The 72,089-nt window shown below is 43.7% G+C and overlaps 1 long non-coding RNA gene across 1 annotated transcript; it reads right to left on the bottom strand.

Annotated features, from left to right (window-relative positions):
* Positions 1-28,192: 28,192 nt before the first annotated feature.
* On the bottom strand, positions 28,193-48,745 carry LOC146072826 (uncharacterized). Its single transcript, XR_014473237.1, has 3 exons — positions 48,680-48,745; positions 35,933-36,072; positions 28,193-28,226 (listed from the first exon to the last, which is right to left on the bottom strand). It is a non-coding gene; the product is annotated as an uncharacterized LOC146072826 (long non-coding RNA).
* Positions 48,746-72,089: the final 23,344 nt, after the last annotated feature.

The following is a 72,089-nucleotide window of genomic DNA, read 5'->3' as shown; positions in this document are numbered from 1 at the left end:
CAAACAACCAGTGATAGTACTGTAATCTAGAAATATAAACTCTCCTTTCTCAAACCATTTCTCAGTCACACATTGATTATTCTGATGCAATCAGTGCTTCCTCGCACCTCTGTTTACTTTATTGCATAAGGGCATTCCTAATCATTCTGTGGCCACACCCTTTCATTGTTTTGACAGTGGGCTCTCTCTCGCTGTCCTGATAGGGACAGCTTTCTACCAATTATTTCAGATTTTTGGAGCTACAGGAAGCCCCATAAATGTATTTATTTACAGTTTCTTATATAGCGCAGCAGATTCCGTTGCTCTTTACAATGGACAGACATGGAGGTCGGAGGGCCCTGCTGCAAGCTTACAACATATAGGAACATAGTAGGGAAACAGAATTATTTTTTTACTGAAGAGCAGAGCAGGGGTGACTTGGTGCAATGGGTACATGTCTTGGTACAAAGGGTATTTTTAAAGTGAGTGGGGGAGAATAATAGTTGGTGAAATGCCTCAGGAGAGAAGGACAAACCTCAGCAGCATATAACCATGCTCGTTCCTAGCATAAGCTATGTTATTTATTTACCGTACTTACAGTTTCTTATATAGCGCAGCATATTCTGTTGCGCTTTACAATTGGAGACAACCGTGATTAAACAAACTGCAAACATGCTATGCTCCGTGCCCCGGCACTTTAAAAAAAAAAAAGCAAAACATCGTTTTGCTATTCCATCGATGGAGGGAAACCATCTGGTTCTCCCCCATCAACGGCAAAAGTACTCAACATCGGCCATGAACCATTGATGATTTCAAATCATCGATGGCCATCCCTACTGTACATGCGCATATTCACATATGCACATGTGCAGAGCTGCTGTGTGGACACGCAGGATGGAGATGGCAGGGGGTGTTCCTGGGCATACCCACAAAGATGCTGGGTGCACCCAAGAAAAATATACCAATTCACCCAGGAAAACGCTGGATGTCCCCATGCAAATGCAGAAGGGCAGCTGCCTGCCGGGGGTTGGGCAGCTGACATCAGGCGCCCACTCTGTTCTCAAACCCGGATGGCGCAAAAATAGGTCAGTCAAGACTAACTTATATTTGTGAACAGGGAAAGAATTATTCGATGGTTGCCAACCATCGAATAATTCTTTCCCTGTTCACAAATATAAGTCAGTCTTGACTGACCTATATGATTTCTCCCCTCTACGCTCCCCTGCAAATCGATGTTTTTGCAAAACATCTATTCGCAATGCTGCGGGAATGTTCAGATGGCAGCAGAAGGTGGGTGTTCGCTCAACTGGCAGGCAGCATTAAATGGCTCGCTAAGCCGCTATTTTGGTACTTGTTTCCTAGAACGGCGCCCATCGCGGGCATCGCATGTACATCGCATACCATTATAATGGCATGCGATGCGACCGATGCGATGCCCGCGATTTTACATAGAAATGCATGGTAAAATGTAAATTGCGTCGGTCGTATCGCATGCGGCCAAAAAATCCTGATTCTGGTTAACTCGATAACCAGAAAAAAATAGCGGTACATGTTTCCTAGAACGGCGCCCACTTAACATTGTTCCCTATGTAAAATCGCGGTAATCGCGTCGGTCGCATCGCATGCGATTTTTTGGGCCACATGCGATGCGACCGACGCGATTTTTTTGCTTGCGATGCCTAAGATCAATATCGTGGGCGCCGTTCTAGGAAACAAGTACCGCTATTTTTTGCTGGTTATCGAGTCAACCAGAATCAGGGCCTTACTGTCAGTGGCGGAAATTGTGAGTGGTGAGCCCAGGTGCAACAATATAATTTGGGCCCTCCTCCTCCGCCCCAACTCCACAAAATGCAAAACAGGGAGAGGTAGTGACAGGGAGAGGCAGTTAAAGGGAGAGGGTGACAGGGAGAGGCAGAGTGTGACATGGAATAACAGTGTGTGACAGGGGTAGCATTGGGCCCCTTAGTTAACAGGGGCCCCTGTTCACTGCCCCAATAGTAGTTCCGCCTCTAGTTACTGTTGTCCCTTTTGTAGATATGTCTCTCCAAACATAACCCCCCTCCCATCCATTAAGCAGAAATATCTGAATCTACAAATCACAGTTTTTCAATGTTTTTTCACTAAGTTTTCCACCTTCATTTAGTTTGTGTCCCAACACTTATGATGATTAGTACCTACACGACACATTCATTAGTAAATTCAGTGTACACTGTGTCTCACTATATATACCATTGTTTCTTTTACAGCGCAGCATTTTCCTTTGCGCTTTACAATTGTAGACAGTGATAAAACAAACTGGGTAACAATGGACAGACTTGGGGTTTAGAGGGCCCTGCTGCAAGCTTACAATCTATAGGGATATATGAGGGAAACACAAGGACAGGCACCAGCAATAGCATAGCAGTCCCACCAAGTTACAAGTCCAGAAGGGAAGCTATATAATACATAAGTGCCTCAGAGGGTTATGCGTGTGGTACCCAAATATGATAGAGGTGAGTTTTCAGGGGACAATTGGAAGTTTGGAGGCTAGTGGAGAATCTTATTGTGCGTGGAAGGGCATTCCATAGGATGGGAGCAGCACAATGAAAGTCCTGTAATAGTGAATAGATATATGCTGGTGCAGTATGGTTAATGGCTTTATATGCGAGTAGATGTGTTTTATATTGAATATGGTAAAATACAGGCAACCAATAGAGAGACTGGCAGAGCGGATCAGCAGGCGATGAGGGTCTAGCTAGGAAGATCAGCCTAGCAGCAGCATTTAGAATGGATTGCAGTGGCGAGAGTCTGTTCTTGGGAAGACCAGTTAGGAGACTAATGCATAATCAATGCGGAATATAATGAGTGCATGGATAAGAGATTTATAACATTTAACAATTGTCACTGCAATGTCATCATCACCCTAACATACTTACAGTATCTACTTAATTCTCACATGACGCTTCTCACACAATCATCATGGTATGGTAAGTACGTAACTTATACTTATTAATTATGGTTCACTATCTTTGTGATATTATGGTAAATGTCACGAAGATCATATCAAATAATATTTCACCCCTCCTGCTGTCCTTTCCTTATCTTTCTCATTCAGTGTGGTTTAATTAAATAACCAGAAATCCACATTTCTTGATTTGATAATTTAATAATGCACCTTCCCTCTGGATATGATAACATGTCACCCACTAATTAGACATCATAGTAATTGTCACAAAGATGATAGTTCTATTGTTGTCTTGATACTTTCCTAATTGATTGTTATTAAAATTATACTTCTAATCATGAATCCATTTTTTCAAAGTGACGGATATGCGTGCCACCTGACTTTTACTATATGTCATCTGTAACTATCATATAATCACTAGGTGTACGTATCAATATCATGCAGAATTAATATTTGCCATATTTATAGCTACATCTGTTCATATAGATATTAATCTTTCTTCTAAACATGCCGATAGGTAACCTAGCCCATACATGGACGCATTTGTTTTTATTATAGGGTGCAATGTACCCTCTATGATTTTTGGGATGGTACCAGATTGGTGAGCAAACTGTAATTGCTGCATAGCAATTATATACATTAGCTATTCAAATTATAAATGGGAACTTTAATTACCATATGAGAACTATCTTACATAATTACTCCTCTTGATTACCAAATTTGTATGTGTCACATTTCCAATAAGGAGATAATCTGAGAAGATCTAATACTCTCTTAAAATAATAATAATAATAATAATAATAATAAAAATTGGAATTCATCCTGCTCTGATTTGCAACAATGCAGAACTTTGGTACCCGCCTACCCTGATGAGTGAGGAGGACAGGATGAGTGATGTCAGTAGGAGTCCAATTGGAGGATTTAAAAAACTCACCAGTACATGAACCAGCCCGGGACACTCAAAGTTTTGCCCTGAGGAAGCGGGATCTGCAAAGCGCGCATCAGCACCACTAGCCATGCATGTGCTTCCATGTATCTCTCTGTTTATATTCATACTTATTCAGCAATCTCCAGACTTAGCCCTTTTAAGGGCTTGTACTTTCACATTATTATCCACTGCATGTGTAGCTTAGCAGTTTCTCTATACAGAAACAGGTTCTGACAGTCTGCACTATTGATATGGCACACACGCCCGCAGTTCAGGAACTATACGGGGACCGTGCTACTACTTAATCATACAGATTAAAACACTGCTCATGATTTGCATCCTGGGTCATTTGGCTAATACAATACCTATTGATGTGTATATCACAGCGCTCTAAATTTCTGTGTATATGGAGACAGTGATGCTTTCCCTCTCCTAAGCGGATAAAGCAAGCTGTCAGTCACCACGGTATAGGCTTAACTAGTCTTGATCAGCGACCCAAGTGGTATTGCACATATGCGTGAATAAAGTTTATCTATAAATTAATACTGCTCCTTTACATTGTTAATTTGTGATAACTCTGTATTTAGAGTCCTTGAATTATACAGTATAGAAGTAAATACAGGTGGATGCCCATTATTAAACACCCTTTACTTGTTGGAATCTGACAACACTAGATACTGTAGGATCAAATTGTGTCATAATATATTCATTCATACATCGCCCCTCTCGGTAGTGTCCTCTGTCTGGATTAACCATATTTTATGTAAGAAACCGACGTGCCTCTTTCACGTTAATAGGATTTAACAATCCGTTCAAACATTGACTGCAGGCGCACAAGCAGATATGCGCACAAGCTGATAATGTGTAAGAGGCTACCATCCATCTGAATTGCTTTACAAATTTGGCAACATTATTAAAGGTGTGGAAAAATAGCAACATACAGTACATACAATAACTGTAACGCTCCCGCCCTGACAATAAAGGGATTACTGAGTTACAATATTAACAGGAGATTCAGACACAATCTCCCCAATTAGAGCGATATCATCACTATATACACATTAAACGCCGAATCAAACGATGAGTCATTGTAACAGGAGATCATTACACACACGGTCACCATGCACAAGCTTTTTTAACACGCACTAACTTCACTTTGTTAGTCACACACATGTTTTTTTATATTTCACAGTTTTATTATAACTAATAAAAGTGACATTTTACATGTCTGGGTAACAACAGACAGACTTGGAGGTAGGAGGGCCCTTCTGCAAGCTTACAATCTATAGGGACATAGGAGGGAAACACAAGGACAGACACCAGTAATAGTATAGCAGTCCCACCAAGTTACAGGTCTAGAAGAAAAGCTATATAATACATAAGTGCCTCAGAGGGTTATGAGTGTGGAACTTAAATATGATAGGCTTGCCTGAAGAGGTGAGTTTTCAGGGAATGCTTGAAAGTTTGGAGGCTAGCGGAGAGTCGTATTGTGCGTGGAAGGGCATTCCATAGGATGGGTAAATGGGTATGCTGGGTCATATCTACACCAATGGGGGAGCCCAACCTCCTGACCGCAGCATCCTGTGGTCAGTATGGAGGTTTGGCAGGGGGCACACACAGCCTCCGCTGCTGTACTGTACACACAGCAGCAGAGAGCCAGGGAGGAGGTGAATGGATGCCTGTATGTAACATCTATTCATTTCACAGACGGGGGATAGGGGGTGCATGGAGCTGGGGGCAGCTCAGCAGCTTACCTTGGTGCTGGGCTTGCCCATCGCGATCCTGGCATGTTGCACGGCAGTCCTGGCGCTTTTAGATGATCCTGGATCCGACCTGGATTGGAACCGTATTCCAATTTGGTGTAAAAAGGGTCTAAGTGAGCTCACAAACTAAGATGTTACGGAGCTTTCCGTTAACAGCCCCTGAGATAAGGTAAAAGTATTTTCTTTTCAGGTAAGTTTCAACGTCAAGGAGAATGTCAGATACTGTATGTGTAGCTGTGTAATGGGTTGCGCAATATTATTAGGTATTATTGGAAGGTGCGTGAGTGTATGCACGTGTGTGTATTGACTCTGTTTTATGGCGTTCAACACCAAGATCCGAACTAGTGATATGTACAGTATGTATTTATAATATTCATTTTTTTTCTGTAGATTTTTTACTAGTAGGGGTATACAGTATAGATGTGCTGTTTGGATTTGGCTCGGATTTACTAGGATTTCAAAGCAATATTTTATTGGCTATCCACAACATGTGACAGCCGATAGCGTATATGGTTCGGATTTGAAATCCGAGTTAATCCGAACCAAATCCGAACCGCACATCTCTAGTATACTACAGTAAATTTACAAAAATGTTGGTTTATAGAAGTAGAAATGTTGCCAGGGCCGGTGCAAGGCACCGGAGCGCCCCAGGCGAGTCGGGGTGGGGGCGCCCCGGTGCCGGAGGGAGGGGGGGTGGTACCTGTTGAAAAAACTTGCGTCCCTGCAGTGCTGCTGGACCGGTCAGGGGTGTCCGTGCCGCAGGGGTACCTGCGGCGCCATCATGTGTATAAAGCTGGCTGCGGCCGGCGGGGTCCCTGTAGTGAATAGAAAATAACTAGCGCTTCCCGCGCCGCCGCACGCATAGCGCTAGTTATTTTCTATTCACTACAGGGACCCCGCCGGCCGCAGCCAGCTTTATACACATGACGGCGCCGCAGGTACCCCTGCGGCACGGACACCCCTGACCGGTACAGCAGCACTGCAGGGACGCCGGGGCGCAAGTTTTTTCCACAGTTCGCTGGGGGTGAGGGGCGAACTGCCGCCCTCCAGGTGCCGGCGCCCTAGGCAAATGCCTAGAGCTGCCTAGTGGTGGCGCCGGCCCTGAATGTTGCCCAACAACCAATCAGATTCCAGCTACTATCTTCTAGAAGATGTACAAATGATAAGTAAAATTCATTTGGTTGTTATGGGCAATATCTTCACTTCTATATACCCCAAACTTCTAGTAAAATACCAGGTGCAGACTAAGGGCCTAATTCAAAGTGGGATGCAGCTACTATGAGGCCGATTCAGATATTCCAATATACAATCCACAATGGGTCAAGCACAGCCACTTATATCCAAATCAAGGAGGGTGCTTGTAATCCAACAGGCAATATACAGAACTCAGTTACGGCATTCCATCCTCTTGAAAAAGTAAAATAAAAAATAATGTATTTTCATCAGGCTCAACTCAATGCAAACAAAAACATACCTTAAATTCTGTAAGGGTTAGACGCAAACGTGGGAATTCTCTCACACCGGGTGCGACCCAAAGAAACGTATGATGTCATCAAGCGGGGTTGAACGCTTGAAGTCCATCTGCAGCTAAACAAAACAGTTTTTTTGCAGGGGTGAGTGAAAGTCCCGGAGTTACTCAGCTGCACTAATGAAGACTGCTGCCGCCTGCATTAACACATCACATCCCAGAACAGCCATGAGCCACAGAACATCAGGACAGGTACATAAGGGGTGTTGAGGGGAGGTGATTGCTATATGTAATATATGGGGTGTGCGGTGGTTATAGGTATAGAGTATATAAAGCACTATGGTGTGTTCCATAATGTGTAATGGGTAATGCCTCCTTTTTCTGATGCCACGCCTCCTTTACATGAGACCACTCCCCCTTTTTGGCGCATGGCTTCACCGCGCAAGGGTCCTGTCTCCTTCAGGTGGGTCTGTGGGCTCAAAATGCCAGGGACGATTTCTGGTCCCAGTCTGGCCCTGCCTAGGAGGATAAAGAAACCTTCACACATTCTTCACTAATTACTTTTGTGTGAGTTTGTATGCATTCTTATTTGGAGTAGGACTTAGGGCCTTATTCTGGTTCACTCTCAGAGGCAAATTCCTTCTTAAATGGACAAAACCATGTGCATTGCAGGGGGGGCAGATGTAACATGTGCAGAGAGATTTATATTTGGGTGAGTTAATTTGTTTCTATGCAGGGAAAATACTGACTGCTTATTTTTACACTGCAATATAGATCTCACTTTGAAGAAAAACCCCACCCAAATCTAACTCTCTCTGCACATGTTACATTTGCAGTGCACATGGTTTTGTCCATTTGAGAAGGAATTTGCCTCTAAGAGTAAACCAGAATAAGGCCCTTAGTCACCTGAATCCTTCACTTAAAAATCAACTTTGATCACACAAATTTGCCCATTTTATTTTCTTGTCTGCCCTCACCGGAGTAATGCAATAAATGGAGGAAGTGAATGAACGACGTCAATTGTACTCCAGCTACATTCCATCATCATGTCTTTTCCAAAAAGGATTGTACAGTAATTTTGATTTATACTGTACTTTGCATAATGTTGGTAGCGTTACTCTATATATATATATATATAATTGGATAATTTTAGTGCATATGATAGATTTAAGAGATTCATCTGAGACAGCAACTCTGGACCAACAAGTTGATTGTGTGAGCAAAACATGTCCCAACTACCATGAATTTACAATATTTGTGGCATTATCAGAAATCACAAATCCTGAGTTTGCCTACTCCTGCTTGTATATATACCTGTGGTTAAGTGGAAACTGGATACAATGGCATTTTGAAGGCCAGTAATTTTTTTTTTTTTTTTTATGTACTGGTACAACCTAGCAATTGCTTGTGTAATAAAATGGAACCAAGAATGGAATTTGGTAGCAGGGACACAGGTGCTGTCTAAAACCCACTTAATTAATGGTGATTATTGGATGCATATCAAATAGTTGCATAGTCATCTCAAATATTAGCATAGTCGTCATGGCTTCAGTGATCTATTTTGCGACTGATTGACAGCTGCCACTTTCCTCTCACAATTGATTTTTTAACAGTCAAACGTTGTTTGAAACTACTCATGGTCTTCTTTGTCCCTTCTGGGATTAAGATTCAACACCAGAAGCAGTTGGGTGAAGCAGCAGTGCTAAAGGATACTTCTGATGGATCATGTTTAAGAGAGGAGTACCCTTCTTCTTTTCATGGGCAATAACTGTTTTCACTGGTACTTACACAAACAACATCAACATCTTCACTGGCTTCAATTACACAAATATCTTCCTCATCTTGTTGCACCTCCACAGTGGCATCCTCAATTTCTCTGTCACCAGCGATCTGTCTGCAGCTCATCCTCATATTTGTCGACACACAATTTTTTTTTTTTTTCTTTTACCTTAGTGGGTTTTTTCAGCACTCATTTTCTCATTTTCTAAACTCTCTTCTACACTCTGATTTAGAATGCCTTGTATCATCATGAGAGATAGAAGAAGATGCCTTACTGACAGTTGCATAATCACTATTCATAAACAATGGCCAAGGCCTGAGCCTTTCCTTGACACTGTAAAGGAAAAAGAGAAATCAACCGAAGTTGATTGGGAGCGCTTTCCACCAGCTGTTCTCTCAAAGGTAAGCAGCTGCTATATAGGGAGTAGTCAGTTCCCTTGGGAAAATACACAGAAGAAAAAACAAACTAGCAGCGCTGGGGTATTTCAACAATTAATGACAAGTGAATCAATTAATAAAAAATTTAACAAATTTAATGACACATAAATCACAATTTATCCGGATATAAAAATATATCATAAAATATATTCTAAAATGCAAAACTTGATAAGGGTGGATTTTGGTATATCATATAACCTGCACTGGATGATTCAGAGTCCCGTGTGGAGAAGTCCATGTGTGAACCACAATTAAGGGAATAGCCGCTGGAGGTTTTTTGGATGGAGTCCTTCTTTGAATTAGGGCAGGTGATACCCACGGAAGGTAAGACCTCAACGATGGATGCGGTGAAATTTTTGTAAATCCCAAATGGTGGTGGTACGTTCTCCCTGGTAGTACGAACTCTGGTCCAGAAAGTTTAGCAGGCAGGTATTGGGTGAGAATCCACTAGGCACCAACGCGTTTCGCTGACCCCTGTCAGCTTTATCAAGGTCCTTTCCTTGACACTGTGTCTGGTAAATGGAATGTTGGCAACTTTATTTTTTATGCGCTAAACTTTCTCTTTATCAGAGGATATTTTAAATATATTCTTGTTTGATTTCATATAGCCTGACCGGACCCTTCTATGCCCTTAGGCATTGGCTTTAGTAGACAATTTTGAATTACTATTATTATCATGACTGTTGGCAGCAAATGCAGCTCTAGTATTTGTTTGCTGCTTCTACTCTTCTCTCTCTACTCTTCTCTCAGGTCTTTTTTAATTCACAGCTCAGCTGACACTGCATGAAGTCACATCACTTTTATATGCACTGACATTGCCACAGCCACATCACTTATATTTATGTGAATGCACTGGGGAACATTGCAAACAGGGTTTAAAAAATATAAGGATTTTTAACTTTTTTCAAATTGATACTGAAGAGTCACACTGCTTATGTTTATGTGAACCTAGTAGGGTATGGTCTTTGGAATCAGAGTGCAGCACCCCTATGTGACAGACTTATTAGACTATTAATAATTCCTGCACTATATATATATATATATATATATATATATATATATATAAAGACAAAGGAACAGAGTGCGCTTATAAGTAAAGGTACATAGCTTATTCCTCACATTTGTTTAAAACATTTATTCAGTAAAAGCCTTAACAGTTCGGCTCATATAAAATACACAAATACATATAGTCTTTGAAGGTGACAATTGTCGTAGTATACAATTTTTTCCAATATAACAACTGGCCCAACGCGTTTCGTCACCTACGTGACTTCCTCAGGGGCACTTGGCAACTTGGTAGACAACGGCACAATTGCACTGTAAATAGTAATACAATAAGTCAAGGAAAATATGTATCGCATTTCACAAAATAATGAAAAGTAAAAAAAGGGAGATGGAGAGGACAAGAGAGAGATAAGATCCAATAATCATTAAAACAATACATCGGTATTATCCATAAACCAATGAGCTTAAAATAATCATAATAGAACTTCTAACCTCACTTTAATATAGCGGGTTGCTAGTATGACAAAGATAAATAAAATCCTTATTTTTTTCAACCAGCAATACAAAAAAACATAAATAAATTTTAATGTATATATATATTATTTATGTTTTTTTGTATTGCTGGTTGAAAAAAATAAGGATTTTATTTATCTTTGTCATACTAGCAACCCGCTATATTAAAGTGAGGTTAGAAGTTCTATTATGATTATTTTAAGCTCATTGGTTTATGGATAATACCGATGTATTGTTTTAATGATTATTGGATCTTATCTCTCTCTTGTCCTCTCCATCTCCCTTTTTTTACTTTTCATTATTTTGTGAAATGCGATACATATTTTCCTTGACTTATTGTATTACTATTTACAGTGCAATTGTGCCGTTGTCTACCAAGTTGCCAAGTGCCCCTGAGGAAGTCACGTAGGTGACGAAACGCGTTGGGCCAGTTGTTATATTGGAAAAAATTGTATACTACGACAATTGTCACCTTCAAAGACTATATGTATTTGTGTATTTTATATGAGCCGAACTGTTAAGGCTTTTACTGAATAAATGTTTTAAACAAATGTGAGGAATAAGCTATGTACCTTTACTTATAAGCGCACTCTGTTCCTTTGTCTTTATCTCTATCTGTCTTAAGTCCCGGCTAACAGGGGACTTTCAGAGTTGCTGCTAGCCATCTTTAAGGCGCGGACGATTAGGTATTTCCCTTTTTTCATATATATATATATATATATATATAAAATAAATATTGATTTTCTATCTGACTGTACTTTAAATTTAGCTCAGCCAATATTAACACTAAGGTGGCTGGAGTGAACAGGTCATCTCAGCCATTGGGTATGTCAGCTGAGCCATTGGACTGAATGAACACACACTGGACTTATCTTTATTACACACTAGCTGACCCACCCGGTGTTGCCCGGGAAAACCTTGGGGGGTTTTTCATTTCTAAAATTGCTGTAACATTTCACCTTATGCTGTGCTAAAGGCCCAAGATTGTAATTTGTTAAAACCTCCACCATAATGTTAGAATATGTTTGCATTGATAGTCAATGACAGCTATGAAATCCAGTGTGGTGTTGTTTGAAACACACCACTCCTGACTTGATAGCTTGTGTGTGTTGATGAATTCCACATCCACTGGAGATTTAGCACCTTTGATGCATTTAATTTTTATGTGTTCTGTGTGTTTGTGTGCTTTGTACTATTTTTCTGTGTGTGTAATGTATGTGGGTGTGTGTTGTACTGTGAATGGTTTGTTATGTATGTGTTGTCTGCATCTGTCCAATGTGTAAGTGTGTGAGGTGCGCTACATATATATGTGTGTGTAGTGTGCTGTGTGTATCTGTGCAATGTTTAATTGTGTGTGTTTGTGTGCGATGTTTAAGTACAGGTGTTCTGTGTGTTTGTGTGCATTGTACTGTTTTGGGGTGTTTGTTGTAGTGTATGTGGGTGTGTGTTTCTGCTGCATATGGTGTATTATGTCTGTATGTGTGTGTTGTGTGTATCTGTCCAATATGTAAGTGTGTGAGTTGCGCTACATATATATCTGTATTTAGTGTGCTGTGTGTGTAAACAATGTGTACGTGTCTGTGTGATGTGTGGTATATTTATATCCCCAATTATTCCCAATTGTTGAAAGCCTCCACCATAATTGTAGAATGTGTTTGCATTCATACTCAATGACAGCAATGAAATCAGGTGTGGTGTTGTTCCTTGGTCATCTGTTTCCCAGATCGTCAATCTTTTTTCCAATAAAGGAAATTTCCCAAAACCGTCTTTGAGGTGCACACCACCGGGTCCAGAGGTACCTTGTTGCCATGGGGTGTCCACAATGCGACTGACACACACTCTTCAACCTATTATGTAGATATATTGATTCAACTTGGGTAGTAGAAATACTGATGATAAATTAGACCTGAAACCAAAACAATGAAAGGGGGTTCAAGCACATCTCTACTTTGAAGCACAATGGAATGTCCAAATCTGGTGATATCTGAAGTTTGGGTAGAAATTGTAGTCCCAACCATGAGTTTATAAAGCTACCACTTGATTAAAGATATTACAAAAAATAGATGGGATGGGATGGGAAGCATAAGGAATATTAACATTGTCACATAATAAAGTCATGCAAAAACAGCTTTTTATGGCTAACCATAATCCTGCCAGCCACACCATAATCCTGTCAGTTTATTCACACCTGATGCAGCTGAGCTCACTGTGTGAATTGCTTTTTGAGCATCTCCTCCGCAAAAAAAGAGGGTTTTTGTTACCACTTTCTGATCAGGCAGTTTAGCTTAGGGATATACTGTACAGTAAAGCATTGTAACAGGAGAAATGAAAGTATGTACATTAGCGATATGATCCTTGTGAATTTACAGTACTGTATAAAGCAATCTGCAGCTCTTCATCCATGTGGAAGGCAGATGGTACTGTACTGTATTTCCCCCAATATTCCAAAAGACTTGCTATTACCCACAGCATAGTTGACTGTGGTCTTGGAAGGCAGCCCAACCACTATGCTCCCTGAGGGTTAGGGAACCAAAACACAATGTAAAACCCAATAATCGTATGGCACCAAAATGATATGAATATAACCAGAGTATTGGTAGGTGTAATTGTGACTTTCACTGATTATACCTACCAATAATCTGGTTATATTTATATAATTTAGGTGCCATATTATTAGGTACTCCTTGAGTCCTATTAGAGAAAGTGCGGTATATAAATTAAACTTACTTACTGTATGTTTAAATTTCTAGTTACTGTGTGTGATCTGTAGTCAGCGATCCTGTAGCTAGCGCTCAGCTGTAAAGCATATTATCACTGTGTGTCTGCCTCCACAGCTGTATAGTGCATGTAACATACAGATGGGGCAGGCCTTATGCTTGCTGGCGAATCGCCAGCAGCATGCCGCTGGCGATCCGCCAGCAGCACGGCGCGCCATCTGACTGAGACGCGCGTGCGTCCCCCACGCACGTGCGTCTCAGTATCCGGGCGGCCGGCGGGCGAGGCGGACGCAATACTGTCCGCCTCCCGCTCGAGGGGGGCTGGGGGGACCCGAAGCGGCTGTGGGGGGGTGCGGGCGCCCGGTGTGGGCACCGGGCGCCCGTCGGACGAGGACGGCAGCACCGTCGGAAGGGGACGCGCGCACACCTCGTGCGCGCGCGTCCCCTTCCGACACACAGATGGCGCCGGAGCAGGGAATGGCGAATGGCGTCGCCATCGCCATCCCCTGGAAAGATGAGCCCGGCGCCATCTGTACAGATGGAGCTGGCCTTGTCTTTGCAGGGGACGGCGGCAAAATCGCCAGCCGCCATCCCCGCCATCTGCTCTGCGAAAGGGGACGCGCGCGCATGAGATGCGCATCCCCTTCCGACGGCGCTTCCCCTGGGTCCCCGCCCCCCCCGCCGCAACCCCTAACCCTGTCCGTCTCCCTGAAGCGGAGACGGACAGGTTTCCCGTCGCCCGGAAAACTGAGACGCGCGTGCGTGTGAGACGCACGCGCGTCTCTGTCAGATGGAGCGCCTCGCTGCTGGCGGATCGCCAGCGGAGACAGTCTAGCGATTCGCCAACAAGAGGGAGCCCGGCTCCATCTGTACAGTAAAGTAGTTCTTGCACTATATTACTGTAATGTATTATATTGGATACATCACACATGCACAATGGTGATTTTTTAAAGCGACATCTGGTGGATGAACATAAACATTACGGTACTCTTTACCTAGAAGGGCGCCCGCGATTGGAATCGCGGGCGTCGGGGTTAAAAAATCGCGGGCATCGCGGGTAAATCGCGGGTACATAAAAATCTGCTGCCCGCGATGACCGCGATTTTCCCATAGGGAACAATGTTAAAAAGGACGATTGACCGCGATTTTAATGTAAAATGCCTTAATGCCCGCGATTTTACCATAGGAATCAATGTTAAATGGGCTACAGAGCCCAAATAGGCACAATTAACCCTTAAATGTCCCCCCAAATTTTTAACGCCACCCCACGATCCACGCCAACCCGAAGCATGGCGAGCGCAGCGAGCCCGCGAGGGGCGGTGGTACGCGTCCTCCGACCTTTTCATGCCCTACTATCCACGTCGGCGTGGAGTTGAGAATAGAATAGTGTGGCGAGCGCAGCGAGCCACTGAGCCCGAAGCGTGGCGAGCGCACGCGGATACCGTCACAGGTAAACGCGTCCCTTCGCGGACTTCACAGGTGTCCGCGTCGCCACAGACACCTGTGAAGCCCGCGAGGGGACGCGTATAACTGTGAAGGTATCTGCGTCCCCTCGCGGGGCTCGCTGCGCTCGCCACGCTTCGGGCTCGGTGGCTCGCTGCGCTCGCCACACTATTCTATTCTCAGCTCCACGCCGACGTGGATAGTAGGGCATGAAAAGGTCGGAGGACGCGTACCGCCGCCCCTCGCGGGCTCGCTGCGCTCGCCACGCTTCGGGTTGGGGTGGATCGTGGGGTGGCGTTACAAATTTGGGGGGACATTTAAGGGTTAATTGTGCCTATTTGGGCTCTGTAGCCCATTTAACATTGATTCCTATGGCCAAATCGCGGCCATTGAAGCATTGAATGTAAAATCGCGGCCAGCACAAAATTTAACATTGAACCCTATGGGAAATCGCGGGCATCGCGTCGCGGCCGTTAATGTACTGCCCGCGATGCCTGCGATCACCACGATGGGCGCCCTTCTAGGTAAAGAGTACCAACATTACACTCAAGTTGCATAGTAGGGGGCCAAAATAAAGAAGATACCAGATATCAGAGGAGCAAGCATGTACAAAATTATATAAAAAGGTCAAATACTGCAAAAAATATAGGACACACACAAAATCAAACACACACCAGGCAACGCCGGTTTAACAACTAGTTTATTTATGATCGATGACGTTGAAGAATTTAGTGCCTACGTTGTCATTATCATTTTCTGATCAGAGAATTTAAATATTTATTTCATATACAAAAATATAAATACAATTTATTATAAAAAAAATTGTTACATCATTTAAAAGTTCAAAATACAGAATATTACATAAAACATATAAAAACATATAGCGCATCAATATATAATATACTGTACATTTTATATGATTTTTACTGTAAATTATAGACGTGTAATTATTGTAGAAAGATTTCTCCACAATATCAAGGGAGTGAAAGTTTCCTATACTGTCTATATGGCACAGACTAATCTACAGACCGTGGTACACTTACTAATTGCCCACGTATATGTCACATGGACTAGGCTCATAATTATCTATTCCAGCCTACTTCATGAAACCGGTTTGTAGTGGGCGTGGCTAGAGTGGCCCAATCAGCATGACCACCATGATCAGGTGGTTGCCAGCTTTTGCTAAACCATGCAGTATTCCATCTGTAGTTCCCATCTCGTTGCTGGAACACCTTGTGTGACAAAATCTAAATATTGCAATAAAGGAAGAAATCTATGTCAGCTATTGTAACTAAAGTAAGGATATATGGCATGTCATATACCCACTACCAGATAACAGCACTGATATACTAGCGGGTTACAACCTAATGGAGTGCAGAGATGGAGTTTTATGATGGGTGTAAGTGCCAGATTGGTTCCAGGTGCAATTCAGAAACATCATCTTCTGTCCTCATGAAATGATATTGTTACTTTAGCAGGTAAGTTTTCATTTTTGTGGCCTGCAGCTTATTAGAGGCACTGTAGCTGGGGAACCCCAAACGGATCCTCTAGATGGCGATACACTCACTGCTGAGGATTGGGGGTGAGTTCGGGTCTTGGAATGATCACCTGCAAAGTGACACCGTTATGTGATTGGTTGGTACTTTATCTCTCTCCAAGCTATAATAATGCTACCCCAGAGTCACATAATCTATGAATGCAGTATATGATGTAATGACACATCATAAAAACAATGCATAGTGGCAGTGGCGTAACTAGAAATATTGCGCCCCCCTGCAGAATTTTTTTTGCGCCCCCCCCTCCCATACATTAATCAGGGTTGCCGACCCTCCCGGAATTTGCGGGAGTCTCCCGAAAATCAGGTCCTTCCTCCTGGCCCCCGGAAGGGTGGGCAACCCTCCCGGAATCAGGGGGACCCCCACTGAGCCCCCCCCCCCCTGATCGCGGCATTTATATGCCGCAATCCGTGGGTCTCAGGGGAGGGGGCGGAGCTAAAACGGCACAATCGTGTCATTTTAGTCCCGCCCCCTCCATGGATATCAGTTATTTCGACTATTTGTCGTAATGGGGGCGTGGCTTAATGACGTCACTGTTAAGCCCCACCCCCAAAGCTCGTAATGCAAGATTCCTCTCCGGGCTTCTCCCGGAGAGGATTTTTTGAAAGTCGGCAACCCTGACATTAATTATATTTGTTTTCATACATAATACTTCCTGTCCCCCATCTCTATCATCACTCCTATAACCCATAACAATTATGCCTCCTGTCCCTCCCATCACAGTTACAGTATCCCTTATTTGCCTGTTCCCCCACTAAACAGACAGTACAATTTAGAGAAGTTCAGACCTGGCAGGCAGGCTTCAGGTGTCCGGACTCTCGCTCTCTGAGTGTGACAGCCTTTATAATCAATCTAAAGCCTCACTGTAATATGCTTTACTGTGAGGATTTAGGTTGATTGTAAAGCCTGCCACAGTCTGTATAAATCAACTCAAGTGAAGTGTGGCAGCCGGGACAGGAGTAGAGGGAGATCGTTATGAAGCTGGCCACGCCGCTGTCAGAGTGTCACAGACGGGTGCAGGCTGCAGAATCCAGGCACCACACCTCATCTCAGCAAAGGAGTACTTTGCATACCTTGCTGAGCCGCCAACACTCAGCCCCCGGCATTCTCCTCCTGCCTCCAGCTCTTTCATTCACAGGTACTGTGCGGTGACACTGCGCGCACATATTGCTGGCTCCCCCCCGCAGTGGCTTGGGCTGCTGAGCCTTAGTTACGCCACTGCATAGTGGCTGATTCTGGGGGGTGGGTGTTAAAAACAAACAAAGAGTAAGTAACTTTAGGCCCGATTCAAAGTTATTCGCACCGGTCCAAATTCAGCAGCCAGATGATTATCAGAACAGGTGTGCTTAAACCTGCTAGGAGAGTGAGGATGTCGTCATCGGCCACTCGGAAGTGCCTGTACGCAGTGGCATAACTGATGCTCCGCAGCCCCAGTGGTGGCGGGGGGGGAGCAGGCGCCACCGGAGTGCAGGGTCATGGCGCTCTAATGGAGCCAAGGCAAGAGTCCTGTGTGTGAGCTGCAGCCACCAATAAGGATACTCTTCTCTGCCTCTGGCGCAATGATAGGGTAGTGTAGCGTCTTCACACAGACAGCCCCGGCCAGAGAGCTCCCCCTTCCACCTTGCACACAGCTGCACTGCTGTCTCTTCTGGGCTCCCTGTAGCCAGCCGGGCTGTGGCTTGACAGGCTGGGTGAGTGGGGCGGTATACTTCAAGCACTGGACAAAACACTTTGCACCCCACGACCTTCCACCATCCAAGGGCTGCCAGGAGGCAGGAGCGCAATGCCGGCAGTACATCACAGCCAGGCTCCCTGTCCTTTCTGATCCTGCAGCGGAGAAGTGGCACCTGGCTTAATTAGTGTCTGCCTGCTTAATGTCATCCAGGTGAGCATGGCAACTAATGAACGGGGTGGGAGTGCCTAGAGATAAGAGATGCAGGATGAAAGGCTTGTTAAAGGGGAGGGGCATGTTGAAGACAGAATGAAGGGGAGGGGGCAGCTGAGAGGCAGAGAGTGTGGCCATACCCAGAAAATGTGGCCACCCATCATTATTCAAATATAGCCTGTAACATGACAGTTAGTATCTGATTGGTTAGTGCCAGTTCTAGGTGGGATGTTATGGTTCTGTGGATGACATAAGTTATTTGTATGGCATTCTGGGCGGACTATATATATATATATATATATATATATATACACTGACTGCATGGCCACCCTTCTACCCACCTTTTCTTGTGTATTCACGTCCCCCAAAGTCGGACTGAAACGGTCACTGCCCGAAAGTGTGCTCTGAGCAAACGGCATGGCCCCAGGAGATTGGCGGTCTCTTAAATCCACAGAACTCTCAGAAGGCGTAGTTATGTATCTGCCTGCGATATATACCGGATCACTGTAATCCCAATCATCCCAGCTTGTCTCTCTGTCTAATAAACTGTAAAATACAGAAAAGTAGATTTATTCAAACTTTCACAAGCCTTGGACAGAGATACTCCAGCCAATCAGCTCCTACAGTAACTGTTATTTTGGGCCAAATGTATCAAGCTTCAAAAGTGATAAAGCATACTTGCCTACCTGACCCTCTCCATGCGGGAGAAAATGTGCTGTTCCTGGACTTCCCTGGTAATGTATGATTGCCAGGGAAGTCCATCCCCAAAACGTCATGTTCTAGTGCAAAACACTCTTGTCACCACAACCTCTCTAGTGCAGAATGCTACTGTAAAAAGGTCTGCAGCCCTTCAAAACCCTCACTATAGATTACCCATTGTATGCATTAAAATAATCCTCACTATGGATTTCCCATTGTATGCATTCAAATACTGTAATCCTCTATGTTCCTCTAGATCCAGTAATACTGGTCCTTTTCACTCCAACCAGGGTGCCCACGGAAAAAAAAGAACGGTTCATATTAATGCGTGGTATTAAATTGACCATTTTGTGGGATAATCCCATCAACACTCACCTCACATAACTGGATGACATTCCCATAAAGGTTTCTTTGTGTGTTGCACCATGGGTTGATATATCTCAAACCTCCACCAAACACTAAGCACTCACCCGAATGGGGGTCCCTATGTTCCCATAAAGGTATCTTTCGGTCAGGGTCCTGAATGATTTTCCAAGACAGAAGTTCCACAATACTCCAACAAGCATTTATTGGTACACGAACTTCAATCCAATAAAATCACACATAAAAAAATCCAACAAAAAAATTGATGAAGGTATAGCTGCTGACAAAACTGTTCTCTTCATAAGACCTCACCCGGAAAAAGTCCAGAGGGGGAAAACATCCCAGATTGAAAAGGGGTCATTTTCCACTCAGGTGAGTGTCAGTCTTATGCTAAGTGTTTGGCGGAGGTTTGAGATACTGTATATCAACCCATGGTGCAACACACAAAGAAACCTTTATGGGAACGTCACCCACTTATGTGAGTTTATCCCACTAAATGGTCAATTTAATACCACACATTGATTTGAACCCTTCTTTTCTTCGTGGGCGCCCTGGTTGGAGTGGAAATATAGACTAGAGGAATATAGACATATCTTCTGATTGGACAGCACTGAGGGAAACATTTATTTAGTTTTTGTTGTGGTGTGAGGGTTGGTACCCCTAAGTGTTCTCCAGCTGTAGTCTGGGGCGCAGTAGGTCATTGTAATTTTCTTTTGTATTAAAATAATCCTGACTATGGATTTCCCAAATATCGGCATTAAAAAAATCCTGATTTAACCGGCTGAGGGCTACATAAGCCAGTAGCCGTATAAGAGCCCTTTATTTTGGAACACATTGTTAGAAACAGTGTTAAGTTTAAAAGGGATTTGGGGGGAGATTCTCTAAGCAAGAAATGCAGTAAAAACCCCGTTATCGGGGTTTTTACCGCACATAGCAAAATGGATTAGCACGTGGGTGTTGCAAATGCAGCGTAATGAGAAGAACAGCAAAAGTGGAAGTCCATGAGCAAATCCCAAAAACGTCCTGTTCTAGTGCAAAACTGCTCCATGCAGTGTCACCACAACCTCTATAGTGCAGAATGCTACTGGAAAAAGGTCTGCAGCTCTTCAAAACCCTCACTATAGATTACCCATTGTATGCATTAAAATAATCCTGACTATGGATTTCCCATTGTATGCATTAAAAAAATCCTCTTTGTTCCTCTAGATCCAGTTATACTGGTCCTTTTCACTCCAACCAGGGTGCCCACGAAAAAAAAGAAGGGCTCATATTAAGTTGTGGTATTAAATTGACCATTTAGTGGGATAATCCCATCAACACTCACCTCACATAAGTGGATGACATTCCCATAAAGGTTTCTTTGTGTGTTGCACCATGGGTTGATATATCTCAAATCTCCACCAAACACTAAGCACTCACTCGAATGGGGGTCCCTATGTTCCCATAAAGGTATCTTTTGGTCAGGGTCCTCAATGATTTTCCAAGACAGAAGTTCCACAATACTCCAACAAGCATTTATTGGTACACGAACATCAATCCAATAAAATCACACATAAAAAAATCCAACAAAAAAATTGCTGAAGGTATAGCTGCTGACAAAACTGTTCTCTTCATAAGACCTCACCCGGAAAAAGTCCAGAGGGGGAAAACATCCCAGATTGAAAAGAGGTCCTTTTTCACTCAGGTGAGTGTCAGTCTTATGCTAAGTGTTTGGCGGAGGTTTGAGATACTGTATATCAACCCATGGTGCAACACACAAAGAAACCTTTATGGGAACGTCACCCACTTATGTGAGTTTATCAAACTAAATGGTCAATTTAATACCACACATTGATTTGAACCCTTCTTTTCTTCGTGGGCGCCCTGGTTGGAGTGGAAATATAGACTAGAGGAATATAGACATATCTTCTGATTGGACAGCACTGAGGGAAACATGTATTTAGTTTTTGTTGTGGTGTAAGGGTTGGTACCCCTAAGTGTTCTCCAGCTGTAGTCTGGGGCGCAGTAGGTCATTGTAATTTTCTTTTGTATTAAAATAATGCTGACTATGGATTTCCCAAATATCGGCATTAAAAAAATCCTGATTTAACCGGCTGAGGGCTACATAAGCCAGTAGCCGTATAAGAGCCCTTTGTTTTGGAACACATTGTTAGAAACAGTGTTAAGTTTAAAAGGGATTTGGGGGGAGATTCTCTAAGCAAGAAATGCGGTAAAAACCCCGTTATCGGGGGTTTTACCGCACATAGCAAAATGGATTAGCACGTGGGTGTTGCAAATGCAGCGCAATGAGAAGAACAGCAAAAGTGGAAGTCCATGAGCAAATCCCAAAAACGTCCTGTTCTAGTGCAAAACTGCTCCATGCAGTGTCACCACAACCTCTATAGTGCAGAATGCTACTGGAAAAAGGTCTGCAGCTCTTCAAAACCCTCACTATAGATTACCCATTGTATGCATTAAAATAATCCTGACTATGGATTTCCCATTGTATGCTTTAAAAAAATCCTCTATGTTCCTCTAGATCCAGTTATACTGGTCCTTTTCACTCCAACCAGGGTGCCCACGAAAAAAAAGAAGGGCTCATATTAAGTTGTGGTATTAAATTGACCATTTAGTGGGATAATCCCATCAACACTCACCTCACATAAGTGGATGACATTCCCATAAAGGTTTCTTTGTGTGTTGCACCATGGGTTGATATATCTCAAATCTCCACCAAACACTAAGCACTCACCCGAATGGGGGTCCCTATGTTCCCATAAAGGTATCTTTCGGTCAGGGTCCTCAATGATTTTCCAAGACAGAAGTTCCACAATACTCCAACAAGCATTTATTGGTACACGAACATCAATCCAATAAAATCACACATAAAAAAATCCAACAAAAAAATTGCTGAAGGTATAGCTGCTGACAAAACTGTTCTCTTCATAAGACCTCACCCGGAAAAAGTCCAGAGGGGGAAAACATCCCAGATTGAAAAGAGGTCCTTTTTCACTCAGATGAGTGTCAGTCTTATGCTAAGTGTTTGGCGGAGGTTTGAGATACTGTATATCAACCCATGGTGCAACACACAAAGAAACCTTTATGGGAACGTCACCCACTTATGTGAGTTTATCCCACTAAATGGTCAATTTAATACCACACATTGATTTGAACCCTTCTTTTCTTCGTGGGCGCCCTGGTTGGAGTGGAAATATAGACTAGAGGAATATAGACATATCTTCTGATTGGACAGCACTGAGGGAAACATTTATTTAGTTTTTGTTGTGGTGTGAGGGTTGGTACCCCTAAGTGTTCTCCAGCTGTAGTCTGGGGCGCAGTAGGTCATTGTAATTTTCTTTTGTATTAAAATAATCCTGACTATGGATTTCCCAAATATCGGCATTAAAAAAATCCTGATTTAACCGGCTGAGGGCTACATAAGCCAGTAGCCGTATAAGAGCCCTTTGTTTTGGAACACGTTGTTAGAAACAGTGTTAAGTTTAAAAGGGATTTGGGGGGAGATTCTCTAAGCAAGAAATGCGGTAAAAACCCCGTTATCGGGGTTTTTACCGCATTTTGGGATGCTGTAAGCATCCCCCGCCGGGTTAATGCGGCGGGGGGCATCGCCAGAAAAATCTGGCGATGCCCCATAGAAGCCAATGGGCTTCTACCGCATCTCACCGCCGCCCCGCGCCGACCCCCCGCTGCCCCGCACGGACCCCCGCCACCCCGCATCGCCCCCTCCCCCCTCACCTGTGTCCGGGCAGCACAGCTCTGTGCTGCCCCGACCTGTGACCTCCTCCTTGCACTGATCCTCTTCCGGGTGCAGGGAGGAGAGCCGGGCGCAGCAGCAGCAGCGCCGGGTGTGTGAGGGAGGGGGGAGCCGCCGGGACCTGCTGGGACCCGGCGACTCTCACCGCAAAGGACAGCTTATGATGAATGTAAGGTGTGAAGCCAATATAGGGGTATATTAGTTAAGGTCAGGTGGTATTCATCTTCTTGCCATTGTGGGACACCCCATTTTGGAAGGACGGTGCGTATGTCCTTCTTCTGCAGGTGGACAAAGGGCATTTCCCCTTGTGGTAGCACCCATTGCTTTGCCAGAGTTAAGGGTGGTGAGTCTTGCACAATGCAGGCTATGCAGTTAGGAGGCAGCGGTGAGTCCCCTCCTTTGTATTTTGAGCTAAGATCTAGTTTGGTGCTAATGTTTGGTAGTGATTTTTCTGTACTCTTTACCTAGAAGGGCGCCCATCGCGGGCATTGAATGCACTAAAAAATCGGGTGCGATGCGACCGACGCGATGCCCACGATTTCCCATAGGGAACAATGTTAAATGTCTCAATTGACCCGATTTTCCTGTTCAGTGCCTCAATTGACCCGATTTTTCCATAGGAAACAATGTTAAATGGCCCACAGAGGCCAAATAGGCACCCTGAAGTATGAAATGGCCCCCACAATTGTTAACGCCACCCCACGATCAACGTGAACTTGAAGCGTGGCGAGCGCAGCGAGCCCGCGAGGGGCGGCGGTACGCGTCCTACGACCTTTTCATACCCCCACTATCCACGTCGGCGTGGAGTTGAGAATAGAATAGTGTGGTGAGCGCAGCGAGCCACCGAGCCCGAAGCGTGGCGAGGGGACGCGGATACCTTCACAGGTAAACGCGTCCCTTTGCGAGCTTCACAGGTATCCGCGTCCCCTCGCGGGGCTCGGTGGCGCGAGGGGCGGCGGTACGCGTCCTACGACCTTTTCATACCCCCACTATCCACGTCGGCGTGGAGTTGAGAATAGAATAGTGTGGCAAGCACAGCGAGCCACCGAGCCCAAAGCGTGGCGAGCGCAGCGAGCCCCGCGCGGGGACGCGGATACCTTCACAGGTAAACGCGTCCCTTTGCGGGCTTCACAGGTATCCGCGTCCCCTCGCGGGGCTCGCTGCGCTCGCCACGCTTCGGGCTCGGTGGCTCGCTGCGCTCGCCACACTATTCTATTCTCGACTCCACGCCGACGTGGATAGTGGGGGTATGAAAAGTTCGTAGGACGCGTACCGCCGCCCCTCGCGGGCTCGCTGCGCTCGCCACGCTTCGGGTTCACGTTGATCGTGGGGTGGCGTTAACAATTGTGTTGGCCATTTCACACTTCAGGGTGGCTATTTGGCCTCTGTGGGCCATTTAACATTGTTTCCTATGGAAAAATCGGGTCAATTGAGGCATTGAACAGGAAAATCGGGTCAATTGAGACATTTAACATTGTTCCCTATGGGAAATCGCGGGCATCGCGTCGGTCGCATCGCACCCGATTTTTTAGTGCATTCAATGCCCGCGATGGCCACGATTTTTTTACCTGCGATGACCACGATCAAAATCGTGGGCGCCGTGCTAGGTAAAGAGTACCAATGAGCCCTATAGCTTTAAATCCTCATTACACCGTGGCTGATGTTGTACTTACTATTGCGTGTGTAGTTTATGCTTATGACAGTACAAGCAGAGAGCGAGAGTAAAAATGATAATGAGAAGCACAGCGCAGCCGGCACCCACTCCGCCATAGATCCCAAGCTTGCTGACAGCCACCTGGCATCGTCCTCCCATGTACCAGTACTGGCTGGATGACTCACAGCTAAGGGAAGGAAGAGGGAAATCATGTGTCAGTATAAGAAAGTAGAGGCCAGTAGATCAGATAACAAGGACAGGAGAGACACATTTGGCATTGGAGAAGAGCGACTTTCTATGGAAGGCATTGGAAGGCTGTCTGTGGATTATATACATATACACTCCATAGGGACTGACCTCAAGACTCCAGTAATGTGAACCGGCAATGCTAATCACTATTCCTCTGTCCAACCCATATTTATACATTCACACAGAGAGTCTGAGTGATTCGGGGGGTGATAGCAGTGATCCACCTTCGAGTTGGGATTGGACACTAATGGATCACACTATCAGGATACCACCAAGTGGCAAATAAGGACATCCTCAAATTTGCCCCAAGGATCAGAGCAGGTCTTGAAATACCTACCCAATATCGGTGAATACTTCAATACCGGTGATTATAACATTTGGGTCCATCCTACAACCTTTTATACCATTGGTTCATTTTAATGTTTAATATGTTTTATTAGTGTATGTAATAAATATTTACATTGTAATTTCAGCGCAGCTTTATTTTATTTATTGTTTTTTTCTTATATTCGGGAGCTGACTACTCCCTTAAGCAGCTGCTGTTTTGATTAAACCACTCCTGGCAGGCGCTCCTAACCAACCTAGGTTGGTCCCCTTTCTTCTACCAACCGCAGATGCCTACTCCATATTAATCTCCTTCCAAACAATGTGCAAAGGAAATAAGTAGGAGGATTTCTTCGCTAGCAGGTGTCACGCACAGCAGCGATCAGGTCTGAATTGGGCCCTTAGTCATAAACATCGGTTAGGGAACATTAACACTCTGAGCCAACGGGATTTGAACACCGAACCTCTGATACCCTATGTGCTGAATACACCTATGAGTATTAGTGTATGTTGTGTGCACCTTGTCTATAATATTGTTAGTTACATCCCTCCATCTGAGGACGCTCAGTTTATTAACAATATTTGCTCCTGTGTTACCAGCCTAGTCATTCCAACTATATCAAACGTAAATGTTAGTTTAAAGTTTCCATTGCTGCTAAGCAGATCTAGGTAGTTTGCAGCCATACGCTATGGGACATGAAGCCACACACTACATAGACCTGCTTAGCTGTAATCTGTCCATGACATCTAGATTCATATAGCTAGAAATGCAAAGCTTATAGTGGCAAAAATCTCCATGTATTACGTGACTGGCTGTGGTATATGAGGTTGATAGTTCAAGTCCCCTGTATGGCATGTTGAGAATTGTGTGTTTTAAATACAGGGGGGGTTAAGCTGAAGATGCACATATATTCCATACTTATGGGAGGCAACGGAACAAGCCGTCCTGCCAGCACCAGATATATTAGCATAAAATCACATCCATCTCAGGAAAAAAAGACCCTTCATAGTTGGTTTCTTGGTGACCAGGACCCCACCCTCCGTGTGCCATTACTGGGATCAACAAGGCATTCTGAATAATTAATTTTACAAAGAGAATTTTGAGAGAAAATTAATATTTATAGATTTCGGTGAAAAAGGTTGAAAAAGTCTGTAGGAAGAAATATTGTAGGACTGGGCTGTCCTTGTTTTCCAGACGCCTCAGCTGGTGTACAGGTGTAGTCATTACTAACTGTCCCATTCCCCGGATCACCTAGCTGGTGCACAGGTGCAGTTATTACTAACTGTCACATTCCCCAGACCCCCTAGCTGGTGCACAGGTGTAGTCATTACTAACTGTCACATTCCCCAGACCCCCTAGCTGGTGCACAGGTGTAGTCATTACTAACTGTCACATTTCCCAGATCACCTAGCTGGTGCACAGCTGTAGTCATTACTAACTATCACATTTCTCAGATCACCTAGCTGTTGCACAGGTGCAGTCATTACTAACTGTCACATTTCCCAGACTCCTTAGTTGATTTACAGATAAAGTCATTTCTATCTGTCACAATCCCCAGGCCCCCTAGCCGGTGCACAGGTGCAGTTATTACTGTCATGTTCCCCAGTCACAGGTATAGCCATTACTAACTGTCACATTCCCCAGACCACCTAGCTCTTGCACTGGTTCAGTCATTACTAACTGTCACATTTCAGACTCCTTAGTTGGTGTGCAGATAAAGTCATTTCTATCTGTCGCAATCCCCAGGACCCCTAGCTGGTGCATAGGTGTAGTCATTACTAACTGTCACATTCCCCAGACCACCTAGCTGTTGCACAGGTACAGTCATTACTAACTGTCACATTTCACAGACTCCTTAGTTGGTGTACAGATGAAGTCATTTCTATCTGTCGCAATCCCCAGGCCCCCTAGCTGGTGCACAGGTGCAGTCATTACTAACTGTCACATTCCCCAGACCACCTAGATGGTGCACAGGTGCAGTCACTACTAACTGTCACATTATCCAGTCCCCCTATGGATGAATTACAGACAAGGGAATTTGGGAAAGAAGTAATTAAGATTTAACCTACTAGCAGCTGAGTCCCTCCTTTGTGATCAGACACAGTCCGTTGTTGCAGTCGATGTACTCTTGGTTATATCTACTGCAGTTGGTCACACACATGAAGACGTTCAAGGAAGTGATGACACCATAAAAATATTTCTCGAATTCTTTGGGGATTATATTGAGTTCAGAACACGAATCTATGGGGAAAGAATGATTGAAAAGCCACCATAAGTATACATAAATATATGCAGTCCAATCCACACACCAAGGTGATCAAAGACAAGGTGCATATACAGTACACTGGGTGATTTTGCCCAGCGGGTATGCTGACCGATGATAGGGAAAATCGCTGGGCTGAAAAACGCTCAGTGCATAAGAACAGTGTTTTTTAGCAATTTTTCCAGGGGTGGAAAGCCGTCGACCCCATTGCTCATCGGCTGGTAATACTGTACCAACACAGTGGAAAAAACTGTGAAAAACTTATGTCAACCATTTCATGTCTTGGCCATCAGCATGTTGACCTTTGCTTGGGTCGACCTTTGTCGATGTCAGCCTTGCATGTTGACCGTTTCTGTTTGGAATGGGCCCAGTTCGTTTTGGCTTACAAAGTAAACAATCGATTGCTGAGAGTCATACGAGAGTCATACGTGATAAACATATAATTACCCGATATAGCGGATTCGTTGTTGATCACGGTCCTGCTTGAATTAAAGCACAAAATATCTGAAAGTGAAATGTACAATTTTAATTTGAATATTGTTATTCCTCACCCCAAGCTTTATATCTACAATTAGAAAGAAAGATAGTAGAGATTTCCTGAGGGTACACTCCCGACACTACTTTGTATTCCCAGTTACAACTACTGTAGTTTCTATTACCTTAGAGTAAAATGTAACTTTTATTAAAGAAAAGGGTGGATTTCTTACCAAAGGTAAGAAAGGGGCGCCAAAGAAGGGGTGTATGTGACCCGAGCAGCTCGCACCAAGGAAGGTCAGTTCCTTGAGGAAGTACAATTGGTAAAAAGAAAAAAGAAGTGGAGCGCTAGGTTTAAAAATTTAAAATGAATTAGATATGGTCAATTGGGTATCACAAATTGTAAACATTTATTAGCACATATACAGATAGCATTAATCGATTAGAGCTCATAAATATGAATTAGAAACAGTGGTTATATAACCATAAAAGAAGGGATGAAATAAAAATAGGACCGAGCTGTATACTTAAGCGTTCTCCCGCTTGCCAATAGTCCGGATCACAAAGTTCCCCTTTTGGTGGTTGGGGATCCAGATGTATGGGTGTCCATAAACCATGCAGGGATGTTTCTGCCGCTGTGCCTCAGAACTTGCTGTCTGTTGGATGGGTTGACAGATACACAGATAGATAATCGGCTTCCCAATTAGTTGGCTGGTGATGGTGTCCCAAAAGTTTCTTTCCAATTGTGGGGTGCAAGTGGGATCACGGTGCAAGAAGGTAACAGGCAAGGTATAGTTTAGGGAGTGTCCCGCAGTAAAGCTCCAGGTCCAAATCAAGTGTATCCTGACGCGTTTTGTTACCCTAACTGGTAACTTTGAAAAAGGCCCATACACACTAGAAGATTTTCATTTCAAAAGACTTTGCCAAAATCTGTGATAGATATATCTTTCATCAAAGTAGTGCGTACACACTGAGCTACTTTCCCCAAGGAGCGAGAGATGTACAGGAGGCGAAAGACTTTGCTGAAAATCTTTCATATAAAGGAGTATTTACATAATAGGTGGGGTTTAAATTCCAAGGCTGAGAGCAACGGCCATTGTAAACAGTGCATTTTCTGCATTTTCTGCATTTTTTTTATTTGCAGCCGTGCACGTAGGATAAATCAATTCACCTGCGTCAGCCATGCACAGTATATGTTACCGCAATAATAAAATATACATTTTTGGCCAGTGGCAACGGTAACATATACATGGCTGGCTTGCGCCAGCCATGTATATGTTACCTCCATTAAAACTATTCATTGGTGGGCAGTGGTGTCAGTAATATATACATTGCTGACCTGTGCCAGCAATGTATATATATTACTGGCTGTTAATCATCATTCGTGGGCAATGGGTGGTGCAAGTAATATATACATTGCTGGCCTGTGCCAGCAATGTATATATATTACTGGCTTATACTTAAAAAAACCATTGGTGGGCAGTGATGCCAGTTATATATACATTGCTGGCCTATGCCAGCAATGTATATATATTACTGGCTAATAACCATTGGTGGGCAGTGTAGGAGACCTTGCTGCTGGTCTCCGTTTAGGGGGCCAGGATCACGGCTGTCGGAAGGGATTGACAGCCGTGATCCTGGATTGCATACCCCCTTATTGTGCACTGCAAAGATAAAAAATAAAAAAATCAATAAAATATGCATTATACAGTGAACTGAAATAAACAATTGGGGGCCGCTGGCATCTGAGATCAGTTGCTATATCGTCATCCGTTCCTAGTTGTGTCGCCTGTTAGGAAATGTCACATGTCTTTGGTGGGTTTGGTATAAAGGTTTAATTACCAAACAATGGGGCAGATGTATTAAGCCTTAACAAGAGATAAATACAAGGGTGATAAGGAGAGATAAACATCCAGCCAATCATGCCAAGGAGGAGTAAAATTGCTCGTTGACAAGGGGGAGTAAAATTGCTCGTTGACAAGGGGGAGTAAAATTGCTCATTGACAAGGGGGACTAAATTTGCTCATTGCATTTCTCTCCTCCTCTCTCTATAAACATGCAATTGGCTTCCCACTGAGTTTTCCTCCAAGGGTCGGAATAATAAGTAAATAACTCTAAAGCCTATAAGATCTATAAGACCACAGCTCCTCAGTATACAAGCAAATACAGTCAAGACTTAAGATAGAAAGTGGGGGTGTTTGAAATCTGCAACATAACTAGTGTCCCAATTGGCTGAACTGAGTCCCTCTCTGTCCTTTTCCTTTTTCGGTCAATGTGTGAAATCTTTTTCCAAGGTAAACATGGGGAAAACTGGGCAAACCACCACAGCTGCTGCTCGATTGGAAAAGTATGCCCGCTCTCAGTCGCCAGCAGCGAACAACTCCGAGCTCACTACACCGCAAACAACACCTTCTAAACCATCCAGTAAAGTGCAGGCTCCCGAAGTAACACTACAGCAGGTTTTATAGGCAGTAAATAACTGTGAAGTGCAGTTATCTGAACAGATAAACAAAGTTCAGACGGACATTATGCTGATTAGAGATGACGCGCAAAAAAACAGGGACAGGGTCACTGAGTTAGAGAAGAGACTGTCAACTACTGAGGATACAGTCGGGCCCTTGCAGGCACAACTCAGCATTATAACTAGCCAATTGGGAGACCTGCGCTCCAAGTTTACGGATATGGAAGGTCGATTGCGGCGGAACAACATCCGTTTTATGGGGCTAGAGGAGAGAGCTGAGGGAAGAGAGACGGAGGAATTCTTAGAGGAATGGTTAAAAAAGAGCTGGGGCAGGATAATTTCTCTGCCCGATTTACAATCAAAAGGGCCCATAGAGTACCTGCCCGGCCACCCATCCCAGGGGGTCCTCCCCGAACCTTGATTGCCAAATTTCTGCATTTCCAGGACCGGGACAGAGTGCTAAGACTGACACGAGATAAAGTGGGGTTCGGCTTCAACGTTGCAAGGATCTCGGCCTTCCCGGACCTCCCACAAGAGGTTCAGAGAGACCGGGCCAGGTTTCGAAACATTAAAAGCAGGCTGAGAGAACTGGACATAAAATACGCAATGCTCTACCCCTCTAAATTGAGAGTGGTGGTCAATGGGGAATCTAAATTTTTTATGGTAGCATCAGAAGCTGCAATGTGGCAAGATAAAGCCTACCCTGGTAAAAAACAAATGGCAACTAAATAGATAGCAAAGCTCCATAAAAGTGAATGTAATAACACCAAACAAACCTGAGGAGCTAACCGGGGGAGGAAGAATCAGATAGAATATAAGATGGTCAGCATGGGGGGGGGGGGGGGATAAGGGGAGGAAATAGATGATAAAATGTAAAAATCCTTGTTAAGTGCCGGGGGCATCCGCCGTGCTTGAGGTGGTCATTAAGTAAAAGCCCCCAATGGGAAAAGAAAGAACAAGGGTTGGTATGTGGGGATCGGGTATAGGTATACCTCATTGGGTAGGTTATACAGGGCGGGTGGAGGAGTATATGTTAAATGTTGTTTGTTTTTACTTTTTGTATGTCTGCAGCATTTCAGCCCTATTCTCTAAACCCCACAGGCCTATGGTATTAAAAACTGTAAATTCTGGCCTTAACACACCTGCAAGGAGGTGTGTTCCTTTAACTCCCCTCAGGATGAAACATCTTATCTACAAAATTTTGTATATGGGCACTATGCGCTGAATATGGTGCCTGCAGCACAAATCATTAAAGTTACTCCCCCAGTAACAAAGACATAGATAATAATACAGAAGATAAGTGATTGGCACTGTTCCAGAAAACCCCGTGAGATAGAGATTAGGTGACAAGTAATAATAATAAGGAATAATACTCTCCTTATTACTGAATTTCTTCGCCTCTCAAGAGGCTCTCCAATATTTGATATGGTGGAGATATGTGGAAGATAAGATTTATAACATAGTGTGATATTGTCATAACATTTTATTCACACAAAAAATTCTCAAAATCCATAAAAACACACTGTATATATACAAAGCAACCCTGTTGCTATATACGATACATCAAAAGTGGAGGTTTACCAGATTCTGGATTTTTTAGCGCCTGTAGAATAGATGTTATTATTCTAGGAATCCCCAGGTTCTCCGGAAAACCATAGGTCTCAGGTGCCTCAAAAGGTCCAGGTCTGGTCAAAGTCCACGTGTAGTGATACACTCCAGGCTGCTGCAACGCGTATCGGGACCAAATGTCCCTTCCTCAGGCAGTACTGTACACGTGGACTTTGACCAGACCTGGTCCAAATTTTTATGGCCTGATTAAGAATCTGGGGATATTTTTTACTGTTTTTTTTTTGTAAGAATGGCTTGGAGTGGCGAATGGCCGGGTATGGCCATCTTGACCAGATTTAATAATTTACTCGATTGATCCTGCTCCCTGAGCCATTCTCGCAAATGTACAAGCTGTGCCGCAATGTACAGTAGTATATTTTAAAATTGGGAAAAGCAACTCCTCCCTGGTCCCTAGGTAAAATGGCTATACGGGGCTAGACCCCGAAACGACCATTTTCTCACTAAATCCATTTTAAAAATTGGGAAAACAGCAAGGAGGCGCATTCTGGGGGGCTCTTGGAATCAAAATAATTGGCCAAGTTCTGGACCAGGTAAGATTGAAGTCCTTCTCCCAACTACAGGAAGAATGTAACTTCCCGAAAATTATGTATTTCCGGTACCTCCAAATAAGGAGTGCATTCGAGGAATACACTAAAGACTCCCCCATAAATATGGAAGACAATCCACTAAAAATCTTTATAAAAAAACTAGGAACCGCTAAAGGTATCTCTAAATGCTACAAACAAGTTATGTCTATCACACATAAAGACCATTTAGAATCTGTCTTAGGAAAATGGGTCATGGACATCCCAGAAGTCACAGAGGAGGAATGGGAGAGGGCCCTGACAACACTCAAGGTATCAACAAACTCCTTAAGAGTCCAGCAGATTCAGTATAATATAATACACCGAACATACCTATCACCCGTAAATATAAGTAGATTCTCGGGTAAGGAGGCGGAAAAATGTCCCAAATGCAAGGAAGGAGATTGTAACTTTTGGCACCTAATATGGCAGTGTAAGATGGTGCAAAATTTTTGGGAAGGTGTCAGGGATATTCTGGTGGTAGTGGGAATACCCCAACAGGTGATCAGGCCCTCCGCATTGATATTGGGAGTATGGCCCAAACGGGGGATCTCCCTAGAAACTAGACAGCTGGCGATTAATTTAAGTTCTATTGCGAAAGTTAGCATCGTAAGGACATGGGTGGCTAAGCGGGCCCCGGCAAAAATAGAATGGATTAATCTTGTCAATAGCATCTGTGAGCATGAGAGGGATGTATACCTCTCAAGAAACAGTATTAATACATTTTATAAAATATGGGAAGCATGGTTCTAATCACAGCACTAGACAGGAGCACTGTCCACTAATAATGCTTAGATTGATAAGCCATTCTTAAACATTCTAAGCTCCACAAATAAACACTAAAGGTGCCCACACACGCACCGATCCCGGTGGTGCGATGCTATACGATGGGGTGCGCGCTCCCGCGGCACCTCATCGCACAGTAAAAAAAGTATGTGCTGCACATACTTTTTGTACTAGCTTTTTCTAGCATAGCATCGCATCGCATGCACATCGTATGCACAAGGCATACGATGCAATGCTATGTGTGCTAGTTAAGCCCACAACGCACGCCGGGATCGGTGCGTCTGTGGGCACCTTAAGTAGATTTGAGATAATAAAAAATATGAAAAGAACACGATATACACTAGCTTAATATTTAAGTAATAAAGTATAAGATGGGATAGTTACACATAAAGATATTTGAAATCTTCACACTACCTTAAAGGTGTTTAAAGTGAGGGAAAGAGTAGGAATAAGGGGGGAAAAAAAGGGAGGGAAAATATTGTAAAATAAAGGGTAAAACAATAAGGGGAAAAGGATAAGAGTAAGGTTAGAAAGAGAAACAAAAAGAAAAATATAAAAAATAAAGAAAGAAATAATATAAATACCAAAATAAATTAAAGTGAGCTCATCAAACACGGGGAGAGGCCAGGTTAAGGCAAGTTGAGAAGCTCCACAAGTCAGAATTTAACACTATTATGAGTTGGGAATTACAAGTAGGTGGACAATTTAACATTGATACTGCAAAAGTATGCTCTAAGGGCGGAAAATTAGCTATTGACTAAGGTAGAAGGGAGACTGGAGAAAAGATACAATAGGCAAGTGGGGAGCTGGAGGTTAGGGATATTAGAACAATTCTTGAGAATTGATAGTGGATGAAATGTTGTGGTATGCTGTGTCTAGTCTAGTTAGTTATGTATGTGCCATTGTCTTTTACTGACTGTGTATGTCGATGTTTATATGTAACCAAAAACGTTTAACAAAGAATACTTAAAAAAAAAAAATTTGCTCATTGCAAAGGGGGACTAAATTTCCTTTTTGCCAAGGGGGACTTAATTTGCTTGTTGCCATGGGGGACCTCCTTCCGCTCCTTGCACTACCCGGCTGAGCTGCCCCTGTCCACAGCTATTTTCAATTAAGTCTCCCACTGGACCGCTATCCAATAGGCGCTTGCGGTCCAGCAGCCATCAATGCTCCTTCTGATTGGCTGCTGGACTGCAAGCGCCTATTGACTAGTGGTCCAGCCGGAGACTTAATAGCGGCCGACAGGGCGGCAGCTGAGCTCAGCCGGGCAGAGCAAAGAGTGGGTGGGGAAGGGAGCAGGGGAGCATGCTGCACGGCTCTGGCGCCCTTTGATGTCTCGGCACCCGGAGCTCATGCTCCGCCCTCCCTACTCCTCTTCCTATAGACAGGGAAACACGTCAGGAGCTGCAGGCCAGCCTACTGCCACTGCCATTTTTGCACAGCACTTTGCCATTCAGACCAGTCACCATGTGGGATCCAGCCACAGACATCTTCATCAAGTGGGACTCTGTTTTCTTTCAACATCACCCAGGAGGATACAGATGCTATGCTATCCTAGAAGTGGAGGACATTGTATTCCCCGGCTGTCTATATTATATTTGCGATAGCTATTTCACACTGTGAGTGCCCACACTGCCCACTTGTTACTGCACTGTTTTGTAACATGAGCATTTATTAAAGCACATGATACTGTACAGTATGTTGCCATTAATTCATTTCAGTGGTTTGTGTATGCCGGGCCTGGTTGCTGCCTCCCATATACTCGCGGTTCATGTGAATCTCAGTTGCCTTGCCTGCACTTCCCTGTTATTCCTTTTATATATGAGCCACTTTGTCATGCCTTTAAATCATAGGGATAATTTAGGTTGCAGGTGCTTTGTTCTGTGAGCATCTGTTAGGCCGAGTGACTCCGCCGTACAGATGTATTAGTGCATTATTCATACTTTGTTTGCACGGCAGAGATATATCAGGGTCATTGCAGTGCTGTCATTCATTGATTTTAGTGACTCCTGCTACTGCCTGACTGGGTTACTGTTTAGCATGTGTTGGCGGTTCATGGGAATCTAAAAAGGCGTGCCTGTAATTCTCTATTGTTGCCATTACGTATGGAGCTCTATACCCTGTTTATTAATTACAGGGGCCGTTTGTGCTATGGTTACAGTCACTGTTTGACCTTATAAACACCTATATGACCAAGCTATTGGTACATGGCATCAAAGCACAAGCATTTCTCAGGACTTCGTTATCAGTATGACAGTCGGGACAGTCCTAATAAAATGGGACTGTCCTCTGCTCACCTTCTCTGTAGACGTCAGAAGTGCAATTTTGTTTTCCAAAAATGTCATAAAGTTTTTCCACTGCCTCCGCGTGTTGTTCCATGACCCTGTCACCGCCAACCTCTAGACGTACGCTATGGTCCACGCGAATACTTCCTTTACTAAGGAGAGAGGTGGGAGAAAATGGACTGAATAATACATTGGAATGAAGTAAAAAATATAAAAAAGATTAAATGAGGTGACAAACCAGCAATTCTCACCCGGGAATCATATGGGAAATTTTCAAAACAGAAAATTCTGCCAATTTTGCTTGTTTACGAATGAAAATCATGGTAGAAAACAAAAGTACGAGTCAATGGACCATCGACCAAACTAGGAAGCACTTTCCATAAGCACCAGGACAACACGGAAATTGACCATCGTTCTTATGAGCAAAATTGGCATTAATTCAGCTCAAAATATGAATGGCAAAAAGATCACATTTTGCCATTCAAGTTTGCAGAAGCATGCACGGATCAGTCAGATCCACTAAGGCGTTCTGTATGAAAAAGTTAAAGAAAAGGTTAAAAGTAAAATAAAAAACTGTGAGGTATCCCTCCTCCTAGGCATAGCCAGCCCCAGGCTCTTTAAGTTGGAGCTGGTTCCAAAAATATGGGTCAAAAATTAAGTAACCAGCATCGGGCTCTTGGACCGGTACTGGTTCTAAAAAAAAGGTAGGGGTCTCCCGTATCTTTAAAACCAGCACCGAGCTCCACTAGTCAGTAATTTAATGCCACAGTTGGGGGACACTTTTATATAGATCCCTGCAGCTGTGACATTCCACCCAACTAGTCAATCTGGCCTCCAAAAAAGGGGTGCCCCCAGGACAGGGTCAGGGCTGAAACCTGATTGGCTGCTGGGTCTCAAAATGGGCATAAGTCACCGGCGGACCTGGTAGTCGGGGGAAGGAAACCCATGTGAATTCATGGGTTCCCTTCAGTTCCCATGAACTGGGATTTTTTAGCTTCCTCCAGGAAACAGAAGCTGCCAACAAGAGATGGTAAGTCACCGCTGGGCCACCAGGTACATTGTAACATATTGTCCACATTTCATCACTGTCTATATTATCAGTGGTTCCCAAACTTTTTTGAATCACGGCATCCTGGAGTATCAGAATTTTTTTAACGACACCCCTAGGATAAAAGCGTCTTATTGAGAAATCTAGAAAGTAAATATTAACCCCTTCCCGACATTTGACGTACATTTACGTCATGGCCGGGATGTACTTCCCGACACATGGCATAAATGTACGTCATGACTTTAAACTGTCACTGCGTCTAGAGACGCAGTGACAGAGGGACGATGTCTGCTGTCCCTGACAGCAGACATGTCCCTGCATGCCCAGGGGGGGCTGCGATGCCGCCCCCCCCCGTCGGCGATCGCTGTGATTGGCTGTTCAGTGTGAACAGCCATTCACAGCGTTTTCCTGTGTTACTATCGAATTAGACGCTCGGTAACACAGGTGTCAATCACCGCCGGGCGTCAGGGGGCATGAGGGGGTCATCGGTGACGATGACACCTCACCCCACCCTCACCCCACCTGCCCCCAAGGCTGTGATTGGTCCGTGGGACCCACGGACCAATCACAGCCAAGGCGCGACATTTAAACTAACGGTGACTGCGCTGCAGACGCCATTCCGGTCTGGAATAGCGTGCAGAGCGGTCACCGTGCCTATCTGCCGTGATACTGACCTGATCCTTGCTAATACTTACCTGATCCTTGCAAATACCTTACCTGATCACCTGATCACTGCTTGTAGCGTGCTGGACGCTTCCTGGATCTGACTTCTTGGGACTTCCTGCTGCTGCTGCAGTGTGATAGAGAGATAGAGAGATAGAGAGAGAGATAGAGAGAGATAGAGAGATAGTGACAGAGAGAGCTATATTTTGTGTCTGCTACCCCCCCTTTTTGGGGGTGCAGGGTTTTTTTATATATAAATAACTGTCAGTGCTGCTGCTGCAGTGTCATAGAGTGATAGATAGTGATAGATAGTGAGAGATAGAGAGATTTGTGTCTGCTACCCCCCCTTTTTGGGGGTGCAGGGTTTTTTTTATATATATAACTGTCAGTGCTGCTGCTGCAGTGTCATAGAGTGATAGATAGTGAGAGATAGAGAGATAGAGAGAGATAGTGACAGAGAGTGCTAGAGAGTGTATATTTTGTGTCTGCTACCCCCCCTTTTTGGGGGTGCAGGTTTTTTTTATACATATAACTGTCAGTGCTGCTGCTGCAGTGTCCTAGAGTGATAGATAGTGATAGATAGTGATAGATAGTGATAGATAGTGATAGATAGTGAGAGATAGAGAGAGATAGTGACAGAGAGTGATAGAGAGTGTATATTTTGTGTCTGCTACCCCCCCTTTTGTGCTGATCAGTATATCTGTGCTGATCAGCAACTTTTTGGGGGCGCAGGTTTTTTTTTTTATATATACCTGTCAGTTGCTGCCAGTTGCACTGTCAGTTGCACCAAAGGTTGTGCACCTGCTGCCCCTCACTGGTAATCAGTGTCGCATCACTGATCACCTTTTTTTTTTTTGAGAGTGCTGTGGGGTCTTTTTTTAATTTTTTTTTTACACACACTGTGATTTTGTGGGTGTCCTGTGGCCACTGTGCGCTGATCAGTGACGTACATCACTGATCAGCTTTTTCGGCACAGGGTTGATCTATTTTTTTTTTTTTTTTATCAAATTCCTGTTGCCTTTGAGCGCTGTTCAGTGACGGACGTTACTGACCAACATCTGTGCTCAATTTTTGGCGCAGGACCTTTTTTTTTTTTTTTAACCCCTTCAATTTATTTTTTTTTTTATTGGGATCAAATTCCTGTATAAAGTATTTTTTTTTTCTGCACTACATACACACTACACACTACATACCCCCCGGGTTGAAATAAAGTTTGTACCCCCCCCCCCTACACTATACACGTGTTGAAACATTTCACTACCAGTAACACAAAAATAAAAATGGCATCCCAAATGTCATCCCAAATGTCATCCCAGTCATCCAGAAGAATGTATTCAGCGGAGGAGGCATATGCCATGATTGCCTCTGACTCTGACACAGCCAGTGATGCAAGCGGGGAATTTGAAGGATTTGTCTTAAGCTCCTCTTCCTCCTCTGGTGATGAGGGACCCCCTCAAAGACGCCCCCGTAGAGCAGCTGAGACCCCCCCAATAATTGATCTCGTATGGACCCCACCACCAGACAATTTTGAGCCCCAGGTTCCTGAGTTTTTGGCCATGCCAGGAATCCAATTTGATTCCACAGGTCTCAGAGAAATTGACTTTTTCAAATTATTTTTCTCTGATGATTTTATAAATTTAATGGTGGACCAAACTAATTTATATGCCCAGCAGTTTATTGCTCAAAACCCCACGTCATCATTTGCTAGGTGGACCCCTGTAGATGCAGTAGAGATGATGACGTTTTGGGGTCTGGTGTTTCATATGGGCATAGTAAAAAAGCCAGAAATTAGGCAATATTGGAGTACAGATGTTCTGTACAGCACCCCACTTCACCGTATGGCCATGACCCGGACTCGTTTTGAGTTAATCCTTAAATTTTTGCATTACAACGATAATGCACAGTGCCCACCCAGAGATGATCCCACCTTTGACCGGCTATTCAAAGTCAGGCCGGTCATTGATCATTTCAGTGCCAAATTTACAGAGATGTACATCCCTGAAATATTTATTTGTATTGACGAGTCCCTTATACATTTTAAAGGAAGGGTTAAATTCCGCCAGTACCTTCCCAGTAAGAGGGCAAGGTATGGCATAAAAATGTATAAGCTGTGTGAAAGCACCTCAGGGTACACCCACAGGTTTAGGGTATATGAAGGGAAGGATTCAAGAATTGAACCGCCAGAATGCCCCCCCTCCCTCGTAGGTGTTAGTGGAAAAATTGTCTGGGATTTAGTGCACCCCTTCCTGGATAAAGGTTATCACCTCTATGTGGATAACTTTTACACCAGCATCCCCCTGTTTAAGGCCCTTGGTTCAAGAGGTACAGCAGCTTGCGGTACTGTGCGCAAGAACCAAAGAGGCCTCCCAAAAACGCACATTGCCCAAGTAATGAGAAGGGGTGAAAGCAGGGGAATATGCACCGAAAATATGTTGTTGGTCAAATATAAGGACAAGAGGGATGTCCTTATACTGACAACAATTCACGGAGACAGTACCACCTCCGTCCCTGTACGAGGTACCAGTACCCACACCTCCAAACCTAATTGTATCCTGGATTACAATAAGTACATGGGCGGAGTGGATCTTTCAGATCAGGTACTGAAGCCGTACAGTGCCCTGCGGAAAACAAAAATCTGGTACAAGAAGCTGGCCGTGTATATCATCCAGATGGCACTGTATAACGCTTACGTGCTATTCCGTTCTACCGGCCAGAGGGGGACATTTATGCACTTTCAAGAGGAAGTCATAAAGGGCCTAGTATTTGGGAACCAGCAGGCAGAGGGCCCCAGTACTTCTAGTACTGGCCCCCGTATTGTACCAGGGCAGCATTTTCCTGATGAAATCCCCTCCACTGGAAAAAAGGGCAGGACACAAAAAAGGTGCAAAGTTTGCTATAAAAAGGGAATAAGAAAGCAAACTATTTTCCAGTGTGACACTTGCCCCGACAAACCCGGCCTATGTATAAAGGAGTGTTTTAAAATATACCACACATCTATGGATTATTAGGTTCATAATTTCACCGTGCTTCGGGGGTCTTGCTAATGCCACATAGCACCCACCATTCATTCCACCAGAATCTGAGCCGCAAAATCCAAAAATCACTCCTTCCCTTCTGAGTCCTGCCATGCACCCAACTGGTATTTTTCGGTCACATGTGAGGCATTGCCGTACTCGGGAGAAATTGGGGCACAGTTTTTGGGGTGCTTTTTCTCCTTCATACCTTCTGAAAATGAAAAATTTTGAGCCAGAACTGCATTTTTGTGTAAAAAAATTTAATTTTTCATTTTCACTGCCCAGTTGTATCAAAATTGGTGAAACCCCTGGGGGTTTGAAATGTACACTATACCCCTAGATGAATTCCCTGAGGGGTGTAGTTTGCAAAATGGGGTCACTTGTGGGGGGGATCCACTGTATTGGTGCTTTGGGGGTCTTGCTAATGCGACATAGCACCCACCAACATTCCACCAGAATTTGTGCTGCAAAATCCAAATATCACTCCTTCCCTTCTGAGTCCTGCCACTTTTTGGTCACAAATGAGGCATTGCCGTACTCGGGAGAAATTGGGGCACAGATTTTGGGGTGCTTTTTCTCCTTCATACCTTCTGAAAATGAAAAATTTTGAGCCAGAACTGCATTTTTGTGTAAAAAATGTAATTTTTCATTTTCACTGCCCAGTTGTATCAAAATTGGTGAAACCCCTGGGGGTTTGAAATGTACACTATACCCCTAGATGAATTCCCTGAGGGGTGTATTTTGCAAAATGGGGTCACTTGTGGGGGGGTTCCACTGTATTGGTGCTTTGGGGGTCTTGCTAATGCGACATAGCACCCACCAACATTCCACCAGAATTTGTGCTGCAAAATCTAAATATCACTCCTTCCCTTCTGAGTCCTGCCACTTTTTGGTCACACATGAGGCACTGCCGTACTCGGGAGAAATTGGGGCACAGATTTTGGGGTGCTTTTTCTCCTTCATACCTTCTGAAAATGAAAAATTTTGAGCCAGAACTGCATTTTTGTGTAAAAAAATGTAATTTTTCATTTTCACTGCCCAGTTGTATCAAAATTGGTGAAACCCCTGGGGGTTTGAAATGTACACTATACCCCTAGATGAATTCCCTGAGGGGTGTAGTTTGCAAAATGGGGTCACTTGTGGGGGAGTTCCACTGTATTGGTGCTTTGGGGGTCTTGCTAATGCGACATAGCACCCACCAACATTCCACCACCAAAAATCACTCCTTCCCTTCTGAGTCCTGCCATGCACCCAACTGGTATTTTTTGGTCACATATGAGGCATTGCCATACTCGGGAGAAATTGGGGCACAGATTTTGGGGTGCTTTTTCTCCTTCATACCTTCTGAAAATGAAAAATTTTGAGCCAGAACTGCATTTTTGTGTAAAAAAATGTAATTTTTCATTTTCACTGCCCAGTTGTATCAAAATTGGTGAAACCCCTGGGGGTTTGAAATGTACACTATACCCCTAGATGAATTCCCTGAGGGGTGTAGTTTGCAAAATGGGGTCACTTGTGGGGGGGTTCCACTGTATTGGTGCTTGGGGGGTCTTGCTAATGCAACATAGCACCCACCAACATTCCACCAGAATCTGAGCTGCAAAATCCAAAAATCACTCCTTCCTTTCTGAGTCCTGCCATGCACCCAAATGGTATTTTTTAGTCACATGTGAGGCATTGCCATACTCGGGAGAAATTGGGGCACAGATTTTGGGGTGCTTTGTCTCCTTCATTCCTTGTGAAAATGAAAAATTTTGAGCCAGAACTGCATTTTTGTGTAAAAAATGTAATTTTGCATTTGCACAGCCCAGTTGTATCAAAATTGGTGAAACCCCTGGGGGTTTGAAATGTACACTATACCCCTAGATGAATTCCCTGAGGGGTGTAGTTTGCAAAATGGGGTCACTTGTGTGGGGGTTCCACTGTATTGGTGCTTGGGGGGTCTTGCTAATGCGACATAGCACCCACCAAAATTCCACCAGAATCTGAGCTGCAAAATCCAAAAATCACTCCTTCCCTTCTGAGTCCTGCCATGCACCCAAATGGTATTTTTTGGTCACATGTGAGGCATTGCCGTACTCGGGAGAAATTGGGGCACAGATTTTGGGGTGCTTTTTCTCCTTCATACCTTATGAAAATGAAAAATGTTGAGCCAGAACTGCATTTTTGTGTAAAAAAATGTAATTTTTCATTTTCACTGCCCAGTTGTATCAAAATTGGTGAAACCCCTGGGGGTTTGAAATGTACACTATACCCCTAGATGAATTCCCTGAGGGGTGTAGTTTGCAAAATGGGGTCACTTGTGGGGGGGTTCCACTGTATTGGTGCTTTGGGGGTCTTGCTAATGCGACATAGCACCCACCAACATTCCACCACCAAAAATCACTCCTTCCCTTCTGAGTCCTGCCATGCACCCAACTGGTATTTTTTGGTCACATATGAGGCATTGCCGTACTCGGGAGAAATTGGGGCACAGATTTTGGGGTGCTTTTTCTCCTTCATACCTTATGAAAATGAAAAATTTTGAGCCAGAACTGCATTTTTGTGTAAAAAAATGTAATTTTTCATTTTCACTGCCCAGTTGTATCAAAATTGGTGAAACCCCTGGGGGTTTGAAATGTACACTATACCCCTAGATGAATTCCCTGAGGGGTGTAGTTTGCAAAATGGGGTCACTTGTGGGGGGGTTCCACTGTATTGGTGCTTGGGGGGTCTTGCTAATGCAACATAGCACCCACCAACATTCCACCAGAATCTGAGCTGCAAAATCCAAAAATCACTCCTTCCTTTCTGAGTCCTGCCATACACCCAAATGGTATTTTTTGGTCACATGTGAGGCATTGCCGTACTCGGGAGAAATTGGGGCACAGATTTTGGGGTGCTTTGTCTCCTTCATTCCTTGTGAAAATGAAAAATTTTGAGCCAGAACTGCATTTTTGTGTAAAAAATGTAATTTTGCATTTGCACAGCCCAGTTGTATCAAAATTGGTGAAACCCCTGGGGGTTTGAAATGTACACTATACCCCTAGATGAATTCCCTGAGGGGTGTAGTTTGCAAAATGGGGTCACTTGTGGGGGGGTTCCACTGTATTGGTGCTTGGGGGGTCTTGCTAATGCGACATAGCACCCACCAAAATTCCACCAGAATCTGAGCTGCAAAATCCAAAAATCACTCCTTCCCTTCTGAGTCCTGCCATGCACCCAAATGGTATTTTTTGGTCACATGTGAGGCATTGCCGTACTCGGGAGAAATTGGGGCACAGATTTTGGGGTGCTTTTTTTCCTTCATACCTTCTGAAAATGAAAAATTTTGAGCCAGAACTGCATTTTTGTGTAAAAAAATGTAATTTTTCATTTTCACTGCCCAGTTGTATCAAAATTGGTGAAACCCCTGGGGGTTTGAAATGTACACTATACCCCTAGATGAATTCCCTGAGGGGTTTAGTTTGCAAAATGGGGTCACTTGTGGGGGGGTTCCACTGTATTGGTGCTTTGGGGGTCTTGCTAATGCAACATAGCACCCACCAACATTCCACCACCAAAAATCACTCCTTCCTTTCTGAGTCCTGCCATGCACCCAAATGGTATTTTTTGGTCACATATGAGGCATTGCCATACTCGGGAGAAATTGGGGCACAGATTTTGGGGTGCTTTTTCTCCTTCATACCTTATGAAAATGAAAAATTTTGAGCCAGAACTGCATTTTTGTGTAAAAAAATGTAATTTTTCATTTTCACTGCCCAGTTGTATCAAAATTGGTGAAACCCCTGGGGGTTTGAAATGTACACTATACCCCTAGATGAATTCCCTGAGGGGTGTAGTTTGCAAAATGGGGTCACTTGTGGGGGGGTTCCACTGTATTGGTGCTTGGGGGGTCTTGCTAATGCAACATAGCACCCACCAACATTCCACCAGAATCTGAGCTGCAAAATCCAAAAATCACTCCTTCCTTTCTGAGTCCTGCCATGCACCCAAATGGTATTTTTTGGTCACATGTGAGGCATTGCCGTACTCGGGAGAAATTGGGGCACAGATTTTGGGGTGCTTTTTCTCCTTCATACCTTCTGAAAATGAAAAATTTTGAGCCAGAACTGCATTTTTGTGTAAAAAATTTAATTTTTCATTTTCACTGCCCAGTTGTACCACAATTGGTGAAACCCCTGGGGGTTTGAAATGTACACTATACCCCTAGATGAATTCCCTGAGGGGTGTAGTTTGCAAAATGGGGTCACTTGTGGGGGGGTTCCTAAATTTTAGCATCTTATGGTGCCTAGAAACCTACATGGTGCCTAAAAAATAATCTCATAAAAAGGAGGCTCCAAAATCAAGTAGGTGCTCCTTCTATTATGAAGCCTGTGGTTTGGTCAACGTGCACACTAGGGCCACATATAGGATATTTATGAAAACAAAAGAATTGGGGGAATCAATTTTTAGTCACATTTCTCTAGTAAAATGTACTGTGTTCCTTAGAAAAATGTATTAAAATTGCAAATCTGCAAAAAAAATGAAATTTTGAAATTTCACCTACACTTTGTTTTAATTCCTGTGAAACACCTAAAGGGTTAACAAACTTCCAAAATGCTGTTTTGAATACTGTGAGGGGTGCAGTTTTTGAAATGGTATCATTTATGGGGGTGTCTCACATACAAGTCCCTCAAAGTCACATCAGAACTGAACTGGTCCCTAAAAAAATCAGTGTTTGAAATTTTCTTGAAAATTTGAGAATTTGCTATTCATATTGTAAGCCTCCTAGTGTCCAAAAAAATTAAAAGGAAGTTGAAATAATGATGGAAACATAAAGTAGACATATGGTCTATGTTAGTTATTAACTATTTTGAGTGGTATGATTATTTGTCTCACAAGCAGAAAATTTAACATTTTGCAAATTGCTAAATTTTCCATTTTTTTCCGACATTTTGGTATTTTTCACAAAAAAACACAGACTGTATCGACGAAAATTTACCACTAACTTGAAGTACAATGTGTCACGAAAAAACAATCTCAAAATCACTGGGATAAGTAAAAGCAAAAAAAAGTTATCCCCACTTAAGTGATACCTATCAGATTTGAAAAAAAGGGCTCTGTCAGGAACGCAAAAACTGGCTCTGTCAGGAAGGGGTTAAGTAAAGTGTGCTTATTTGTCATCCTTAGGTTTGATTACTGTATGTGGGGAGGGATGGGATTCACCTCTGTCATTCCACATAGTTTATGATTGGCAGCTACCAGCACTGATTTTGCCAATTACAATGACCATAAATAATTTTTATTGGTCCTAGACCATCAACCTGTGGCACCCCTGCAAGTGTCCCGAGGCACTTGAAGGCGGCACGGCACAGTTTGGGAACCATGATTGCTGACATTTCGTACCCGATCCAGCATGGAAAATCATTAATAGTACTATAATATTAGTAGTATATAAAGCATGATATGTATCGTAGGGTCAAGAGTAATTAGGTCAATAGTGTTTAGGTCAACTCCAAAAGTCGACATGTCCAAGTTGACAAAAAAACGTGGCCAACACATAAAAAGATTGACATGACTTTTTCACTTTTTTGGGTCAATTTGTAGATTTGAGCATATGCACCCCCCAATGAGTGTACCGCTGCTTTTAGCACACTTTACGGTTCCACGTGAAAAAATTGTGAAAAACTCATGTCGACTTTTTCATGTGTAGACCATTATCAATCTTTTGCTTGTGTCAACATATTGCCCATGACGACCAATAGCAGTTGACCTACTGACTGTCAACCCAAAGCCCGGATCCTGGGACAAGCTTCCTGTGTACTTGGCTTAAGAGCTGAGTATTTTTATGATGATTTGGTACTTGTGTAGTTTCATGGCGCCAGTGTTCTACGCTCGCCACAAACTATCTAAAATAAAGTAACTTAACTCCATGTTCATACCCCCGCTATCCATGTTGGCATGGAGTTGATTTTAGATAGCGTGGGCAAGTGAAGCAAGCCCCGCAAGGGGACTCAGACGTGAAACTACACAAGTACCGAAGATTTTTTTCTTTTTTAGTAAAATTAGTACAAAACACTTAATTATATAATCAGTATAATTCCTTTTTTGTGTTGACACTTGGGACTCAGCCTATGAGAGGTGGTCTCCAGGGGAGCTCGGCACAAGATAGGCTGTGGGAGGCCGGCAGGGAGATGCTGCCCAGCCGCTGTGATACTGGGACCCGCGTGCGCGTGAGACGCACGCACGTCCCAGTCCCTATCGCCGACGCTCGCCAGTGAAAGGGAACTGGTGGGTGCCGGGCAAAGAAGAGAGGCGCTACATCTGTACTTATTTTCATTGCTGGCCGTTTGCAAAATGATTAACAATAATGATTAACAATAAGCCGGTGTTTGGGAGTGATACCGGACGTTTTCTGGGAGTGTCATAGTTGATGCAAAATTTTAAAATTAAGCCTAGATGCAACTACAAGTTCATCAATAATCTAACTAAAAGGACTAACTACAGTACATCTTTTGGCTAATTGAACGTTCAAGCATTTATTGGCATTAAGGTTACTGTGTTGTACTGTATTGTTTGTATGGTTGTATGTTAATAAAGTTTCATGATATTGTGTACCTTTAGAGCACCCCACGCTTTTTTCTTTTATTTATCTATTGTCAGGGAAAAGGCATTTTAGGTGAGAATGTGTGACATCATCGCCGGCCTGGATCAACCTGATTCTATTGCAGTCGCAAAGTCCAGGGCTCTACACACTATAGGGAAATCATTTACTGGTGAGTGTGTTGCAATGTATTTTCCTGTTCTCGATGAGCTGCGATGTGCACATGGGCGGGATTTCACTCTGAAAAAGCAATTTACCAATGGTACAGAAATTTGGGCGCTAACAAATATTCTGCTTCTCTAAGCGGATTCAGTACTAAATTCCGGCGGTCGGAATCCCGGCGGTCGAAATACCGACGCCGGAATCCCGACCGCCGAAATCCCGACAAGGGGGGCCGTGGATCACCCCCCCCTTGCGGGCACCCTGCGCTCTGTCGTGGACACCCATAGAGGGAGAAATTGTTGGGATTTCGGTGGTCGGGATTTCGACGGTCGGGAGTCCGGTGTCGGGATTCCGACCGCCAGGATTTTTACACCATCAGCTCTAAGCAGCTGCCAGGGGAAGGGCTTAGCCAGACCCTTCCAACAATAGTATTCAATATGTGTAAAACAAGTATAGCAAAGCAGCGCTTATAAATCAATATGTGAGATTGTCTAATACATTTTTAATTAGCATAAAAAACAATAAATTGATAAATATAATAAATGAATAAAAACAACAATAATAACTGTGGCTGTTTTTGATATGAGAGGGGCAACCATTAGAGTGTGGCCAGTTCTTTAACTGATGGATAACTCCACTTGTGGTATTAAAGGGGTCATCTCACCAGTGGAGGAATGTAGGATTCTTGGGGTCCAGTGTCCTCACGATTGCACGGTGTTGTAATAAAGCAAGTGGATTTGAAACAATACCGCTGGAGGAAGATCTGAGGACTAGATGAAGTGGCCCAATTGTTTAGGATCCTCACGATGGCACGGCCGCTCCGAAGGCTTGGTGGAATATGATGGCCACTGGAGGATGACCTGTGGGCTCAATTGTGGGGTCCAAATGTCCTCTCTAGATTGTGGTGGTGATTGGCATTTCCAAGATGAAAAGGGTCACCAGTGGAAGTTATCACCGGTGGGTTACCCTACTAACTGACGCGTTTCGCTGTCTCTATCACAGCTATTTCAAAGGGATTTCACAGCGCTGCAAATTCACCCAGAAGTGATCAGGTCTGAATTAGGCCCTTTATCACCTAGTAACTGGTCAGCAGCAGTCACCAGTTCCAATATGAGTATGTGTCCACCTTACTGGACAATACTGAGAATGCTACAAACCGATACTAGACTGCATTAGTATAATTATAGTAATATGTTAAAAAAATGAAAGCACATATCCAGCAACAATTGCAGCAATCGCTTTGTAGCAGCAATTTATCCAATCGCAAAATCTTTTTTGGGAAACTCTGAGATAATGATAGTTCTCACCTGACAGATGTGATTCTTATTCCTATGAAGTATGCAAGTCTCGTTTCATAGAATTGATTCATCTGTCCCCCAAAAAGAGAAGAGAAAAACAGGAACTTTTTACAATGATCACAAAAATATTCTACAGTAGTATTAATAATAAAAAGGCATATTGTTATTTTCATAGCATAAAGAGGGAAGGTCTTACTGTTTTGTCCTCCAAAAACTTTGCAAGTTTGTATTACTGTATTTATTGTATTACTTCTGTTCTGTACAAACCAGGAAGGGCAAAACATGAGAACTGGGACCCCAAGATTTCTTTTGCTAGACCTTCTTTAAGGTTTGTCACAGATACTGTAGCTGTGTAAGAGTATATCTGTTATTCTGTATGTAAATGTCCTCAACAAAATGGCCACCACTCTGGAGCAGACAAAACCACCAGTAAATGGACTACCAGCAGTCAAAAGATAAGGCAACATTAAGAGTACAGAACTGCAGCAGACCAACTATGATGTTGGGAAACTCCGGCTGCCTGTCAGCAAAGATGCCACAGGGAGGGAGGTGGAGGGGGCAGAAGCAAATATATGTGAGGTGGCTGGGGGTATATACATATTAATGATGAAAAATCCATTAAGAGATTTGAAACGTTGGCTAAGAAACCAAAGTGTGGTGTTTTTATTGATGCTTATTAAGTCCTTATGAGTGCCGTCCAGCTGACATTGTTTGTATAGGAGAGAGTTCTGGCGAATTCCCTCTAGGAAAGGCACCGTGGCGTTACTCTCATTAAACTGGAGTGCCAGGCATTCTGCTTGATATATATATATATATATACAGTAACTCCCGTGAGGGAAAACAGCACTCACCAGACTTCACAAACACCAATGGTATAATGGAACAGAGTGTCCCAGGTTTAATAGTTCTTACGTGGAGCCTGCCGACGTTTCGGTCCAGCAAGGACCATTATCAAGGCAGAAAGTATCCAACCGTCCAACAGCAACAATTCAGCAGCAAAAGGGGTAAATTGTTACCCCTTTTGCTGCTGAATTGTTGCTGTTGGACGGTTGGATACTTTCTGCCTTGATAATGGTCCTTGCTGGACCGAAACGTCGGCAGGCTCCACGTAAGAACTATTAAACCTGGGACACCTTGTTCCATTATACCATTGGTGTTTGTGAAGTCTGGTGAGTGCTGTTTTCCCTCACGGGAGTTACTGTATTTACATAGCACTGTCCCTCTTGGACACTGCTATTTATACGGCACCCTAGCGGTTACCTTATTGTGTGGGTGAGAGTGCAGGTCTTGTACACTTATATATATATATACTGTATATATATATATATTTGTCAAAAAAGACCGCACTCAAATTGACATGTACTGTAGTCCAACTGCTGGGTTGTCCTCCAGAGCCGTTTAAAGTCCAAAGTATATAGAAGAGGTAGGGAAGCACTCACCAGACCACAATTGCATTAAAAAGCTGCTGTGCATTTGAATAGACTTGTGTCTTATAAATCCAAAAGGAATAATACTCAACTTTTTGGTCCTCTCGGGACCATCGTCAGGAGCAAAACAGCATTAGCAGCACAAACACAGATAACACAGCACATACCAGGCTGTAGGTAATGCTATTAAAATACACAGCAGCTTTTTAGGTGGCTGGGTATATACATATACAGTGGGGCAAAAAAGTATTTGGACAGCCACCGATTGTGCAAGTTGACCCACTTCAAAAGATGAGTAAGGTCTGTAATTTCCATCACAAGTACATAAACACTCTTCCATGCAGAACTTCTCTAGATCTGTCATGTTTTGCAACTGTTGCCGGGCAATGCGGACTTTCAACTCCCTCCACAAATTTTTCGATTGGGTTGATGTTTGGGGTCATTGTCATGCTGGAAGATCCAGCCACGTTCCACCTTCAATGCTATTACAAGGAGGTTTTTGGACAAAATCTCACAATACACGGCCTCATTCATCCTCTCCTTAATACAGATCAGTCGTCCTGTCCCCTTTGCAGAAAACACCCCCAAAGTATGATGTTTCCACCCCAATGCTTCACAGTGGGTATGGTGTCTTTGGGATGCCACTCATCATTCTTCTCCCTCCAAACATGGAGAGTGGAGTTTATACCTAAAAGTTCTATTTTGCTCTCATCTGAACCCATGACATTCTCCCAATCTTCCTCTGGATCATCCAGATGTTGGCAAACTTTAGACGGGCGTGGACATGTGCTGGCTTAAGCAGCGGGACCTTTCGGGTGCTGCAGGATTTGAATCCATGACGATGTAGTGTGTTACTAATGGTAACATTTGTGACTGTGATCCAAGCTCTCTTGGGGTCATTGACCAGGTCCCCCTGTGTAGTTCTGGGCTGATTCCTCACCGTTCTCAAGATCATTGATACCCCACAAGGTGAGATCCCAGGTCGAGGGAGATTGTCAGTGATCTTTTATTTCTTCCATTTTTTTTTTATAATTGCGCCGACAGTTGATCTCTTCTCACCAATCTGCTTGTGCATATCATCAAGCAGCTCATCCCAGTCTTGTGCAACTCTATCATTTTGTCTCTGGTGTCCTTAGACAGCTCTCTGGTCTTGACCATGGTGGAGAGGTTGCAGTCTGACTGTTTGAGGGTGTGGACAGGTGTATTTTGTACAGATAACCAGATCAAACATGTGCCATTAATACAGGTAATGAGTGGAGGATAGAAGAACTTCTTAAAGTAACAGGTCTGTGAGAGCCAGTAATGTTGCTAGTTGGTAGGTGTCCAAATATTTATTTTCCACAAGAATATACAAATACATTGTTTAAAAATCATACAATGTGATTTCCTGTTTTATTGCCCCACATTCTGTCTCTCACGGTTGAAGTGTACCTACAGTATGATGGAAATTACAGACCTCTGTCATTGTTTTTAAGTGGGTCAACTGGCACAATTGGTGGCAGTCCAAATAATTTTTTGCCCCACTGTATGCATGAGAGAGAGGTGGCTGTGGCAGGGCTATGTATATATGTATGAGATGGAGTTGACTAGGGCAGGGCTGGGTGGTGCCTATGACAGGGGATGGGGTGGAGGTAAGGGTGTGTGGGGTGGCAGAAAACGTCACTATAGCCATGCCGCCCACAATGTAATGCCGAGATTACCAGAATTATACAGCCACTTGGACCTTCCAGCCTACTCGGAGGGAGTAGGTAAGAATGGTGTATACGTGTGAGGAGGTGGCTGGGGCAGGGCTGGGTATATGTGTGTGTGAGTGATGTGGAGCTCCACCCACCTGTACTGTAAACCTTTCGGTGAAGTTATTGTATGTGTCAGAATTGCTGTTCTCCAGTTCATTCGTAAACTCTTCATTCACAACATAAACTGTGACTTCCACGGTGACGACCACTTTATCTGTAACAAAACATCATAAAATGCCTGTTACAGACACAAATGCAGATTCCCTCTGTGTGACAAGGACAGGTTACTGGGGTAGCCAGGCAGTTAGAGGGTGATACCATTAGCTGTACTCTACAACGGCGCATCAATGCACTAATTACACATCTCAGCCGCATAACCTCTGTACATACCTGGTCTTACTTCATCTGCAAGATATTCACATTTGTTTCCAGAGAAGAGCTGATCGCAAATACAATCTCCGCCATTGGGTATGCCACCATTGTCGCAGAAATTCCCTAAAGGGAGAGGTACAAGGCAGAAATAATTCAGTAAATGTGCCCCAAAACGTCTCACATTCCTGCGCATCTCGTTAAAGGTTGAATGGTGCACCAAAGCAGGTAGACACGATGCCGGGTTGCCTTCCCTCTGTGCATACAATATGGTTTTCTCCCCTCCTCAGTAGGATGAAAGAAGTAGGCGGCACTCCACAGACTTTTTCAAAATTAATTGTATTAAGCAAACATACTTCACATAGTCCGTAGCAAATGTCAAAGACATGCCGTTTTAAGGCTCACTGGCCCCTTCATCAGGACTCAATGCTGTGACATGTATGTGCCAAAAGTGCAATGTGCAGTGCTAAGTGAAACAAAAAAACAAAATCTCTCATACCTTAGTTGTATATAACAGGTCTGATACACACGTGTAGGAGCATCTCCCCCCTGCCCGGACTAATCCTGCTGTTGCCTAGCAACCACGTCGGCGGTCTCCCGCCGCCGGGGGACGGCGAGGATTGCAGTAACTAAAAACATGCTAAAAAAACAAGAACAACATTCATTATGCTATATGAATTAATTATTATTTTTTGACTTTCTTTTAATAATTATCATGTGTATAAAAAATTGATATATATGTAATTTATTAAAAGAAAGTTAAAAAATAATAATTAATTCATATAGCGTAAGAAACTTCGGGTATTTGAACTTTATTATTAATTCACTGCACAGTATATTGGTTACAACATTATCAGGTCTGTCTTAAAATACAAAGACACAAAAAACCCAAACCGCGCTCAATAGAACATTAGCAGCACCTCTGAGGGATCCCCTGTTAGCCGAGATCCAAGGGTTTTAGAGATTAGGGAAGAGAGAGTTTCAGAGTGCGCTAGCAACAAATACACAAAATGTAATAAAATAATGGTATTTAATAAAAATTCAATACATTTGATGAATAATTTGCAGTCATTTAGACGTCCAGAAAGTATAGCGAGACCAAAGCGTTTCGTCACCGAAATGACTTCATCAGGGGCCAGAAGTAGTTTGTAACAAGAGTACAATTATGTTATAAATTATAATACAACAGTGTAAGTTTCAACACAAGGAAAGAATTTATACATACATCATAAAGATTTTTTTTTTTTAAAAAGGTACAAATTTAAAAAAAAAGGAACATCTAATGCAGATGAAGAACACAATGTGGGGAGGACAGAGGAGAAAAACTAATACAATTTTGTATTTTTATAAATTATTGGAACAAACAAAGGACTAAATTCCAGGAACAGGTTAAATGATTGAAAGTAAAACGAATTGGCTCATACTGTAAATCATCAAATGGAAACAGGCTCAAACTACGTTTCACTTAGTTTTTCTTGTTCTTGTTTTATAGTTACTGCAATCCTCCCCATCCCCTGGCGGCCAGAGACCGCCGACGCATCCTTGGTTGCTATGCAACAGCATGGGTAGTCCGGACACTACACTCAGACGGACCCAGAAACACCAGCTGCAGCGCCCCCCAGGCAGGAGGGAGATGGTCCTACACGTGTGTATCAGACCTGTTATATACAACTAAGGTATGAGAGATTTTGTTTTTTGTTTCACTTAGCACTGCACATTGCACTTTTGACACATACATGTCACAGCATTGAGTCCTGATGAAGGGGCCAGTGAGCCTTGAAACGGCATGTCGTTGACATTTGCTACCGACTGATGTGAAGTATGTTTGCTTAATGCAATTCATTTTGAAAAAGTCAGTGGAGTTCCGCCTACTTCTTTCTTCCTACTGTGGAGGTTAGTAAAACCATATTATATATATATATATATATATATATATATATATATATATATATATATATATATACGAATGGAGATAAGAGCGGCACTCTCAGGACTTGTTTGAAGAAATGACACTGCAACAGTGTTTAATCTACGTTTCGGTTTATTGAACTAAACCTTCATCAGGAATACAAACAGATACAATGAGACACCTTTATATAGCCATACAAATTTAAATGAACCGCGTGCAGGGGTCCATCTGATTGGTGATGACGTCAGTAACAGTGAGCCGCCTCACTGTCTACCGCATCATATTCAGAGGACAACGTGAACAGTGCAGAAAAAAAACCATCACCATAGTGATAGAATAAAAACAAATATATCAAAGCTCGTCAAGTGCATGAGGAATTAGCATTATGAAAGAAAATAACAGCTTTACATAATGTAACAAAGGCATATTACTGTATAACATCTTAGTGTTAAATACGTATGCTGTATATTTGAAACAATTAAGGCAATAGCAACATATCGTTTACAAAATAAATATACATGCATAATGATACAAGGCACGAAAATGACATCTAATCATTTCAGGTATTGGAAATGATAAATTAGATTACAGAAAGCATGCATAAGACAGGTATTCATTCAGGCCAGCCGGATAAATAGTGTTAAGTTGTGCAATCCACTTAGCCTCCCGTTGCAAAAGGATTTTGTCTCTATTACCCCCTCTGGGGCTCGCTGGGACATGGTCTATCATTTTATATCGAATCTGTGATAGATTGTGCCCGTGTTCTTTGAAGTGCTTCGCTACAGGCTGTTCTATGGGTTTACCCGCTAGGATGAGGCGTATGGCACTTCTGTGCTGGTTCATACGTTCTTTTTGATGTAGTAAACTACATGCGTACTGCTACATGTTAAAGTGTGTTTAATTAGTATTCTTTTTCCGCTATGCGGATGGGGGAAGGAATCTCCTGTTTCAAGGTAGGAGCAGGTAACACAACCTGTACATTTGTAGTTACCTGGTTTGCGTTTAAGAAAATTAGTTTCCCCTTGTTCTTGCTTATGTTTAGAAATATCAGTATGCATGATCGCATCTCTAATATTCCTTCCTCTTTTGTGACATGAGAGTAGACGTTTATTTTTAAGCAGGGACAGGTTCGGGTTATTTTGTATGAGAGGCCAGTGTTTTTTAGCCACTTTGTTGAGCGCTGGGCTCGCCGTGGAATATGTATTGACCCATGTGACATATTCACCCGTATTTTTAAGGGGCTGCTGTACCGGCGATCTTGGGCACGCTAATGCTTTTGAAATGGCGTTTTCAAGAAGGGCATTTGGGTAACCTCTCTGCAAAAATTTAATTTTCATGTTACATATTTGTTGCATTTCGTCCTCGGGATCATTGCAAATTCTATGAACTCTAAGAAAATAAAGCCTCCTTTGATTTAATCCTACTGGTGATAGAAGAATCACAGCGGGAATTGGACATTATCAGAGATAAAATCAAAACTCTGGAACACGATTGTCTCCCAACCTTAATAGCCGATACATCTGAGGACTGGAACACTAAACTGTCCACGCAGATTGATAAATACAAGCAAGATCTGATCAAATTTAAGACTGAGAAGTTTGACAAAGTGACCAAAGATTACTTGGAGAATCGAGTGTACTCCTGGGTTAATAATACCCGTAACTCACAGCAACAAGGACGCCAAAGATTTGCCAGACGGAGAAACCAATATCGTACAGATAGTGACCGGGGCATATCGTCCAGCAGTGACCAAGATTCAGCACCAAGTACCTCCTCTGGTCAGCACCCTTTAGGTGTTCGTACCAGGGCCCAAATACAAAAAGGCCCAGAACACGTCGTGGCAAACAGTGCCAAAGGGAAAGGAAAGCGCACAAAGAACAAGAAATAAACGTCCACAACCTATCCTCAAGAACACTTACAGCAGATGAAATGACGGTACTAAGCAAGGGGCTTAGTTTTGTGCCGACTAACAAGCACAATGAATTTGACGCATTGGTACAAACCAATTTATTTGCAAGACAACTACGTCTTAGAGAATTCTACAACAACAAGTCTGAGAACACAGATAATATTAACCAAAATCCTATTAAAAAGAAAAGCAGCTTTGATCCGGTATCAACCAATCCAGCCATCAAGGCTTATACCAACATCTTGACACATGAAATTAAAGCCCAGAGCAAAAATAAAAGCTACAGAAATAACCTGAGCAGAACTGAACAAGACGCACTAAAGCAGCTAGCAGATTACAAAGACATTGTAATACGACCAGCTGATAAAGGGGGTGCCCTTGTGGTCCAGAATGTCCAAACCTACCGTGAAGAAGCCATGCGGCAACTCTCTGATGCCGAGGTATACACCAGATTACCAAAGAATCCAACAGGAGAATATGCCAAAGAACTGCAAGAGCTCCTATCGGAAGCAGTCTCCAATGAATGGATCTCCCAAGACACATCTGCGGCTCTGCAAGAATCTCACCCTAAAACGCCTTTGTTTTATACTATCCCAAAACTGCACAAAGACAGACTTAATCCACCGGGCAGACCGATTGTTTCTGCAAGGGACTCCCTGTTTTATGGAGTCGCGAAATACTTAGACTTTTATCTACAACCGGTGGTGCAACAAGAAAGAACGTATCTTAAGGACACCAGTACCTTCCTTGAAAAACTACAAATGTTGGGTGACTTACCAGAAAACAGCTTCTTATGCACTGCAGATGTTAAAAGCCTTTATACGAATATCCCTATTGACAGAGGCACTGAAGCGGTATGTACTTTACTCACTTCTTCGGAGATTTATGTGGGACCACATATACTATTTTTCATTAGACTGTTATTTCTAGCTCTGGACAGAAACTATTTCATGTTTGATGGAATGTACTTTAAACAAATACAGGGGTGTGCGATGGGTAGCTGCGTCGCACCAGCCTATGCAAACAGCTTTATGTTTCAAGTTGAAAACAACCTGTTTTTTTCCAATGAAGGTTACAACAGTAAAATACACTTCTTTACCCGCTATATAGACGATGTGTTTATTGTATGGGTGGGTACCAAAGATGAATTTATAAATATGATGACGGTAGTAAATGCCGCAGATCCTAACATCAAGTTTACTTTTGAAATTTATGAAATTTGTGTACATTTTCTTGATGTAACTGTAACTAAAAAACATAACCATGTAATAACTTCAATCTATACTAAGCCAACCGATTGCAATACACTGCTGGCAGCCAACAGCTTCCACCCAGCGCCTCTTAAGAGAGGTTTACCATTCTCACAATTTCTTAGAGTTCATAGAATTTGCAATGATCCCGAGGACGAAATGCAACAAATATGTAACATGAAAATTAAATTTTTGCAGAGAGGTTACCCAAATGCCCTTCTTGAAAACGCCATTTCAAAAGCATTAGCGTGCCCAAGATCGCCGGTACAGCAGCCCCTTAAAAATACGGGTGAATATGTCACATGGGTCAATACATATTCCACGGCGAGCCCAGCGCTCAACAAAGTGGCTAAAAAACACTGGCCTCTCATACAAAATAACCCGAACCTGTCCCTGCTTAAAAATAAACGTCTACTTTCATGTCACAAAAGAGGAAGGAATATTAGAGATGCGATCATGCATACTGATATTTCTAAACATAAGCAAGAACAAGGGGAAACTAATTTTCTTAAACGCAAACCAGGTAACTACAAATGTACAGGTTGTGTTACCTGCTCCTACCTTGAAACAGGAGATTCCTTCCCCCATCCGCATAGCGGAAAAAGAATACTAATTAAACACACTTTAACATGTAGCAGTACGCATGTAGTTTACTACATCAAATGTCCCTGTTCAAAACTGTATGTGGGTAAAACCACATGTCAGTTCAAAGAACGTATGAACCAGCACAGAAGTGCCATACGCCTCATCCTAGCGGGTAAACCCATAGAACAGCCTGTAGCGAAGCACTTCAAAGAACACGGGCACAATCTATCACAGATTCGATATAAAATGATAGACCATGTCCCAGCGAGCCCCAGAGGGGGTAATAGAGACAAAATCCTTTTGCAACGGGAGGCTAAGTGGATTGCACAACTTAACACTATTTATCCGGCTGGCCTGAATGAATACCTGTCTTATGCATGCTTTCTGTAATCTAATTTATCATTTCCAATACCTGAAATGATTAGATGTCATTTTCGTGCCTTGTATCATTATGCATGTATATTTATTTTGTAAACGATATGTTGCTATTGCCTTAATTGTTTCAAATATACAGCATACGTATTTAACACTAAGATGTTATACAGTAATATGCCTTTGTTACATTATGTAAAGCTGTTATTTTCTTTCATAATGCTAATTCCTCATGCACTTGACGAGCTTTGATATATTTGTTTTTATTCTATCACTATGGTGGTGGTTTTTTTTCTGCACTGTTCACGTTGTCCTCTGAATATGATGCGGTAGACAGTGAGGCGGCTCACTGTTACTGACGTCATCACCAATCAGATGGGCCCCTGCACGCGGTTCATTTAAATTTGTATGGCTATATAAAGGTGTCTCATTGTAACTGTTTGTATTCCTGATGAAGGTTTAGTTCAATAAACTGAAACGTAGATTAAACACTGTTGCAGTGTCATTTCTTCAAACAAGTCCTGAGAGTGCCGCTCTTATCTCCATTCGTATCTACAAACAGAATTGAAGGCACCGGGCAGATTGTACTTTTGTTTTAGGCGGGAGTGCCAGTCCTCTGGATTTATATATATATATATATATATATATATATATATATATATATACAGTATATATAAATATAACAGAGTGAAGGCAGAGGCACTCCAGGGTCTTAATGAAGAATGAGGCAGACACAGGGGTCCGTGCAACGTTTCGGTCTTTATTTGACCTTTTTCAAGCTCACCTGGGTGGTAAGGATTAAATATTCCTCCAATTACCTTCCTCTCTTTTTCCGCTAGCTCCTCCTTTCCCCACCTTTTTTAACATAGATTAATTGTATATTATCATTATTTTAGATATTTATTTTATTGAATCAGCTGTGATCAGCAGAAATTTCCAATAGGACCAGCTATACAAAATCTATTCGCCTATTGGGTATGTAAGAAAATAAATCAAACCATTGTTTTTTATTGAATGAATGTGAATAAATTATACATTTATATATCCCCCCACCCATTTTTTCTTCTGTACCATCCCCAGTTCTTACCCCTGATGAAGTCTTAGAGACGAAACGCGTCCGGTTTTTTCTTCACCAATAAAAGAACTATTTACCCAGAAATGAACTGAGCCTAATCATTGGGAACATCCTCAAATACAAGAACACTAATTCAGAAATGAGTATTTTGATTTTTGATATGTTATATTGGGAGGTACAGTTTCTCCACTAGGTAGCGCACCCCAATCACCCCCCACCTTCTTGATAAATATATATATATATATATATATATTTTTTTTATATATATATATATATATATATATATATATATATATATATACCTTACATGAGTGCCGCACTCCAGGAAATTCCAACAAGTTGATTAAAGTTTATTCTAACGTTTCATTTGTATTGCGTTGTACGCCTTTTGTCAGGGATAAAAGATACAAGAAACATCTTACCTTATATAACAGGACAAACACCTCTGTGCCTGTTCCAGCTGGGCTTGTCAGCTGACATCATGCCAGGGGAGGGGAAAGGAGCTGTGTGCCCCCACTCTAAATCCACCCCTGGGCCAGTACGCATGTCCCGGCTTCCGACTGGCTTCCAGTCAGAGAGCTTGAATTGGCTCGCGGCAGCTGACGCATTTGTAATTCCGCCGAAGTGTACTGGGAGCCTAGTGCAACTATAATGCTGACTTTTCTGTTCAGACCTGGGACTCAAGTACCAGTACTAGCATTGTAATCATTTTGGGCAATAGGGTTAGGACCTGCAGAAAAGTGGGGTCCCGTGATGGGGGCTGCAGGCTTAAATGCATTGATCAATACATGAACTAAATCTCCAGTTTATTGCAATTAGTTAATTTAGTGAGTGCAGAGCCCCTGCAATCTCTATTTAAACATTTAAACAATGTGGTCACAAGCCATAGGGCACCCCAAAACTAGGAAAGGTGAGTGCCGATGTTTAGTGTATTATAGATATATATATATATATATATATATATATATATATATATCAGACAGTGAAATGTGGAGGGCGCTGATATGATTTCCACCACCTTGTCAAGTGCTCAAAATTTAGGCAGATAGACAATCAAACGTTCTTATTGACATTTATTAAAAATATGCATAAAAACATTGGCACATTATGTTCTTTGAGACCGCATGGATAGACCCGACGCGTTTCGTCTCCGAAGAGACTTTCTCAGGGGTACACTGTGGGTGGTACAGAATGCCAAATGAATATTACATATACAATATCGTAAAAATTAAAAAACAATTTCATATAAAATAAGTAATTCGATACATACCGGGAGTGGGCGGTATGCTAGGTCTAAGACCAGAAACAGAATTTCCTTTTTATTTTTAAAAAATATCGGAAAGATCTGTGAAAAATGGAAAACCAGAGCATGTGTCTTAGAATGGATTGGACGAAGAAATGAGAAAAAAATAACTGAAGGAAGGATAGTAAAGGAGAATGGGAGGGAGGATACAATATAATATAATATAAGGGACATACCCGATGGTGAAGAACCTTTAATGAAGGCCCTTATAAAAGCGGCAGGGCACTCATGAAGGAGTGAAGGATATAATACCTGAAAAAGAGGGATGATCGAGGATACTTTCAATAATCCAAATGATGTATCAACATATAACTTAAACAAATAGGTCCATTAGAAGACCAATATAGACCATGCCAATTATGGGCATTTAAATACAAAGCATAAATGGTTGGTGGCAACTAATTGGTCTCACAACGCCCCAAAAAATTGAATAAGCGCCTTAAGGGCGGAGGTGTGCCATATCCTTATACAGTAATCAAGTACTAATTATATTTCATAATTAATGACGAATAATGGGTCACATAACGCCCAGATATTATATAAGAGCCTTAGTGGCGATAGTATGAATGTAAAGAGACCATCCTTAGGGTAATTATTATGGTACTTAATTATATCAGTCAACAAATATATACCATAGTGTCTGAGGTAAGGGAGCCAGCCTAAACTACCAGAGCCCATGTCACAATTCAGGTGTGGACCTTTTAAAATTCAAAGGGGCAGTGTGGAACAAATTCCAAAGATCGGGGGTATAATTAGACCCAATATGCAGAACACATTACCACGTGTAGTGCATATTGGGTCTAATTATACCCCCGATCTTTGGAATTTGTTCCACACTGCCCCTTTGAATTTTAAAAGGTCCACACCTGAATTGTGACATGGGCTCTGGTAGTTTAGGCTGGCTCCCTTACCTCAGACACTATGGTATATATTTGTTGACTGATATAATTAAGTACCATAATAATTACCCTAAGGATGGTCTCTTTACATTCATACTATCGCCACTAAGGCTCTTATATAATATCTGGGTGTTATGTGACCCATTATTCGGCATTAATTATGAAATATAATTAGTAATTGATTACTGTATAAGGATATGGCACACCTCCGCCCTTAAGGCGCTTATTCAATTTTTTTGGGCGTTGTGAGACCAATTAGTTGCCACCAACCATTTATGCTTTGTATTTAAATGCCCATAATTGGCATGGTCTATATTGGTCTTCTAATGGACCTATTTGTTTAAGTTATATGTTGATACATCATTTGGAATATTGAAAGTATCCTCGATCATCCCCCCTTTTCAGGTATTACAGTATATCCTTCACTCCTTCATGAGTGCCCTGCCGCTTTTATAAGGGCCTTAATTAAAGGTTCTTCACCATCGGGTATGTCCCTTATATTATATTATATTGTATCCTCCCTCCCATTCTCCTTTACTATCCTTCCTTCAGTTATTTTTTTCTCATTTCTTCGTCCAATCCATTCTAAGACACATGCTCTGGTTTTCCATTTTTCACAGATCTTTCCGATATTTTTATTAGGAAATTCTGTTTCTGGTCTTAGACCTAGCATACCGCCCACTCCCGGTATGTATCGAATTACTTATTTTATATGAAATTGTTTTTTAATTTTTACGATATTGTATATGTAATATTCATTTGGCATTCTGTACCACCCACAGTGTACCCCTGGGGAAGTCTCTTCGGAGACGAAACGCGTCGGGTCTATCCATGCGGTCTCAAAGATCATAATGTGCCAATGTTTTTATGCATATTTTTAATAAATGTCAATAAGAACGTTTGATTGTCTATCTGCCTAAATTTTGAGCACTTGACAAGGTGGTGGAAATCATATCAGCGCCCTCCACATTTCACTGTCTGGTTTCTGTTCTCATCTCCCACTAGCAGGGGAGATTTTGTGGAGGTAGTCGCTTTGTATAATTGGAAGCGCTTTCAGGGTCAAACCCCCACTGCACATATATATATATATGTATATATATATATATATATATATATATATATATGTAGAAGGGAGGCACTCCAAATAGAGCCTTCTCAAGGCTGTTTCCACAGCATATAATGCTAATAATTTTGGTGCCTGCCAGTGTGCAGGATAATGCTGCTGTATGTAGACATCTGGGGGGATGCCGCCATCCCCCCAGCCATCTATAGTTACAGTCTTAAGGAGCCCATACACGGTCCGTTGTGTATGGCTCCGTTCTGTACTATACGATGCACGCTCCTGCGCATCACATAGTACGGTACAAAAAGTATGTGCTGCACATACTTTTTGTACTAGGTACACATCGGATCGGATCGCAGTGCATACACACTGCATGCACTAGGGATCCGATCCGATGTGTGCTAATTAAGTCCCAAACGGATCCGTTAAACGGACCGTGTATGGGCTGCTTTATTCTTAAATGGAATACATTAATTTTCACCTCAAAATTCTACACACAATACCCCATAATAACAACATGAAAATAAATTGGGGTGATTTTTGCTAATTTATTAAAAATAACAGACTAAGATATTCATATGAACATAAGTAATCAGAGCCTTTGCCATGAAGCTCAAAATTAAGCTCCGGTGCATCCTTAATATATCTGTGGTAAATTCAGTTGCTTAGACATGATGTGGAAAGGCCCACACCTGTCTGTATAAGGTCCCACACTTGGCAGTGCATGTCAGAGCACAAACCAAGGATGAAATCAAAGGAATTGTCTGTAGACTTCCAAAACAGGGTTGTCTCCAAGCACAAACCTGGGGAAGGGTACAGAAAAATATCTGATGGTTTTAAGGTCCCAATGAGCACAGTGACCTCCATCATCCATAAATGGAAGAAGTTCGGAACCACCAGGACTCTTCCTAGAACTGGCCAACTGTCTAAACTGAGCAATTGAGGTGAGAAGGGCCCTAGTCAGGGAGATGACTAAGAAGAACCCAGTGGTCACGCTTTCAGAGCTACAGCCTTCCCCTGTGGACAGAGGAGACCTTTCCAGAAGGACAACCATCTCTGCAGCAATCCACCAATCAGGCCTGTATGGTAGAGTGGCCAGATGGAAGCCACCTCTTAGTAAAAAGCACATGGCAGCCCGTCTGGAGTTTGCCAAAATGCACCTGAAAGACTCTCAGTCCATGAGAAACAAAATTCTCTGATCTGATGAGAAAAAGATAGAACTCTTTGGTGTCATGGTGGCCAGGTGTCATGTTTGGAAGAAACCAGGCACCGCTCATCACCAGACCAATACCATCCCTACAATGAAGCACGGTAGTAGCAGCATCATGCTGTGGAGTCTAGTTAGAATAGAGGGAAAGATGAATGCAGCAACGTACAGACATCCTGCATCAAAACCTGCTCCAGAGCCCTCTTGAACTCAGAATGGGAGGTGCGTGGTATGCCGGGCCGACAGTCGGGATTCCAGTGGTCAGTATACAGACATCAGAATCATGACTGCTGGTACTCAGACAGGGGGGTGAATGCAAAGAAGCCTCTTGTGGGCTCACTGCACTCACCACATTGCGTTTGTCACAGCTTCTATTCTACCTCTATAGGGTTGTACCGCCTCCATGAGGAAAAATAGCCCCTGTCAGTCAGGATCCCGACTGTTGGGCAATTAACTGTCATAATTCTGATGTCAGTATAGTGACTATCGGAATCATGACATCGGAATCATGACTGTCAAGAAGTCATCCGGCACCAAGACTGGGGCGATGGTTCATCTTTCAGCAGGACAACGACCCTAAGCAAACAGCCAAGATATCAGAGGAGCGGCTTCAGGACAACACTGTGAATACTGTTGAATGGCCCGGCCAGAACCCAGACCTCTGATTCTGATTCTCTATAGCAGCGGTGGCCAACCCGCGGCTCGCGAGCCGCATGCGGCTCGCCGAGCTGTAAACTGCGGCTCCAGCCTCCCGTCTGCAAAGCGGGGTTTTGAATTTGGCGCCAATTCGGCTGCCAAATTCAAAACGCCGCAGCGGCGGCCAATAGGAAACGACCGCGGCGAGCCATCAGCGCTCGCCGCGCCGTTTCCGCCCTGCCCCCGGCGTCTGACATCAGACGCCAGCGGGAGGGCGAAAAGTCTTCTTCACGCCGGCGGAGCGCTCCTGAAGACGCGAGAAGCCGCCGGAGGATGGCGCAGAAGACGGCGGCGGGGAGAAGAGTTCCGGCGCCGCTGAAGAGGCCAGAAGACGCCGGGATCAAGACAGAAGATCTCCGGCGCCTTCTGCAAGAAAAAAGAAGATGGCTCCTGGAGAGGCCAGCGGGGGTGGGAAGCAAAAGAGCTGACGAAGCTCCCCCCAGCGGCCTCTCCCAACACCAGGTAGGGGCCTTTGGCCTCCTACCCTCCATCCACCCTAGACCACCGGGTGTCGGGCACTAGGCCCGTGGGCAAATTCAGGCCCTTCTGGCCTGTGTGCGCATTAGTCGGGCCCTCTTGGCCCGTGGCTCATTTATTTGTTGGGCCCTCCTGGCCCTCTAGGTGGGCCCTTTAGTTAGGAAGCTGGGCCCTCCAGCATAGGTGTTGCACTGTGGGCAACACCTGTGCTGGAGGGCCCAGCTTCCTAACTGTGGGGTCATATGATGTTTGGCACTGTGGGGGGGCATATGTTTGGCACTTTGAGGGGCATGTGATGTTTGGCACTGTGGGGGGCATATGATGTTTGGCACTTTGCGGGGCATGTGATGTTTGGCACTTTGCGGGGCATGTGATGTTTGGCACTTTGCGGGGCATGTGATGTTTGGCACTTTGAGGGGCATGTGATGTTTGGCACTTTGAGGGGCATGTGATGTTTGGCACTGTGGTGGGCATATCTGGCACTGGGGGCATAAAGTTTTGTCATGTGGTCACTCTCCTTGTGTCATATGACCACGCCCCTGACCACTCCCCTGATCACGCCCCTTTTTGGCGCGTGCGCCTTCGGCGCGCGCATGACGTTGGCTCTTTGGCTTGACAACTGATATTTTTCGGCTCTTTACCTCTGACCGGTTGGCCACCCCTGCTCTATAGAGATCTAAATATTGCTGTGCACCAACATTTCAACCTTGAGAGGTGCTGCAAAAGAGGAATGGGCAAAACTGCCCAAATATAGGTGTGCCAAGCAGGGCCGGCGCTCCCCGCTCAGCAGAGCATGCAAAGCAGGGAGGCGCCAGACTAGAGAGGCGCTCTCTCTCCTCTGCATACCCGCTGCTGTGCCTGAGTGTGTGCACTATGCTTACGCTGCTCCTGAGACCTGTCATACTGTGGGCAGCCAGCGGCGCCGTCAAAATGAAGCTGCTGTCGTTTTCAACTTAGCCCCTGACCTGGCTGTCCATGCAACATCACATGTATGTGCAGGTGGGGATCCGATCCCTCCGTATATATACTGACAGCCTGAAACTCCGTCCGCACAGGCTGTCAGTTTCTGTTTCTGATACTACGGAACTATTCTCCGTGCAGTGCACTCCCTCTTGACATGCTGGTGAGTCCTCCCCCTCCAAATGCTGCTACACGGAGCGAGCACACTCCTGTTCAAGACAAAGTTTAACTCTTTGAAACACTTGTATTGTACTACTGCTTTTGAATGCTCTTGCTGTTTGTTCTTTATAATATATAAGATAACTGTTCTGAGCTTTGCACTCTGTCTGCTGATTGATTGAGTGAGGCTTGGTTTAATACAAACTATATGTATATATATATATATATATATATATATATATATATATATATTATATATAATACATTTATAGGAGCATACAAAAATCATTTGGCAACATCCCTCCATGGGTTTCATGTGCTGGAGGAACATAATTGACTTGAGGGACAGATGTACTAAAGTCTCTCCAGATAGGAGAGAGATAAAGTAGCAGCCAATGTTACAGGCTGTGGGGGAAACAAGACAGTTAGGAGCTCTCTCCACTTTACCCCATTCTCAAGACATTATAACATCTGCCCTGCAATCATCTCACCCTCTGGTTACCCCCCGCACCACGTGTTATATGTACAGGTTGAGTATCCCGTATCCGAGTATCCGTTATCCGAATTATTCCGAAAACCAGACATTCCAGAAAGTGAAAAAAAAATATTTTTTTTTGCTAAAAACTCACTGGGGACATTTGTAACAGCATCACTGGTGACATGATGTGTAACTGGCACTATATATGTGCAAGAAAATGATTGCTTGGCATTCAAATTCAATATCTGAGATAGTACACAAATTTTGTTTCATGTTTTGAAACCTTGTTTTTTGAACAAATAAAATATATTTGTGTGTATTTTATGTGGTAATAAAATATATTTGTGTGTATTTTATGTATACAGCATACAGTATGTTACTCTTTTCATCCTTGCTGGCGGGTCGCCAGAACGTACGCGCTGGCGACCCGCCAGCAGCCTCGCCAGCGAGGAGACTGAGACGCGCGTGCGTCTCACGCGCACGCGCGTCTCAGTCTCCGTCGCTAGCGTGGCGGAAACCCTGTCCGTCTCCGCCTCAGGGAGACGGACGGGGTTAGGGGGGGGTTAGGGGGGATGCGGGCAGGCGGCGGGGACCCGGGGAAACGTTTGGAAGCGCCGTCGGAAGGGGGCGCGCGCGCCTCTCGTGCGCGCGCGTCCCCTTCTCACGATCACCATGGCGCTGGCGGGGGATGGCGGCTGGCGACGCCAGCGCCATCCCCTGCAAAGATGGACCCTGACCCATCTGTACATGCAAGATACTTCAAAATACATCATTGAAATATTAAAATATTCCGAAATACGGAATAATCCGTTATCCAAAATTCTCCTGGTCCCGAGCATTTTGGATACGGGATACTCAACCTGTATATGCTACATGGTTGTCTTGAAAAAAGTGCTGTATACGCCCTGAAGTGTTGTCCCATTTCCATGTTTGCATAATCTGCACTAAAATAATTCTTTATTATGTTGAAGTACCGCCTCTCTGGTCTGAATTGTGTTTACATACAGGTAATTTGGAAAGGTACTCACAAAGCTGCAACCTGCATCTGAGTGCTGGTCTATGTCTCTCTCTATATAAAATCTGTTTGACTGTATTTGATCACCGCCTCCCCTTCTATAGACATTATGGGTATATTCGGTGCTACTACAGTGTGTATTCTGTGTGTAAATGACACTTCTACTGCAGCGGACACTATGTGCTTAAGAGGGATAGGTATGGATGATCTGCACTCAGGATACCGGTAGCCACAATACAGACGCCGGCATCCCAGAGATGTAAATCCTGAATGGGATAAATAACCTTTCCCCCATAACCCTCCCTTTCCGCAGCCTGATACTAACTATTTCTGCTAGGGCCTAACCCTAACTCCCACCGCGCAGCCTAACCGTAATCCCTTTTTGGTGCCTAAACCTAGCCGCCCCATCGCCAGCCACCTGCTCCTGCTCCCGTATACTCACATATCAGGTTGCCGGCTGTTTGTGTTCTGGCATCGTCATCCTGACCCTTTCAGAGATATGGTGCCTGTGTTCTGAAGGCACTCAGGATGCTGGCAGAAATATATTGAATGCTGGGATCCTGACCGCCAGGTTGCTAACTACATCCCGTATAAGAGGCGCTATTACTGTGGCCAATATGTGTATAAAAGGTGCTACTTCTGTGTGCATTATGTGTATAAGTGTGACTACTATCTTTGGCATTATTTGTATAAGAGGAGGTACTACAATGGTCTTTATGTGTATAAGCACTATTACTTCTGCGTGCATTATGTGTATAAGCGGTGCCACTACTGTGGGCATTATGTATATAAGTGGCATTACTACTTTGGGCATTATGTGTATAAGCGGAGCTACTACTGTGGGCATTATATGTATAAGCGGCACCACTACTGTGGGCATTATATGTATAAGCGGCGCCACTACTGTGGGCATTATATGTAGAAGCGGCGCTACTACTGTGGGCATTATGTGTATAGGTGGCATTACTACTGTGGGCATTATAGTATAGGTGGCATTACTACTTTGGGCATTATGGGGGAAATTTACCAATATGAAAAACCTAGTTTTTCGTATTGGTATTTTCCCTACGGTTGCATACGACTGTTTAAGTTGTATGCAAACTCGTGTTCCGGAGGGTCAGTTACAAAGCAGTCAGATACGACTGCTTTGTAACCCTCCGATGGTGTAGCCATCCGTATTAGCGGCCGTATATACGGCCGCTAATACGAATTATTTCTAGCAGTCTGCACGGATCAGTCAGATCCGTGCAGGCTGCAGTGTGTAAAAAAAATAGAAAAATAAATAAATGAAAAAAAAAAACGGCGTGGGGTCCCCCCCACAGCCGTAACCAGCACCAGGCTGACAGAGCCGGGGCCGGTAATTAAAAATCAGGGAACCCGAAAAATAGGGGATCCCCGATTTTTAACAACCAGCCCCAGGCTCCAGGTCCGGGGCTGGTTCCCAAAATACGGGGGACAAAATGACTAGGGGTCCCCCGTATTTTAAGAACCAGCCCCAGGCAAAACCAGCCAGCAGGGTAATGTCACAGCCGGGGGACACTTATAATATAAGGTCCCGCGGCCAAAACATTAACCCTACCGACCAGTCAGCCTGGCCAGGGGCCCTGGGGGAGTGGGGACCCCCCCAATGAAGGGGTCCCCCCCTCCAGGACTTACCTGACCAGGCTGAAGCCTGGTGCTGTCCTCGATGCCCCTGGGCGGTGGGCATCGAGCTGATAAATGGTGTAAAAAAATAGATAAAACTATTGTTTTTTACTGTGGCACTACAAGTGCCAGCAAGCCTCCCCAGCAAGCTGGGACTTGGAGAACCACAAGTCCCAGCCTGCTGGGCATTAAAGGGCCCGCTGGCACTTGTAGTTCCACAGTTAAAAAAATAGTGCACAAAACACACTGACACACTTTTAAAATAAAACTTTAATACACACATTACACACATACTAATACTTACCTATCTTCTTCCCGTAGGTAGCCCTGGTCCTGATGTCCTCCGGTCCTGTGTCGGCGTTCCTCTTCATGTCGACGTCCTTCTTGAAGTCGACGTCCCTGTCGGCGATGGCGTCCGGTGTCCGGGTCCGACGAAATCCATGGAGGAAGCTGTGGAAGGAAACCATACTCACCTGTCCCAGCGCGACGTAGTCCAGGTAAGGGTCTTGGCAAAAAAACAAACCGACACCCGAATCCAGCCGGACAGAGAGCCGCACGGTGTTTACATCGTGCGGCTCCGCCTCCCGAATGCCGCTATTGGCCGCCTTGCGGCCTAGCGGCCAATCAGGAGCCGCTAGGCCGCAAGGCGGCCAATAGCGGCATTCGGGAGGCGGAGCCGCACGATGTAAACAAACACCGTGCGTCTCCCTGTCCGCTTGGTTTCGGGCTGTCGGTTTGTTTTCTTGCCAAGACCCTTACCTGGACTACGTCGCGCTGGGACAGGTGAGTATGGTTTCCTTCCACAGCTTCCTCCATGGATTTCGTCGGACCCGGACACCGGACGCCATCGCCGACAGGGACGTCGACTTCAAGAAGGACGTCGACATGAAGAGGAACGCCGACACAGGACCGGAGGACATCAGGACCAGGGCTACCTACGGGAAGAAGATAGGTAAGTATTAGTATGTGTGTAATGTGTGTATTAAAGTTTTATTTTAAAAGTGTGTCAGTGTGTTTTGTGCACTATTTTTTTAACTGTGGAACTACAAGTGCCAGCGGGCCCTTTAATGCCCAGCAGGCTGGGACTTGTGGTTCTCCAAGTCCCAGCTTGCTGGGGAGGCTTGCTGGCACTTGTAGTGCCACAGTAAAAAACAATAGTTTTATCTATTTTTTTACACCACTATCAGCTCGATGCCCACCGCCCAGGGGCATCGAGGACAGCACCAGGCTTCAGCCTGGTCAGGTAAGTCCTGGAGGGGGGGGGCCTTCATTTGGGGGGTCCCCACTCCCCCAGGGCCCCTGGCCAGGCTGACTGGTCGGTAGGGTTAATGTTTTGGCCGCGGGACCATATATTATAAGTGTCCCCCGGCTGTGACATTACCCTGCTGGCTGGTTTTGCCTGGGGCTGGTTCTTAAAATACGGGGGACCCCTAGTCATTTTGTCCCCCGTATTTTGGGAACCAGCCCCGGACCTGGAGCCTGGGGCTGGTTGTTAAAAATCGGGGAACCCCTATTTGTCGGGTTCCCTGATTTTTAATTACCGGCCCCGGCTCCTTCAGCCTGGTGCTGGTTTCGGCTGTGGGGGGGACCCCACGCCGTTTTTTTTTTATATTTAATTTTTTTTCTATTTTTTTACACTGCAGCCAGCACGGATCTGACTGATCCGTGCAGGCTAAAACGCAAATAGAACAGGAAAATGGTGTTCTATTTTCCTGTCGTATTTGCGTGGGTGTTTTACACCACTAAGCAGCCGTATTATCAGTACGGCTGCTTAGTACATCAGAAACCACCATTCTTTTGAATGGTGATTTCTGTCGTATCCTATCGATGGTGTAGGGCATTCGTATTTGTAACTACAAATACGAATGTTCCATCTTTAGGACTACGAATTGTTGTATTTTTGGGATTGTAAATCCCGAAAATACAAATTCGTAAAAAAAAGGTGTATTTCTCCCTACGAATACACCTTTTTTCTACGAATCCATTTTGGTAAATGTCCCCCTAACTGTGTAAGAAGCACTACTACTGTAGACATTATGTGTATAAGGGCCACTACTGTGTGTTGTGACATGAATAAGGTACACTACTATGGTTCTAATAAGTATCAGGGGTGCTACGTGAGGTGTAATGTTAAAAAAATAGTGCTACCATGTGGCGTAATTTAAATATTTTTTGTTGGCACACCCTTTCCTTGTGAGACTGCAAAATTTTTTTGGTACATGCCATATCCTTTTATTATGTATGGGAGAGAGGGCGCAAATTAAACATTTGCAGGGAGGCGCCGAACACCCTAGCACCGGCCCTGGTGCCAAGCTTGTGGCATCATATTCAAAAGACTTGGGGCTGTAACTGCTGCCAAATATGCATCAACAAAGTGTCAAGCAAAGGCCGTGAATACTTACAGTATGTACATGTGATTTCCTAGTTTTTTAATTTTAAATAAATACCTCCCAAAAACTTTTTTCATTTTGTCAATGGCCCTTATTCTGATTGAGTCGGACAGCTGCGTGTTCGGGCGGGCGGCCGATGTTTTGTGTTTGCACATGTGCAGAGGTGTTTCTGCGCATGTGTGAATGCCACACACGTCTGAATATGGCGTGAATTCCGTACAGAAAATGATTGGTCGGAACAATCCCAACAGGGGGTGGAGAGGGGCGTGAACGGCTGTTTGGGCTCATTGCCATATGCGTACGCCCCGCGTCTCATGGGTGTTCCCATGAAAACACTGTGCATACGTATGGTAATCCGGCCATGACACACGGGTGTGTGGGGGGGCGAACAGCTGACATAGCCGGATGCCAGCTGCCCGCCCATATCCCTGCTTTCGCACTGAGAAATTTCCGAGTGGTCTGGAGCACTCGGGGCTGCCTGGCCGCTCGGTTCAGC

The sequence above is a fragment of the Crinia signifera genome, chromosome 4 (genome assembly GCF_055691185.1).
Source record: "Crinia signifera chromosome 4, ASM5569118v1, whole genome shotgun sequence".
NCBI classification, from domain to species: Eukaryota; Metazoa; Chordata; class Amphibia; order Anura; family Myobatrachidae; genus Crinia; species Crinia signifera.
This window is presented reverse-complemented; position numbering and strand designations above follow the sequence as displayed.